Below are 72,089 nucleotides of genomic sequence, written 5' to 3' on the forward strand. Positions count from 1 at the left end.
ATGTGAGATGTTGGTACAGCCTCAATGATTCCATGTCACCTTCATTAGAGTCAGCATCATCATGCTATGTGTCTCATGGTGTTTGACCTGTAGCAAAACATATTACACACCCCTTACACAGTAGGTATTGCTTGGAAGGGTGTTTGATTGAGTGATATTGATGTGATATTGGAAGATTCATCTTCCAAGTTGTACTGCCAGTTAAGGCCATGTCATTGTCACTGTGTGGTTTTAAGTTGGTCCCGTGTAGCTCTAGAGTGCCATCTGTTGTTATTTGCATCTGTCATTTGTCCATAGGTGTGTATCCCATATCAGGATATCAAACATGACTACCGATGTCAGAACCTCAGTGTCTTCCTGACCACATGTCAATGTAGTGGGGTATGTGTTGTGTATCCTACAGGGTTGCAGTGGTGTGTGTATATAACTAGGTTTCTGTACTTACCAACAAGTAGGCCATTTCCATATCGTCCATCCTGGAAGTGTTGGTTGATGGTGCTGTGGCTGAAGATGAATGAATCATGTATACTCCCGAGATACTTAGCCACGATGTTGGTGATTAATCCGTGGTGATCCACAATGGCCTGCACATTAATGTAGTGTGTGTGCTTCCTGTTGCGTTATAGATGCTCGGTTACAGCAGGTGGCACAATCCGTACATGTGTGCAGTCAATGGCACCAAGCACGTGTGGGAAGTCATTGATTTGACAGAAGCCCTGTTTGGTCCCCTGCTGCTTCTGCTATGTGTTGGGTAAGCTGATGTGGCGGGTGTGAGGGAGATGATGGCATCCTGTACTTTGGGAAGGAAGGCAGAGAATGAGGGCTGTGAGATCCTGGCAACCGGGGCTCCAGTGGTTTGAAAAGAGCAATTTGCCAACATGTGCAGGACAGCTAGCAGCTTGGTCTCTGGTGGAATGATGTGGGGTGTCTGCAAGCTGGGTGCCAACTGTGGCTCAATGTGGCGCAGCAGCTGCTGTATGGCTTGCCAGTTTAGTCTGTGCCTCTGGATGATATCATGTTCCCTGAGGGTTTGGGGTCCCTGTTGGTGTGGTGGAAGCTGCTGCTGTTGCTCCTTTGCTCTGCGTCATCATGCATGCTGGATGAATAGTGCCTCTATGTCTTCCTTTTGGAGCTCTGATGTTGCTTCTGTGGGTTTTTCTTAAGTGCTGGTGTGTTTGCGCCATTTTAACGCCTGGCCTGACCCAGGTGTTAATTTTTGATGCAAATCAGGTTGTGCACCATTTTCCAACTCTGACTCCCAGCCATGCAGCATTTTTGCGCAGTTGGATAAATATGGCGCACGGGTGTTTAAGACATTTTTTGGACGGGAATGCCTAACTTGCATGTCATTAACGCAAGGTAGTTTCACACATCCCGAAAATGATGCACGCTGAGATATTTTGACATCAGCAGGGTCTAGTCTAAGTTTTGCGACAAATTTGCGTCAAAAAAATTACGCAAATCCGGCACAAGCAGAGTATAGATATGGGCCTTAGTTTGTGCTTTCGAGCTGCAGTTTTGCCCACTGGCATCACCTGAAGTAGTAGGCACAAGTATGAAGTCTTGCATGTGTTTGCTGGTGGCCCAGGAGTATTGTGGCACTCTCGAGAGAGTACCAAAACCCAAACTTGCGAGTGCGAACAAACTCCGCTCCACGCTGGAGTGTGGAATTGGGGAACTACGCACAACATCACATAGTGCAAAGTGCCCAAATTCTGCAAACTCTGCCAGCAGAGCAAAGTTCCTAACCCAGGCCTAACCCTGACCCCTTACATCTGGTGCTGGGCTCCCAAAAGGGGTCTAATTATTAATGAATGCAGTGGGGCTGTATGGCAACCCTATCGCACTGGGGTACCACTACATCCCCAGGATTGAGTTTAATCAATGAAGGGTATCCCTGGCCCAGGGACCCCCACCTCTGCAAGGCTACTTAAACATGTAGGGCTGCCGCACTGCCCCCCTTGAAGAGTCATATAGCTCCTGCAATATCCCAGGGTGCCCCCCCAGGACACAGCTGTTTGCTCTGATTGGCAGGAGCTGACAGTACACAGCTCTCACTTGATGCGAGTGGTGGTTTCCTCTGTTTCATTGCCGGCAGACATGCAATATCATACAAGAGCACTTTTTCGCACATGCACTTTCTCTCTTTTTTTGCATTGAAATAAGTCTATAAATGATAGAGGTGATTTTCCCTGATCATATCAGTTTTACTTGTTACCAACAAATTGTAATGTTATGTATAGGACGTACTGCTGTGACTTTGTGAGCTGGTTATATAATGGACTTATAGGATGCCCGTTTCTCACAAACTATGTTTTGAAATGTTGAAAATGCTAAATTAAGTAAAAAAACTTTTTGCATATGCAACTTAGAAAGTGAGTCAATTAATTGTTGAGACCCTGTGATCCCTTAATAGAAGGTATTTATTTATAGTTTACATACACATGCATTTTATGAACCCATGTAGTATAGCATTGGAGCGTCACACCTCATTTAATTTTGGGAGGAATTTATTATTACTGTTTTGGGGACATTAAGTACTGTATGCATATGCACTTTATCATAATGTGTGCAATAAGTGGAAGATGGAATGGTAGAAAATATAAAGCATTGTGAGATAAAGTTGCTTACATGAGTATTAATGGAATCTTTGACTTGTAGGATGATGATTTATGTGCCAGTATTGGTTCAGGGACTCCTTTGGGGAATCACATTTGCTGAATTGGAATGATTAGCTTTATCAGAAGTGGATGTTGCACTAGGTAATGCCAGAGAACACCACGAGAGTAGTGTACTTTAACAATGGTAGTTTCGAATTGTCTCGTTTCGTGATCGTAATAGAGATTAAGGGCCAGATGTAGGAAAATAGCAAATTGCGACTTGCAATTTGCGACTCCGTGCGACTCGCAAATTGCAAGTCGCAATTTGCTATGCAGAAAGGTGTCTCAGACACCTTCTGCAAGTCGCTATGGGGTCGCAAAGACCCACCTCATTAATACTAATGAGGTGGGTCGCAATTTGCGCCCCCATAGCGACTCTGGGCACTCACGGGGATGGAGGCCTGCTGGGAACAGCAGACCTCCATGTCCGTGACTGCTTTTAAATAAAGCAGTTTTTTTTCTCTAAGTGTAGCCCGTTTTCCTTAAAGGAAAACGAGCTGCACTTAGAAAAAAAAAAAAAAAAACTTTAGTTTCGGATTTTTTCAGGGCAGGTAGTGGTCCCTTGGACCACTGCCTGCCCTGAAAAAATAATTTTGGGTCCAGTCACAAAGGGGAAGGGGTCCCATGGGGACCCCTTCCCGTTTGCGAGTGGGTTACCATCCACTTCAAGTGGATGGTAACTGCGACTCCATTTGCGACCGCATATGCGGTCGCAAATGGAATTGCATACCACTGCGACTCGCAAATAGGAAGGGAACACCCCTTCCTATTTGCGACTCGGAAATGCATTTTGCGAGTCGGTTCCGACTCGCAAAATGCATTTCAGCATAGCAAACACGCATTTGCGAGTCGCAAACGGCGATTTTCGCCGTTTGCGAGTCGCAAATAGTTTGCTACATCTGGCCCTAAGTGAGATGGGGATACGTTACCAGATGAGAGGGTTCAAGAGTTTGTTGGGTGTTTGAATGATGTTAACTTGCAATATGCCACAGTGAGGAGGTCTTGATTCATCAGCACGTGGAGTGTTGTTGATTATAAATTAAAATGTTAATTGTAAACATAAGTAGGCTGTTGGAAATGAATGCATGATTGCATAACGCCCGGGTGACAAGAGTTGTTTAATTCGCACTGACGGTTGGTCTCTTTAAAAAGGGCTGGTCTGTGCACATAGTCTATGATCCCGAGGAAGGCTACGACCGAAATGCGTCGGTCAGCTGTAATGCTGCCTACACGTAAAATTGAGGAATAAATTAACTTCACTACCTGACTGGAGCTATGTAGACCCCCTGTCTGCGGGTTTGAGGAGAGGGCCTTTGGGGCCGTGAAGGATGAGACAAACTCTCACGGATGATGGCTAAACAGTCACAGTTTAACAGAAATTCAGTTAATAATTGTCTAAGTGCAGAATATTGTCATCCAAGGTAAATTCATCCCTTCAAAGGGAAACAATTCTGTTGATTCATAAGTGGCCTCATTTTATATTTTGATAACTAATTTGCATAAAATCAATTTAGCCTATTGCTATTTCTATGACACATTGTTAATAGTGCTAAAAATAGTGTATTGTAAATTCAGTGTTCCTATTGCATTTGCTTATTATTCCATACTGCGGTTTTAAAAAGCTCATCTAGCTTGAGTTGAATAGAAAGCTTCTTATTTTAACAGCAGATCATGGTATTATCTATTTCTGTGAATCCTAAATGCTATGGATCACTGTACACGAAATCCCGCGGCATGGTATGCTTATGTAGTACTCATTGATGTTGTGCTGGGGGATCTACCTTAATCGGGAAGGACAACAATATTCTTGTCTATCTTAAAGCAAACTCTTAAAATGTCAGAGCCCTTTTTAGTTCCAATAGCTCGAAGGGAGCTACTATAAAAATTCCTCTCAATCTACGTCACTTTGCTTGGTAGCCAGCCCTCCACTGAAGCCTCATGAGGTAGTAGGGCGAAAGGAAGGGTCATGGGTACTGAGACGATTGTGGAAGAATCGGAATAATGAAGATTGCCAGTGTGTAATCTGAGCATTGCCTTTTCTTCACCTTACCTGGCCCATTGCCTAATTATATCAGATGTTCCCAAGCAAAACAAACCCCTCACGGACCAACATAAAACCCACAGCAGATTTATAGTATAAAAAATGGAGCACATTTTAATCATTTCATACCCTTTTTTAGTAAAGCTGTGCACCTCTAGTTACTGAACACAGTTTTTTAAAATTAACAACTCACCCTTTAACTTCTCCCTTGTAGTGGTATGGAGCTCTTACGAATGGAAGATCCAAAAGTCAATTCAGATTCAAGAGCCACATTCACTCTATAACGAGTATTGAATGTGTAGGTGTAGCCTGTATTGCTGCCTTGCGCCCAGCTGCCAATGAGACTCCGGCCCTCTCATCTAAAGAGCTGGCCATCTGCTAGCCTTTGCATTAGGATCCTGATTGTCCAGAGAAATCACTGTCTTGACCCATTGTGCCTGGGTGGATGAAGACAGCTCCTCTCCCATTTTCACACAGTCAAAATTAACAGAAAAAAACATCTGAACATCTATAGCTTGAAGACCTTTTTCAATGGATTGTCACACCTCTTACTACATCTAAAGGGTGAGTGGACTTAACTAGACAGCATACTGTTCCCTTTGAAACCTAGAACTGATCTTGTTCCCTATGAAACCTAGAACTGAACTTCAGAAGGAATCTTGGCTCTAAGCAAAGGACTCTCCTAACATCAAAGTCTCCTGGAGAAGTGTAACAACATCCTAATGTGTCAATTTCCTTAATCCTCCTTGTGGTGATTGCCACCAAAAATAAGCACCTTCTAGGTAGGGTATGTATCAGATATTGCATTTCAAAATGCTTCATTTAAAAGCAGTTATAGACATAGTGGTCTACTAACCACAGTAGGCTACCATCCCTGTGATGGCTGCCATTCCTAATGGGTTGCAAATTGACACCAACCTCATTAATATTCATGATGTAGGTTGATTTGCAACACAATAGCAATCAGTAATTTAAAAATAAAATGATTATGAATGCTCTATTTAAAAGCACTATTCTGAACGTTTATACATCGGATACAAAAGCCAAGCTTTATTAAAAGTGTTGCTGCACCTAGTACAGCTCCACGTTTCTTGTGCCCCTTAGCAACCCCCTAACGCCACCATGTGTGCGCCGTATTTGAAATATGGCTCACCATGGTGGTAGTTATGAAACTAGTGTCATACTTTTTTCCGCTAGTCCGGCGCTTTGCAGGACTAGCATCAATAAATATTGTCGCTAATCCTGCAAAGCATCCACAGGCCCATTGAACACAATAAGAGCACTTAGCCAGCATTATAAAATGCCAGTAAAAATGGCGCAAAGTAATCTCATAGATTTCTTTGTGACATCTTTACAGCCTCCCTAGTGCCAGAACACCCCCTCTTGCATACAATATTCTTGGAGAAGGCATAATGTGGTGCAAGGGATTACAAAATGGCATAATGCAAGTATTGCAGCACTTTGTAAATATGGTGGAGTGTTTTTTCCCTTCCAATGCCACATTAGCGTAAAAACAAAAATGACGCTAATGTGGTGTTGGAATGGTGCTAGCCCACCATAAATCTGGGCCTAAGTCCTTTAAAAAGACTTTAAACAAAAGCCATCCTTCAAAACTGCAATATTTGAGCTGAGATCACTACTTGCAATATAGATCTAGAGAATTAAACAATATGTCCAATGCTGATTATGGGTCCAGTTTGTTGATTTCTTCCTAGAGGCCTGCAAAAGCTTAGAAACAGTGACTGACAGAAAACTCTCCCTCTCAATCTCCATAATGACAGTCTTATTCAAGAAAGGGTCTTTATGGAATAGGATGATGGATCAGAGGAGATGGAGACAGAGAAAAGATCCACCTCTGTGCTTCCTTTAGATTAGGTAAAGAGAATGTAAACCTTCTTGTCCAGTATGGTAGAATGATCAATTATCCACTTACTCTCTCTGTAATCTTGCCAGGAACACGATGATTAAAGGAATATGGGGAAATTCAATAAGAAAGGCATCTGGCCATGGGCCGGCCTATGAATCCACCCTGCTCCTCGAAGCTCCTGGACCCATGCAGAAAACTCTGGGAGTTGAGCATTGTGTTGACTTGCAAGGAGATCCACAAGGAGTACCATCCCTCGTGTGACATTTGTCCTGAAATATTATAGGTTTCAAGATGAACCTCTTGGATCGTGAAAATACTTTGCTCAATTAATCTGCTTGTAAAGTCTGAGTTCCTCTGATGAAAACTGTCCTTATGTATATTCAATTGCACATGTCCCAAAGACAGATCCGACAAGTCTACCGATTAAGAGAGGAAGAGCCTGTCCTAAACTGGTGAATTAGGTAGGACATGGTTACCCTGTTTTACCTTCTTATCATTAAGGCTTTCCCATGCAGAAGGTTGGAGAAGGCCTAAATTGCTCACCAAACTGTAATTAGCTCTTGCTAGTTCATTAACCTGCTGCTCTCCCACAGACTCCTTTGGCCATGTTGGCATGACTAGCCAGGACCTCCCATCAACCTATGCTGCTGGAATCAGTAGTAACAACCCCTTATCTGGGATAAGGAGACATAGGTGGTCATTATGACCCTGGCGGTATTATAACCGCAGGGCCAAAACGACGGGAGCACCGCCAACAGGCTGGCGGTGCCTCCCGGCGTATTTTGACCGCGGCGGTAGCGCCGCGGTCGCACCGCCGGGGCTGGCGGTTTACCGCCACAATGGTCCCGGCGGATGTAATCCGCCAGGGGATTACGAGTCCCCGACCGCCAGCCTTTTTCTGGCGGTCTGAACACCCAGGAAAAGGCTGGCTGTACAGGGAGTTGTGGTGCCCCTGGGGGCCCCATACGGCTTTTCACTGTCTGCTGTGCAGACAGTGAAAAGCGCGATGGGTGCAACTGCACCCGTCGCACGGCCGCAACACCGCCGGCTCTATTTGGAGCCGGCTCCTATGTTGCGGCCGTGATCCCCGCTGGACCAGCGGGCGGAAACCAGGTTTCCGCCCGCCGGCCCAGCGGGGATCTCCAAATGGCCTCGGCGGGGGTGCGGCCCCATTGGCGGCCGCATGGCGGTCAGATCTTGGCAGGCGGCTGATGCCGCCCGCCAATGTCGTAATGACCCCCATAGTTTGCTACGTTAGGGATGATGGTTCCATCCACCAAGCTATGTTCTCCTGAGTAGTATGTGTCATAGGAATCAGATTGTTACAACCCCCCAGCGACGGGCCCAGTGGTCAAGGGCATTATGAACAATGTCAGTCAGATGTATGGTGTGCCAAAGGGATCCTATTCAGAGTTGCTGCCAAAAGAAAAAAAGAAAGCAATCTGAACTCATTACACTACACAGAAAACTGATTTTTAGGATATTTTAGAGCTGGAAAAGGAAAGAAACCTTTACTATATATCCCTGGATTCATAATCACTCTTTTCCTGGAGCTTGTGACCTGGCCAACAACTCTGACATTTGTCACTGGTGCTTCTCCTTCCTGGCCTGTGGTATGTAGACCAAACAGAGGGTGGTGTTAAATACTCCCCCTAAATATTCTTGTCTCTGGCATGTGATCAAATGGGACTTTCCTCGGTTGATGAGTAACCCAGATCTCTGGAGCATTTGAATTGTAGCCTGTGTGTCCCACAGACCTTGTTTCTTGGGCAGAACCTATATCAAGAGATCATCATTGTAAGAGGGGCTCATAATACCTTGGAAATGTAGTATCCCCAGGACTGGAGGCAGGACGTTCGTCAGTTCCGTAGGAGAAGTTCTGAGGCCCAAAGTTAGAACTTTAAATTGACAGAGCTGGTTGCCTATGACAAACCTGAGATACCTCTGCTGAGAAAGAGAGACAGCGATGTGTTGGTACTTGCCCTGAAGATCCATCATGGTCATGAAGTCCCTTTTGGTAATAAGCGGAATCACCTGCTGAAGGGTGTTCATCTTGATTCGTACCTTGGGAATGAAGGTGTTGAAAAATATGAGTTTTGTTATCATACTGTAGTCACCAGATGCATTCCTTACCAGAAACACTATGGAATAGCACCCTTTCTCCATATCCTGTGTGGGGACTGGAATTATGGCTTTCTTCTTGAGACAGCACATAATCTGTCTTCACAAAATGGGGCCCCAGAAATTGAGAATGAAAAGAAACTTGTAGAGCACCAAAATGCCCAAGGGCATCACTGTACTAAGTGCTGTTCCTCAGATCACCTGCTCCATACCCCGGATCAATTACAGAAAAGAAGAGCCAGAGTTTATAGGCTTTCCAAAAACATGCAATTGAGTCCGAACAAAGAACATGCAATTGAGTCCAGACAAAGAACTCTGCCCAGAGCTGGGCCATTACAAAGAAAAGAGCCTGGTTTTTAAGGGTTTCCTAAAAGGCAAATGTAGTTTGATCCTGGCCCTTTCTCCCTATTTCTTCCTGCAAACTTTAGGATTGGCAACACAGTTCTGAGTTGCTGATATGATAAGTTTGTTTAGGGAGTACCATTGAAACATGGTTTTAATCCCTCCTGGACTGGCACCATTCAATGCATTATGGATAATACACATAGGCCCTCATTACAACCCTGGCGGTAAATGCCACCTACAGCAGTGCTGACGGCCACCAACATACAGTGATCGCGCCCGTATTCTGCTACGGGTATTATGACCCACATTGAGAAATCCGCCACAATACAGACACCCACACAAGTCCGCCAGACCAAAGGTCAGTGATAAATTGGTGGTACCAAAACCCACACCATTACGCCAACAGGAATTCGCCCACAGTAACGGGAGCCACGAATCACCGCTGCGGTCTTTCAACCGCGGTAAACCATTGGCAGTACACACCGCCACACTGAAAATACACACACACTTACAAAACTACATCACATTGGACAATTCAAACTACATATACCTGACACACATACACACACCACACCCACACACTCAGACCACTATAAAACAGACACCCACATTACCCACAACCCTTTCAACGAAAAAAAACATTGCCAACAGAGAGAGACACAAGCCAGGAGCACCCACTCAATCTGAGCCACAGAACACCATCACCCAAACACCATCCACGCACCTCACAGTACACACAACACCACATCACCCCACACATCCTCACACATATCACTCACACCACATCCATGGCACCCAGAAAACACCCCAGGTTTTCAGAGGAGGAGCTAAGGGTCAAGGTGGAGGAAATCATCCTGGTAGAGCCACAGCTATTCGGATCACAGGTGTAGCAGACGTCCATTACAAGGAAGTTGGAGCTATGGCGGAGGATTGTGGACAGGGTCAACGCCGTGGACAGCATCTAAGAACAAGGGATGACATCAGGAAGAGGTGGAATGACCTATGGAGGAAGGTGCATTACTTTGGTTGAAAGATACCAAGTAGCTATACAGAGGACTGAAGGTGGACCCCCACCTCCTCCCCCACAACTAACAACATGGGAGGAGCAAGTCTTGGCAATAATGCATCCTGAGGGCCTGGCAGGAGCAGCGGGAGGACTGGACTCTGGTAAGTCAAATCTTTACTACTATATCCCCCACCCTACCTGCATGCCATCACAAACTCCTACCCCTACCCTCACCCCATCACTCCACCACCTCACATATACCCCACTATCACAACCCACCCATCCCAAAACCAACCCCTGCATGTAACACCAATCCATGGACCCCCATCATAGACCTTCATGGACACCCATCACCACAGCATGCCCATTAGAAAGAATCACCTAGCCCACAAAATAACCACGCACACAAGCCTAAGCTGCCAGGGCTATCCCAACCATACAGGGAAACAAACCCATGCACAAGATGGCACACACAGATACAAAAACACTGCATTTTCATCCCCAGAGGACCCCTATTCAACATCACCGGAGAAAAGTTGCCACCAACATCCAGTCCCCCCCCCAGAGGAGGCCCACAGTGATGACAGCAGCTCTGCATGCCTAGATCACGATGACCAACCTGGCCCATCAGGGACCTCTGGACAGTCGGTTACCCTGCCACAGTCCCAACCCACCACAGAGCCTCCCCCCCCCCAGGAAACACCAGCATAGCATCCACCCAGCGGGCCCATGCCACTGTCCCCAGGACCCATCAATCAGCAGTGTGTCCACCACTTCAGGGACCCCAGGCAACCCCACAAACACAGGACGACAAGGACCTGGGGTCAGTGGCAGTGGGCACACAGTTCAGGGGACAGAGGCACAGGACAACAGGGAAACTGGGAGGAATGCTGTGCGACAGGGAGAGGACAGGCCCATGGAACCGACTCTCCACGAGGCACTCTCCAACATCCTGTGAGCATACCACCATTCCCAGGAGACCATGAGCCAGATACTGTACAAGTTGCAGGAGACCCAGTGGCTGCAGGAGGGACAGTACCTGGGGATCAGGGAGGACCTCAAAAACATCTACACCATTCTAGTCACCATTGCAGGGGTGCTGGCAGACATGGGCAAGACCATGAGGGAGGCAGTAGCACAACAACGGGCCCCTGACACTAGCCACACCGAAGAACAGCCCTCCAACTCCGCCGGTGCTAGTGGACAGGGGGACCTGCCACAGGACCAACAGGCCACCAGCACCCCACCTCCGGCAGAAGGAGAACCACCCCGCAAACAGTCCCTGTGATCCAGGCAGAAGCCAGAGAGCATTGCCAAGACCCCCACCAGGAAATAGGACTCTCCTGATTGTCACCCTTCTGTCGCACTCTGTCACCCTGTCCACCTTGAACTGTCATTACTCCCCTTCCTATAACCCATTGGCCAATGCACCTGTGATACCAAGAGACAGGACTCTAACTGGACATTCCTCCACCATCACCCCCAGCCCATTGCACATCCCCCTCTACGTATGAGAACTTAAATAAACACCCTTGGAACAAATACAAATCTTGAGTCTGTCAAATGATTGAATTATTTATTAGTACAACATTATGAAAACATTGCAAGTCATATGTACAGTCATTTATACATTGGTATGACCTTTAGTGGGCAGCAGTAAACATACCAGGAGCCACAGTGGGCCACAGAGATATGAAAATAGAGATTCCAAAGGGCACAGTAAGTGGCCATAGACATAGGGAAATCAGGCTGCCATGTACAATGTCCAACAGAAAACTGAAATGTAAAGTGAAGTTACAGTGTCTCACCTGTGTGTCACTAGAAGTACTGCTATATTATATTACTTCTTTTGTCCGCATCTTCTTCCTCTGCCTCCTCTTCCTCACTGTCCACAGGCTCCACCACTGCCAGACGACCATCTCCAGACTCATCCTTCTGCAGAAAAGGCACCTGGTGTCTCAAGGCCAGGGTGTGCAACATGCAACATGCAACAATGATCTGGCGCACCTTCTTGGGTGAGCAGTACAGGGATCCACCTGTCAGATGGAGGCACCGGAACCTGGCCTTCAGGAGGCCGAAGGTTCTTTCAATTATCCTCCTTGTTCGCCCATGTGCCTCATTGTAAAGTTCCTCTGCCTTTGTCCTGGGATTCCTAGCTCGGGTCAGAAGCCATGACAGGTTGGGGTAACCAAAGTCACCTGCAAATATCAAGGGATACCTTTTAGACACACACTAAACCTTAGGGACAACCCCATACCCAGACACCAACTTATACTGGGTTGGGACCTTTGGCTCACCTATTAGCCACACCTGGTGCCTCTGGAGTTGGCCCATCACATATGGGATGCTGCTATTCCTCAAGATAAAGGTGTCATGCACTGAGCCAGGAAACATGGCATTCACATGGGAGCTGTACTGGTCCGCCAAACACACCATCTGCACATTCATAGAGTGACAGCTTTTTCTATTCCTGAACACTTGTTCATTTCTCCGGGAGGGGACAAATGCTACATGTGTACCATCAATGGCACCAATGATGTTGGGGATATGTCCCAGGGCATAAAATTCAGATTTCACTGTGGCCAAATCCTCCACCTGGGGGAATACGATGTAGCTGCGCATGTTTTCAGCAGGGCTGACAACACTCTGGTCAACACTTTGGAGAACATTGGCTGAGACATCCCTGATGCCATGGCCACTGTTGTTTGGAAGGAACCACTTTCCAGGAAATGGAGCACTGACAGGACCTGCACTACAGGGGGATACCTGTGGGCTGGCGGATAGCTGACATCAGGTCTGACTCCAATTGGGTACACAGTCCTTGGATTGTGGCCGATCAAGTCTGTAGGTTAGGATAATGTGTCTGTCCTCCATAGTCGCAAGGTCCACCAGGGGTCTGTACACGGGAGGATGTCACCATCTCACACTCATCCTCAGCGGCTGAAGCCTATGGAGGAAAACGGTGAGCAGAGGGTCATATTCACAAATCAATTGAAATAATGATGCATCTTTTCCTTTACAGAACCTGTATGTGAATCTCAGAGTCAGTTGCTGTGTCAATGTCTGCTGTGACGCAGTTAGGTGCCATGGCCTGTGCCCCCCTGAATTGGCGGTTGCCTGACCTGTGAGGAGGGACAAGTGGAAATGAGGTAATTCCGCCTGCGTTGTGCGCCGTTGCGGTAGACTGTCGATGACCACCGCGCAACTTCACAATGGTTATCATCAGGCCCTATGGGTTCCAGGAGCCAATGGTGATGTACGCCAGCGGTGACGGTACGCACCGCCGCGGACGTGACCGCCATTTTCTATCTGTGCACTCACTTGCTACCTGACCTTCAACAGGAGAGGACCTACACTGCAAGTGCTGCGGTGACCTGTGTCTGGAAGCGACAATGGCTCATGTGTCTGGGGAAAGGGCCACTGCCTTCACTGCAGAGGATTTGGAGAAACTAGTGGATGGGGTCCTACCCCAGTACACGTCACTCTACGGTCCTTCCGACAAACAGGTGAGTACACTGTGAGCATGATGCATGGGCAGTGAATGTATTGATTGCTGTGTGTGTAAGCCACATGTAGGTAGAGCTGAGGCGTCCTGGCCAGGGTGCTACATGTATGGTGGTCAATGTATGTGCATCAAGGGATGGGAGGGATCTGGTGGGCCATGAGTATGACCGTCTGGACAGTTAACTAATTCCCTTTTCCGCTGTCTTTTCCATGCAGGTCAGTGCCCATCAGAAAAAGGGTACTTGGCGTGCCATCGCCAAGGAGGTGCGGACCCTGGAGGTCTTTGACAGGTGGAGCACCCACTGCCACAAATGGTGGGAGGACCTGCACCACTGGGCAAGGAACATGGCAGAGGTGTCCCTTCCTGCACAAAAACAATCTTCCCTGCAATGCAGTCATCCTTTCGCCATGGCACAAGGGTGGCTGCGTTAGTGATAGGAACCTATTTTAGTGCTGGCTCAGGGGAAACACAGGGATGCACTGTATTTTATTAAATACAGCGCATCACTACATGTCAGAGCTGACACAGTGCAGCGCTGTCAATTTTGGGGCAGTACCGCTCCATGCCAGTTCTTTGAAAATATGCCCCCAAGTCCGCAAATTCTGTGTTGTGCTTAGTCTAGTATGTTACATTTCATGGAAATCCTTTCAGCTTCTCTTTAAGTGAATTAGGCCCTCATTATGTCATTGGCGGTAAATGCCACCTACTGCCACGCTGAGGACCGCCAACATACCGCCACGGTACCGAATATCTGTTCACCATATTATGACACACACACACCAATCCGACAGAATACAGCCATATACACAAATCCGCCAGGCCAAAATACTGTGCAAAAGTGGCTAACCCAACACCCTTACCGTTACGCAAACAAAACAACACCCACCACATTATGACCCATGCTTCACAACGGCGGACATTCAATGGCGGTAAACCATGGGCGGTACATACCACTGCGCTCAGAATGGACACCCACATACAAAACAACACTACATTGGCCAATACCAAAAACACACAACTGACATTCATACACACACGACACCCAAACACCCACACTACTATAAAACACACACCCAGATGACCCACAACCCTTTATGAATACAAAGCTTTGCCACCAGACAGACATCAAGACCACTGAGCCAACTAGACACACACCCCACAAACACCCATACATCCCTCACGCACTCCACATCACACACCCCACCACATTACACAACACACTCTCACCAACACACACCACACAACACCTATGGCACCACAAAGGCACCCCCGTTTCACACATGAAGAGTTAAGGGTCATGGTGGGGGAACTTGTCAGGGTAGAGCCACAGCTCTTTGGAGCACAGGTACAGCAGATTTCCATTGCTTGGAAGATGGAGCTAATGCAGAGAATCGTGGACAGGGTGAACTCCGTGGGACAGCACCCAAGAACAAGGGACACAATCAGGAAGAAGTGGAATGACCTACGGGGGAGGGTACCTTCCATAGTAGCAAGGCACCTGCTCGCCATACAGGGGACTGGCGGTGGACTCCCCCACCTCCTCCCCCACAGCTCAGAGCATGAGAGGAGCAAGTCTTGGCATTTCTGCAGCCTGAGGACTCACTGGAGTAGTCGGAGGACTGGGCACTGGTAAGTCAACATTTAACACTTATCACCCCCCAGACCTGCATGCCATCTCCCCCCTCACCCTCACTCCCATCACTGCACCCGATCCCACACACTGCACCTACACATATGACTAACCCCAATGCCAAATCCTGCATGCCTTACCAATGCATGGACACCCCTCCCAGTCCTGCATGGACACCCATCACTAAAGCATGCACAGCATAGGGAAACTAACATTCCCTCAATACATCACCATACACAAGCAAAAGGTGGCAGGGCAACACCAACGATAGAGGGGAAGTTAGGGATGTACAATATGTCATACACATGAAGCATAATACATCACTTACAAGTTCCCCAGGCAATGTCAGTGGAGAGGAGGTGCCATGCCTATGCAGTCCCCCAACAGAAAATGCCCCCTGTGATGACAGTAACTCTGGACTTCAGGATCTGGATGACCTACCTGGCCCATCAGGGACCACTGGACAGCCGGTTACCCAAGCCCACTCACAGACTATTACAGAGCCTCCCCCATCAGGATTCAACACCACAGCACCCACCCAGCTACCCACACCTCTGTCCCCAGGACATGCCAATCAAGCAGTGTGCCCACCTGTACAGGGACCACAGGCCACACCTCATACCCAAGATAATCAGGGACCTGGGGTCAGTGGCAGTGGGCACACCATTCAGGGGACAGAGGCACAGGCCAACAGAGACACAGGGAGAACTGCTGTGCACCAGGTGGAGGAGGGGACCAGGGATCCTGGGAGCCTACCAACATTACCAGGACACGATGGGCCAGATCCTTGACAACGTGCGGGACAACTGGCGGCTGCAGGAGGAACAGTATCAGGGGATCAGGGAGGACTTGAAGGCCATCAACACCACCCTGACCTCCATAGCAGGGGTGCAGGCAGACATGGCCAACACCATGAGGGAGGCCACAGCACACCAGCGGGCCCCTACCACTAGCCAGTCAACTGAACAGCTCTCCACTTCCTCTGTGCTAGTGGCCAGGAAGCCCCACCACAGGACCCACAGGCCACCGGCACTCCTCCCCCCGCAAGAAGGTGAACCATCCCGCAAATGTTCCCTGCAAACCAGATCGATGCCAGAGACACATGCCAAGACCACCGCCAGGGAATGAGACTCTCCTGATTGTCCCCCTTGTGTCCCACCTTGTCACCTTGACCATCTTGAACTGCCTTTGCTCCTCTTCCTATGGTCACTTGGACACTGCACCTTTGCTACAACCAGACTGGAACAATACCCTGGACTTTCCTCCATCATCACCCCATTCCATTGCACTTTCCCCTCAATTTCTTAGCACTACAATAAACATCCTTTACCACAACTCAATTACTTGTATGGCATGTGTTGAAACAGTGTATTAATGGAAACAGTAACATCAGTAGCAAATGAACTGTACAGTGTGAGAGCATAGAAATGATGAGCTGTAGCTGGCTGTAGTCAGCACATCAGTACACAGTTGTTATTGTACCAACATCTGTAAAATGATAATCCATAGGTGACAGTAAGTAGAGGTAAAAAGTGGGTAATGCCATCATGCAACAGCAACACAGAATACAACAATAGTCATAGAAATGTGAAGTTGCACTGTCGCACCTGTGTGTCATTGGAAGTACTGATCGATAAATGTGGTTCTGTTGTCCCCATCCTCATCTTCAGCCTCTTTATCCTCACTGTCATCAGGGTCTACTGCAACCACAGGGGCATCTCCAGTCTCCTCGTCCTGCAGAAAAGGTACATGGAGTCTGAGGGCCAGATTGTGCAACATGCAGCATGCCACTACTATCTGGCAGACCTTCTCGGGTGAGTAGCACAGGGAACCACCTGTCAGATGGAGGCACCTGAACCTGGCCTTCAGGAAGCCAAAGGTTCTCTCGATGATCCGTCTGGTTCACCCATGTGCCTCAATATAATGTTCTTCAGCTCTTGTCCTGGCATTCCTCACAGGGGTCAGCAGCCACGATAGGTTTGGGTAGCTAGAGTTGCCTGCTGATATTGAGGGACAACATTTAGCCACACACTATCCTATGAGATTAACACCAGAGGCATACACTAACATACAGTGGGTGTGGACCAAGGCTCACCTATTAGCCACACCATGTGCCTCTGTAGTTGGGCCATCACAGTTTGGGATGCTGCTATTCCTCAGGACAAAGGCATCATGCTCCGACCCAGGATACTTAGCATTGATGTGGGGGATGTACTGGTCCGCCAGGCACACCATCTGCACATTCATGGAGTGGAAACTCTTACGATTCCTGTACACCTGTTCATTCTGGTGGGGGAGACAAACGCAATATATGTCCCGTAAATCGCCCCAATAGTAATGGGGATATGTCCCATTGCATAGAATCCGTTCTTTACAGTGGCCAAATCTTCCACCTGGGGTAAAGCTATGTACCTGCACATGTGTTTTACCAGAGCAGACAAAACTCTTGCCAGCACAATTGAGAACACTGGCTGTGACATTCCTGCTGCCAATCCCACTGTCACTTGGAAAAAACCTGTCACCGGGAAATGGAGCAATGATAGCACTTGCACAAGACAGGCGATCCCAGTCAGATGAGATCAGGTCAGGCTTCAACTGGGCACACAGCTCTGTGATTGTGGCCCTGTCCAGTCTATAGGTGAGTTTAATGTGCCTGTCCTCCAGTGTAGCTAAGTCCACCAGGGGACATCGACATCGGTAGGTATCTAAGGGACACAAAAGTAAGTAGGCTGTCACAATTTGAACAACTAAACCACAACATCAGTCCACACAGTGCACTTATGTATTGGGACAGTTTCAATGGTGAGGTATGTGCTAATCTAGGCTGAGACGCAGTTAGTGTTGATATGCCTATTCCCCCCCCTTAAATGGCGACCTCCTGTCCTGTTTGTAGGGACAGGTGGAAGTGAGGTAACTCCACCGACTTTGGGCGTTGTGGCGAAATGCGGTCTTGCAATGCCGTGCAATTCATCATTGGATAATATGGGGCTCTATGGAGTACAGTGGCCAAAGGGGATCTATGCTGGCGGTGACGGTGTACAACGCCGCTGACATGACCGCCATTTTCTAACTCAATCCTCACTTGTTTCGTGACCTTCAACAGGAGAAGACCTACACTGCCTGTGCTGCTGTGACCTGCGTCTAGAACCTACCATAGCCCATGTGACCAGGGAAAGGGCCCCTGCCTTCACTTTGGAGAAGTTGGAGCGACTGGTGGATGGGGTCCTACCCCAATGCAGACAGCTGTATGGGCCTCCAGACCAACAGGTGAGTACACTTTGGCCACGATGCATGTGGCAAGCATGCATGGAGATGTGTGTGCAAGCATTGTGTAAGGTTGGGTGGGGATGGGGGATTGTCTGTTGGCGGTGTACATGTTGTGCGATGGGCTATGTGTGTGCCAATGGTGATGGAAACGGGTATGGTGGGTATAGGAAAGTACCATCTTCCCAGGCATGTTACCCCCAATTTTACTTGTGTGTCAGTTTGTTTTTGCCTGTCTCACTGGGGTCCTGCTAGCCAGGACCCCAGTGCTCATAGTTTGTGGCCTGAATATGTTCCCTGTGTGGTGCCTAAGTGTGTCACTGAGGCTCTGCTAACCAGAACCTCAGTGCTCATGCTCTCTCTGCTTTTAAAATTGTCACTGCAGGCTAGTGTTGAAACAGTGTATTAACGGAAACAGTAACATCAGTAGCAAATGAACTGTACAGTGTGAGAGCATAGAAATGATGAGCTGTAGCTGGCTGTAGTCAGCACATCAGTACACAGTTGTTATTGTACCAACATCTGTAAAATGATAATCCATAGGTGACAGTAAGTAGAGGTAAAAAGTGGTTAATGCCATCATGCAACAGCAACACAGAATACAACAATAGTCATAGAAATGTGAAGTTGCACTGTCGCACCTGTGTGTCATTGGAAGTACTGATGGATAAATGTGGTTCTGTTGTCCCCATCCTCATCTTCAGCCTCTTCATCCTCACTGTCATCAGGGTCTAATGCAACCACAGGGGCATCTCCAGTCTCCTCGTCCTGCAGAAAAGGTACATGGAGTCTGAGGGCCAGATTGTGCAACATGCAGCATGCCACTACTATCTGGCAGACCTTCTCGGGTGAGTAGCACAGGGAACCACCTGTCAGATGGAGGCACCTGAACCTGGCCTTCAGGAAGCCAAAGGTTCTCTCGATGATCCGTCTGGTTCACCCATGTGCCTCAATATAATGTTCTTCAGCTCTTGTCCTGGCATTCCTCACAGGGGTCAGCAGCCACGATAGGTTTGGGTAGCTAGAGTCGCCTGCTGATATTGAGGGACAACATTTAGCCACACGCTATCCTATGAGATTAACACCAGAGGCATACACTAACATACAGTGGGTGTGGACCAAGGCTCACCTATTAGCCACACCATGTGCCTCTGTAGTTGGGCCATCACAGTTTGGGATGCTGCTATTCCTCAGGACAAAGGCATCATGCTCCGACCCAGGATACTTAGCATTGATGTGGGGGATGTACTGGTCCGCCAGGCACACCATCTGCACATTCATGGAGTGGAAACTCTTACGATTCCTGTATACCTGTTCATTCTGGTGGGGGAGACAAACGCAATATATGTCCCGTAAATCGCCCCAATAGTAATGGGGATATGTCCCATTGCATAGAATCCGTTCTTCACAGTGACCAAATCTTCCACCTGGGGTAAAGCTATGTACCTGCACATGTGTTTTACCAGAGCAGAAAAAACTCTTGCCAGCACAATTGAGAACACTGGCTGTGACATTCCTGCTGCCAATCCCACTGTCACTTGGAAAAAACCTGTCACCGGGAAATGGAGCAATGATAGCACTTGCACAAGACAGGCGATCCCAGTCAGATGAGATCAGGTCAGGCTTCAACTGGGCACACAGCTCTGTGATTGTGGCCCTGTCCAGTCTATAGGTGAGTTTAATGTGCCTGTCCTCCAGTGTAGCTAAGTCCACCAGGGGACATCGACATCGGTAGGTATCTAAGGGACACAAAAGTAAGTAGGCTGTCACAATTTGAACAACTAAACCACAGCATCAGTCCACACAGTGCACTTATGTATTGGGACAGTTTCAATGGTGAGGTATGTGCTAATCTAGGCTGAGACGCAGTTAGTGTTGATATGCCTATTCCCCCCCCCCTTAAATGGCGACCTCCTGTCCTGTTTGTAGGGACAGGTGGAAGTGAGGTAACTCCACCGACTTTGGGCGTTGTGGAGAAATGCGGTCTTGCAATGCCATGCAATTCATCATTGGATAATATGGGGCTCTATGGAGTACAGTGGCCAAAGGGGATCTATGCTGGCGGTGACGGTGTACCACGCCGCTGACATGACCGCCATTTTCTAACTCAATCCTCACTTGTTTCGTGACCTTCAACAGGAGAAGACCTACACTGCCTGTGCTGCTGTGACCTGCGTCTAGAACCTACCATAGCCCATGTGACCAGGGAAAGGGCCCCTGCCTTCACTTTGGAGAAGTTGGAGCGACTGGTGGATGGGGTCCTACCCCAATGCAGACAGCTGTATGGGCCTCCAGACCAACAGGTGAGTACACTTTGGCCACGATGCATGTGGCAAGCATGCATGGAGATGTGTGTGCAAGCATTGTGTAAGGTTGGGTGGGGATGGGGGATTGTCTGTTGGCGGTGTACATGTTGTGCGATGGGCTATGTGTGTGCCAATGGTGATGGAAACGGGTATGGTGGGTATAGGAAAGTACCATCTTCCCAGGCATGTTACCCCCAATTTTACTTGTGTGTCAGTTTGTTTTTGCCTGTCTCACTGGGGTCCTGCTAGCCAGGACCCCAGTGCTCATAGTTTGTGGCCTGAATATGTTCCCTGTGTGGTGCCTAAGTGTGTCACTGAGGCTCTGCTAACCAGAACCTCAGTGCTCATGCTCTCTCTGCTTTTAAAATTGTCACTGCAGGCTATTGACCATTTTTACCAATTATGATTGGCACACTGGAACACCCTTATAATTCCCTAGTATATGGTACCTAGGTACCCAGGGTATTGGGGTTCCAGGAGATGCTATGGGCTGCAGCATTTCTTTTGCCACCCATAGGGAGCTGCACGTCCACGTTATTTCACAGCCATTTTACACTGCCCCTAAGTAACTTACAAGTCACCTATATGTCTAACCCTCACCTACTGAAGGTTAGGTGCAAAGTTACTAAGTGTGAAGGCACCCTGGCACTTGCCAAGGTGCCCCCACATAGTTCAGGGCAATATCCCCGGACTTTGTAAGTCAGGGACACCATTACACGTGTGCACTACATATAGGTGAATACCTATATGTAGCTTCACTATTGTAACTCTGAATATGGCCATGTAACATGTCTAAAATCATGGAATTGTCCCCCCATGCCAAATCTGGTATTGGTGTGCCAATCCCATGCATCCCAGGGGCTCCAGCATGGACCCTCTGTACTGCCAAGCTAGCTCTCTGGGGTTTTCACTGCAGCTACCGCTGCTGCCAACCCACAGACAGGCTTCTTCCCTCCTGGGGTCTAGGCAGCCCAGTCCCAGGAAGGCAGAGCAGAGGATTTCCTCTGAGAGAGGGTGTTAAACCCTCTCCCTTTGGAAATAGGTGTTAAGGGCCTGAGAGGAGTAGCCTCTCCTGGCCTCTGGGAATGCTTTGAAGGGCACAGATGGTGGCCTCCTTGCATAAACCAGTCTACACCGGTTCAGGGATCCCCCAGCCCCTGCTCTGGCGCAAAACTGGACAAAGGAAAGGGGAGTGACCACTCCCCTGTCCATCACCACCCCAGGGGTGGTGCCCAGAGCTCCTCCAGTGTGTGGTAGACCTCTGCCATCTTGAATCCAGAGGTGTGAGGGCACAATGGAGGCCTCTGAGTGGCCAGTGCCAGCAGGTGACGTCAAAGACCCCTCCTGATAGGTGCTTACCTGGTTAAGTGGCCAATCCTCCTCTGAGGGCTATTTAGGGTCTCTCCTGTGGGTTTCTCGTCAGATATCGAATGCAAGAGCTCACCAGAGTTCCTCTGCATCTCCCTCTTCGACTTCTGCCAAGGATCGACCGCTGACTGCTCCAGGACGCCTGCAAAACCACAACAAAGTAGCAAGAAGACTACCAGCAACATTGTAGCGCCTAATCCTGCCTGCTTTCTCGACTGTTTCCTGGTGGTGCATGCTCTGAGGGCTGCCTGCTTTCACCCTTCATTGGAAGCCAAGAAGAAGTCTCCCGTGGGTCGACAGAATCATCCCACTGCTAACGCAGGCACCAAACTTCTGCATCACCGGTTCTCTGGGTCCCCTCTCATTTTGACAAGCATTGTCCCTGGAACACAGGAGCTGGATCCAAGTGTTCCCGACAGTCCAGTAGTCCATCTGTCCAAATTTGACTGAGGTAAGTCCCATTTTCTTCAACAGTGACCTTTGCAGCTAGCAAGGCTTGTTAGCAGTCTTTCTGTGTGTAAATAACTCTTCATCCTCCAGCACACCGTGGTACATCTTCTGTACAAAGGAGAAGTTCCTGGCATCTTCCGTTGTTGCACAATCTTCAGCTTCTTCCACCCAGAGGCAGCCATTTTGCACCTTCATCCGGGGTTTAGTGGGCTGCTGCCCTCCTGGACACTTTTGTGACTCTTTGACTTGGTCTACTTCCTATACAGGTCCTCAGGTCCTGGAATTTGTTTTAGTGCTTTTCAGTCTGTTGTGGTTTTTGCAGAATCTTCTATCACAATGCTAGTGTGTTTCTGGGGAAGTAGGGTAAATTTACTCCTACTTTTCAGGGTCTTGGGGTGGAGTATCTTTGACACCCTTAGTGTTTTCTTACTATCCCAGCGACCCTCTACACACTACACTAGGCCTGGGGTCCCTAAGTGGTTTGCATTCAACTTTCTTAGTATATGGTTTGTGTTGCCCCTAGGCCTATTGCATCCCATTGTATTCTACAGTGTTTACACTACTAATCTGCTAATAAGGGATAACTGGGCCTGGCACAAGATGTAAGTACCATCAGGTACCTACTATAAGCCAGGCCAGCCTCCTACAGTGGGCCATTTGTGTGACAGCCTGGATAATTTGTCTAATGGAGAGTCTGTATTGCCACTGCTGGTCAGCGCCCATCAAAAGAAGGGAATATAGCATACCATCTCCAAGGACGTGCGGAACCTGGGGGTCTACGGCAGGTGAAGCACCCACTGTCGGAAACGTTGGGAGGACCTGAGATGCTGGGCACGGAAGACCACGGAGGCCTAGCTGGGGATGGCCTCCCAACAAGGAAGGGGTGCCCATCGGACCCTCACCCCCCTGATTGCCTGCATACTGGCAGTGGCCTACCCTGAGCTGGATGGGCGCTTGAGGGCATCACAGCAGCCACAAGGGGGTGAGTACAGTGGTTATCAATACATATTTTGGCTGGTGGAATGGTACTCTGGTTGTGGATGTGTGTCAGTGGATGCCCCGAAGGCCAAGCCTGACATTGCAGCATGGGTCATCTGAAGGGTAATGGGTGTATGGCAGAAACAGGTAACCTAGCTTGTTAGCAGTCAGGGCATTGTGGGTCCCAGGAGTGCTGCAGTTGGCATTTGGCAGTGTGTGGCCCTCTTCTTGCCTTAGTGACTAGCCATATCCCTGGTAGTGCAATGCATAGTGCTTAAGCTTGTTCTCTGTGTGTGATGGTGATGCGCATGCCAACTGTGTTGTTGGTGCAGTCATTGACACAGTGTATCCTTTGTCTCTCTTCCCCCTTTTCTTGTTTTGTCATCCTGTCCTTGTGTGAATTAGCATCATCTGGCAGAGGAGTTGGGGCACCGGCAACAGAGGGAGCTGCATCCCACATGACTCAGCAGGCAGAATCCACGGATGCTGAGGGAACCAGAGCACCACGGCGGAGACTGGAGGAGACAACAGAGACTCAGATACCTCATCCGGCGGAAGCTCTCTGATGGTTGCGGATACGTCTGTGACCACCCCAGCTGCAGGTACATCCACCAACCCGTACCAGCACTGCCCTCCCAGCTGCCCCTCAGCGAGTTTCCTGTGCCCGCTCACCCAGGAGGGTGGCATCTCCTTCGCTCCGGGCACCTTCAGCTATTGACCTCCTGAGATCCATCTCTGTAGGGCAATCAACCATTGTGAATGCCATCCGGGGCTGGCATCCTAGATGCAGCAATGCAGTGCATTCCTGGAGGGCATCCGCAGTGGATTGGCAGCCCAACAGATATTGATTCAGGCTCTGGCCTCCTCCATGATGGCAGCCATTGTTCCTGTTTCTACCATCCCCCTCCAACTCCCACTTCCCAGTCCCATTCTCTTCAACCCCAGCCCATCCCAAACACACATATAGACGAGCATGCACACAATACAACACCCAAAGAGTGTCACAGGCAAACACAAGCACCACACTTCATCCCACAAGCACTCATGCAAACACCACACAGTTACAGACACAACAACATTCACTGCCTCTGCTGCCTCTCCCTCATCCTCCTCCTCCACCTCCCTCCCAGACACATCCACACTCACACCTGCATGCACTACATCAACATCCACTACCAGCATCACCACACCAAGCAGGGTACACATCTCACTGGCGGACACCTCCACAACAGCCATGCAAGTGTCCCCTCTGTCCTCTCCCACCATGTCTGTCCCCCTTCCTAAAGGACACAAACGCAAGCACTCACAAACCTAACAACCATCCACCTCAAATCAGCATACTGCCCATGCACCTTCACCCAAGTCCATCAGACATACACCTCCAACAACCACATGCTGAACCTCCACTCCCATTACTCGTCCCCCTCCAATGTCCCTATAAAGCTTTTCCTTTCCCAAATTGACCTCTTCCCTACCCCTCCCCCTGTCCTGCCTGTATGAGCAGGGTACCACGGACATAGCCCAGCACCTCAGCCATATAGTCCACGGGGACAGTGGTAGCAACACCTACTCATACCATACCACTCCTCCATCGAAGAAAGGGAAGGAGCCAGCACCACCGGACTAGAGGGGGAAAGAGCATGCACTTCCAGGAAAGAAGGGGAAGAAGCCTGCACCACCAGGAAAGAAGGGGAAGTAGCCTGCACCACCAGGAAAGAAGGGGAAGAGCCCATCCACCCCTGCCAGGAAGGGTAAGGGATCCACACCCTATGTACTGGAGGAGTCAAAGCCCTCTACTCCAGCGGAGGCTGTCAGTGAACACCTCCACCACCACCAGCTGTCACAGGGCCCCCACCACAAGCTGATGAATTGCAGCCATCAGACAGTGCTGAGGCTGTCCGGGAGGCTCCTCCAACCACCACCCCACTGCAGCCGACACCACCAGCGGACGCAAAGTAGGCCACCGTCCAGGTGCTGCTGTGCGAGTTGCCCCCTCCAGAACCAGTGGGCAAGTCACCCACCTGAGAGACTGTGCCCTTGCACTCCCCTAGACAGAGCAATGGGCACGTTGCCCCTCCAGAACCAGTGGGCTTGTTCCAGTATCCGGCTGAGCTGCCCCCTCCCCCCTGAGGTGCTTGTCTATTTGCAAACTGATGCCCCTGCAGCATACTATTTGGATGAGGTCAGGGTTCGAGTTGGGCCCTAGACCGTGCCCTGTGGCCATGTGGACCCTTTGAACATTGGACTGGGCACTATCTTCCATTTTTCGGGGACAAATTGTTTTTTGTGTGCAGCTGGTTGTGTGTGTGGTGTGTGTGTTGGGTGTGTGTTGTGCATGTGTGTGTCACTCTCCTTTTCCACCCGCCTTTCCTTGTGTGCTAGGCGGCTGTACTCACTGTCATCGTCTTCGTAGGCGTTGGTGCTCCAGGTGAAGCATAACGCAGAAGATAATCGGGAAAACTTGCAATTCGGGGTCCATGGCGTCGTTGTTCTTCCCTGTGTCTCCGAAGGTGAGTCCTTTTTCTTCTCTGATGTGTTTCCGCCAGGCTTTTGATGCCGTTGGTACCGCCCCAGAAAAGGTGGCAGATTGCAGTGTTTTAATATGGTTTTAATTTGTGGTACTTTGTCTTCCGCCTGGCTGTTGGCATCTACCGCCGTGGTGAGGGTTGTTTCCGCCCTGGCAGTTGGTGTGGTACATTCGCTGTCTATGAGAGTTATCACTGCCATGGTCATAATTTGGGGGTACTTACAGCCAACTTTATCACTTACTGCCAGGTTCGTAATGAGGGCCTTAGTCCTCTGACTGTCTACTTTTTCAACTGAATCCTTATACTCATTAGTAGGTACTCCATTCCCTTCAAACAAATTGTATCCTGAAACCACAACCAGGGCATATGTCATTGTTATGGTCATAAAGTTCATTCAAATCTATCTATGAGCAAGAAGGAAACTTACCCCTGTGGCTCAGAAGAATGTCTAAGGGGTAGCTCAAGGAGGAGGCTTTCCTGAGACCAACTACCAGATGTTCTGGTACATGGCGCAGTCTTGGCAGGTGACTGATACATGCTTCTGGTGCATGTCTGCGCACACATGCACAATATATAGGGTTCCCAATTAGAGCCCAACAAATAGCCCGCTCACCTCCCTGGAACCAGGATGTGGGTAGTTCATGTGACACGCTATCCCTCCGCAACAAGCGACTGCTAGTCAGTCGCAGCACACTGAGGAGGCAAAATGAAAATGCATAGCAAGTAAGTGTTGTTCTATAAAAATAAAAAGCCCAATGTCAAAGAAAACTACAAAAGAAGACAACTCAATAGAGTAACCTCCTGAAATTGTTTGCATAACCTGTTGTCTGAGTTCAATTCCTTACATTTCTGGTGAAAATAAAGAAGCTGAATTCGAATGGTGGTTTGGAGGATCATGGCATTGGCAGGAACTCTGTTTATGTCCACCCCATCTCCTAGCTGTTGAGATGGAGATACTTGCCTGTGCACCCTTGAGTTGGAACTTTGACTTATTGTGGTAAAAGTCAGACTTCTTTCTGTAATTGTCATATCTCCTACCACCACTCTCAGCATACGTCTGTTTGTAAGAAAAAGGCTGAGTGTGCTCCTGTGACTGAATTGACTTTTGCAGCACCTCCTCTATACCCTCACCAAAGAGTCTTGCCAGAATAAGGCATCCCCAAAAGACAGTTTTTCTGGGTGGCACCTTCTTCTTGCTTCTGAGATACCTGGTTGCTCCTGATAATGCCATAGCTGAAGCTCTCAAGTTATCAAACATAAGATCTGAAAATGATCCTCATCCTTCTGGATACAGGAGGACAGAGCCTGGAAACATTAACAAGGGCCTGTGAGGTATAGACTGCATAAATCTCAGACGTCATTGCAAGGCTGGGACCTGTTTGTCTCTTTTTAAGGTCATTCGTCCCCTTCTTGTCTACCAGGCCTGAAAACATCACATCCTGTAAAAGCATGTATGATTTCACAGTGAGACTTGCCAAGAGTGGGTTCAATATCAAATTTGATGGGAGTTCTGTTTTTCCCTTGTCAACAGGCTTTAAACTTCTTATAAACCTCGGCACAGAAATCATGTCAGAATTTATCTTTCTATTCTTGCTTTAGAGGGTTCATTACTGCTGGAGTGATTGGAAGCTTAGTAAGAAGAGGCTCGTAAAACTGACAGAACCAATCAGTACAAGTTCCAAGTTTGTTTACTCCACAGGTTTGAATATATTTCCCTTTAAAAGTGGGAGAATCTGTTGAAAATGAGCCTCTTCCTCATCACAATTAGGAGATGCCCAAGAAGAGATAAAGGACACTGAAAAACACAATCTCTCTGAAAAACGGGGAGATACAAGAGGGGAGGATTTGTTCCGCTGTTGATTATAAGCCTCAGATAGAGATCTGAACATATTCTGCAGATCCTTTCCAGAAACTGAACAGGGCCTAGACATCCTTCCCCTTGACTCAACTCCATGAAGATATTACAGCCAGATGAGAAAGGCTAATTATAGGATTGTATTTGAGAATTCTTTCACATGGTGAGGAAAGTTTATTCTCCAGCTCCTTTCTTTTTCTTTTTTCTTTTCTGATCTTAAAGAGGAGGCTAAGGCCCTCATTATAACAATGGTGGTAAAAACCGCCTACAGCCGAAGTGACAGCCGCCAAAATACCATCACTGCGGCTACCATCCGTCTGCCATATTATGATAACTGCCGGACTTCCGCCACAATAAAGGCAGAAATCCGGCATGATCATACTTGCGGACGGTGGTATGCTATTGCTGCTACCACCAGCCATTGTCACAACAGTTGAACACTGCCAGCTGTATCTTGACCTGTGATACGGCCTGGCGGTGTTCTGCTTGCGGGGCACTGCTGGCAGCAGCAGTGCCCTATCCCATTCACTGACAGAAGACCTCCTCGACAAAGGTAAGTTGGGCTTCTGACAGGGGAGGGGGTTGTCTGAGTGTGTGCATGAATGTGTGAGTGTGTGTGTGAATGCGTCTGTGTGTGTTGTGTTGTTTGTGTGGTGGTATGCGTGTAAGAATGGTGAAGTGAGTGCATGTCTGCATGTCAGTGTGATTGTGTATAAGAATGTGTGCGAGCATGTCTGGAAGTATTCGTGCATGAATGCGTATTTGCCAGTGTGAGTGATTGGGTGTATGTGTGGAGGGTGTCTGCGGGTGCGTGTGTGGGGGGGATGAGTGTGAGGATCGGAGGGGGTGAGGGGTGAGGATCAAAGGGGTGGGGGGAATTTGGATGGAGGGGGAGGGGGATGTCTGGTGTACGTTGGGGGGTGGGAAAGCCACCTGTCGTTGACAGGGAGGGAATTCCTTGTCACTAGTAACGCCACGAGAACCATGGTGGTAGGCAGGCTCATAATGCCACCGGCGGTAATATGCCGGCCACCGGGCTGGAGATTGATATCTCCGGGCCGGCGGCAGTATGAGTGGAGAAGTGGCAGGTTGGCTGCTGCCAACCCGCCATTCTCATAATGTGGCGGTATGTACCGCCAGCCTGTTGGCGGTACTACCACCACATTTCCACTCACGGCCGGGGTCATAATGACACCCTAAGTAAGACAACATAAATATAATAAACCTAGGCAGAATACCATGAAGTAATGATTGCCAAGACAGTTTCAACAGTATATTTGCCAACTATATGTTTCAAGCTACTCCCAGCCTCAGTAACTTGAGATTGACAAGGGAAGCAGGTAAGACATGCTGAGTAACGTAGGAACCTCTAACAGACAGGTTTAAATAGGAAGCAGGCCTACCCACTGCAAGTCATACCTGTTGTGGCCCAGTGCACTGCCCCATGTTCTAGAAAATTAAGTGGACATGTCCTCCGCATGCAAACTTACACACTACAAAAGGGGGCCGTGCACCAGTTGCTGTGGCTGACAAAAATGGGCCTAAACTCCACTTTCTCCAAAGACAGAAAGATGGGACGGTTCAGTATTCGAATGTCACATGCTGCAAAAGTAAAGAGCTGCACCATTTGTGGAATAAACAAGCCACGGTGCTACATTTAAGAAGTCCAATGTGACGTAGCATCCTTGAAAATTGAATACATGCAGCCCTACCTTCTGAATGCTAGTCTCCCTCACCCTACCAGAAGGAAAGGGGCCCAACAGTCACTAAGGACATAGTAAAGTACCTCTCATACTTCCTGAAAAGCACTAGAATGAAAGAGAACAAAAGCAGGAAGTGATGTGGAATGAGAGATGTGTTATGGGAGGGACTCACTTAGAGCTACAGAAAGTGAAAAAGGATTTAAAAGGATGACAAAAGGCAGCAATGCTGGCACATTAATCATTTATTTAAATGTAGAGACAAGTAAGGTAAAGTGGAGGAAAATAAATGTCCCACAATATGTGCCTTTTTCCAATTAAATGTATGTTCGCCTTAGAATGAGGTCATTTTCAAAACAAAGCAAGACATGGCTTCATGTTGGCAAATAAGATCATTTCAAAATGGCTCTGAGATGGGGCCGTGGTCATGCCAATGATAGTAATGGCCATGCAGTGCTGAAGCTCTTCTAGCAGACCTCTGATAATCTGCTGAACTGGTGCCCAGCACACAAAACTGGAATGAGGCATGAGGCAGAGAAGCATTTGACGGTGGAGTGAGGAGTGTGGGTCACAAGCGATCGGTCAGGCAGTGTGTGTGCCGCAGTTGCTGAGTGGCCAGCCCACACCCAGCCAGGATGTCTTTGAGTCTCCACGGCAATAGGGGCCGCGGGTGAGCCTGAGGTGCGTGGCTGCTAGGGCAGCACAGTGCTGCTTGTAAAAATCTTCGGCAGGCCCCTCACATGGTTTTGGGTGCTGAGGGGACCAGCAGAGGTGAATTGGCTTATCATCTGCGATCCTACTGGGCCTACATTACCGCATTTGGGTCCAGAGGGCCAGTGAGCAACCTGGTTGTGCTCGACTGTGGCTGCCACCCACTCTGAGATGGGGGACGGCCCCCTAGGTGCTTTGACGGTAGGGGGAGCTTGTTTTTTTGCCATGATTTTACCCACCCTCTGAGGCACCTATCTGCAGCGCCCTAGTCTTCACTGAGCCTTGCGGTGCCACAATTGACATATACGGACCTGTGCTTCCTCTACCCCCAATATTGTCTCAGATCCAGTTGAATTGTGACATCGCCATGATACACGTGGCCCCTCCGCTGACCAGATCTGTTGGGTAGAGCGGCGCAATCCACCAGCAGTGTGACCCAGCGAGGGGGAACAACTTTGCACTATCAGCCTCACATTTGCCTCTTCCCTGGGACCCCCCCCCCCCCCGGGATAATCAAGGCCTGATCCATTCCATTTCAGTGTCACAGTGTCCTTTCCTCTGGATCTGCATGCTGCTGAACTAAAGGCCCACCTCCTGGCGTCACCAACTCCGAAAGCTATCAGAGCACAGACTTATGATAAAGCCAGGCGGGGAAGGGAATTAGGGTAAGGAACTGCAGGGAGAGAGATCTGAAAATAAACGGTTAGAACAAATATGCATATACTCATTCATAACAGTATAAACTCACCAATAGACTCTTGAATAAAGGCATCTCTGTGGTATCAGATTGAGACCTTTTGTGAATTGGGCATAGCCCCTTCTTTGAATCATGGAACAAGAACAAACTGCAACCTCTGAACCAAGAGATGGCAAGAGCTTTGGACTATGGTCATACTCTGAATATCAATCATGTAACAATTATGCATTCATAACATAAACATTTGAGCTCAGCCTAGAAATTCTCAAAGACTTAAATATGTATCTTACGTATTATGCTTCCCAAAAAACAATGAAATTCTAATTTGCTTATCTCCAAACATTTTCACATTTACTACTAAGGCCTGAAAGTTTTACTCATTGAACTTGAAGCGCTTTGTTCGTTGGGCAGAAGCGCCTTGTTTGTTGTTCATGAAGCGCTTTGATCATCATACATGAAGCGCTTTGTTCATTATGCCAGAGAGCGCTTTTACTTGCTTTGTCTGAAGCGCTACGCTCATTGTGCTAAGGGGCGCTTTACTCATGTGGCCTGAAACGCTTTGATCCTCGTGCTGAGGGTGCTTTACTCTTGTGGCATGAAGCGATTTGACCGTCGTGCCAAGGTCGTTTTACTCGTGAGGCCTGAAACGCTTTTGATTGTCGTGCCAAGGGCACTTTACTCGTCTGGCCTAAAGCGCCTTTGATTGTCTTGCAAAGGGCGCTTTACTCGTGTGGACTGAAGCGCTTTGATTATCGTGCCAAGGGTGCTTTACCCGTGTGACCTGAAGCGCATTGCTCGTTGTGCTAAGGGGCGCTTTCCTCATGTGGTCTGAAGCGCTTTGATCATCACGACAAGGCCGCTTTACTCGTTTGGCCTGAAGCAATTTTATTGTCGTGCCAGGAGCGCTTTACTCTTTGGCCTGAAAGTGCTTTGTTCATTGTGCTAAGGGGTGCTTTACTTTTGAAAGTAACAACTCCCTTCAAGATTGAGCTCATCAAGACCTTACCACTACGAGTGCGACCTACTCATATCTGAATTCACCATGGAAACCAGGATACTCAGATTTGCTGTCAATATGCCATGCAGGAAATCTGCTCTTCTTCAGAGGAACCCCCATGAGGTCTCACTGCATCGAAGTCTTCAAAATAGTGAACAATGTGCTTGGGTGTGGCTGGGCTTTATAGGCCTGCCACACCCCAAGATGGCCGCTTCCTCTAGAAACCTGGGAATTGTAGTCCATTCATAGAATAGCACTGAGAAGTGCATCTTGTACACCAATGTCCTGACCCTGCAGCTACATGAGCTTTACCACAGGGCAGGCGACGCTGATAACCACTTCTAGAACAAGAGGGGATGACAAGTGGTGCGCATGAAGTGCCACAAATACCCACAGCGAAGTTTCAGGTGGGACCTGGACTGCACACAGCCTTATTCCTGACATCCAGACACAATATCCTCACCTGTGGTTGCACCTGCTGAGGAACATAGCTACTTCCCACCACCCCTCGATTGACAGTACTGGACCGCTTGCCAGATACTTGCGGCCTAGGAGAGTACACCTAACATGTGGCCCTAGAGCCCGGACAAAATATAACACCTTACTGTGGTCATGGGGCATGGTTAACCAAAGCAGCGCAAGTTACCCTTCAAGAAAAATGGAGCAGTGGACATGAGAGTCTCTTTGATGCCCATGAAGTGGGGAGCAGCTGGTGGCACTGCATCTGGACAATTATTTGGCTCAGAGGCCATAATGTCAGAGCTGCAGAACGGCTTCCATGCCGTAGATGCACAGTTTGACTCCCTCACTACTAGACTTTACAAAATGGTGGAGCACTATGACCAGCAACAGACCCAACTGGAGGGTGCCGAGATGCACTTTTCAGGGATTGAGGATGGAGCCACGAGAGAGGAGAAAAGGTTGGAGCAGCCGGAGTCCAGGCTCAAAACAGTTGCAGTAAAGAATGAAGACCTGGAGGCCAGGATCTGCCGTAATAATCTGTACATTTCTGGAATCGCAGAGACCATGAACACCATCTGCATAGACCTGTTTATGGAGGCACTCCTTGCGGAACTGCTGGGTCGGCAGAACTTTACATTTACTTTGGTGGTGGAAAGGGCACACAGCACGTTGGGACCGTGGCCTGTGTAAGGGGATTTGGCCCGTCCCATCATTACAAGATTACTCAAGTACAGGGACTGTGACACCGCGTTTCACCTTGCCAGAGAACAGGGACCACTCCATCACCAGGGCACTGTTGTTTTGCTATTTCCAGACTTCCCACCAGCTGTCTAGGAAGCCTGGATGCCAAAAACACCCTTTGTAAATTAGACCTCTGCTATGGCATGTTGTACCTGGCCAGAATGCGTGTTGATGTTAATGGCAGACCCCACTACTTTGGCACCCCTGCGGATTCCCTGATATTTTGTAAACAATATGCCCAGAGTAGCATGCCACATAGATCATTAACAATGCCACGAAAACCATGGCGGTAGGCCCTTCTGGTGACAGGGAATTACTTCCCTGTCACCGGTAGCCTACTCCCCCACCCCACCAACACACATCTGACATCCCCCACCCCCCTTCCATCTAAAACCCCCATACCCCCTCTGATCCTTATTCACCCCATCCCCATACATGCACACATCCGCAGACATGCACCACGCATACACCCAATCACTCACACTGGCATACATGCATTTATACACACATACTTTCAGACATGCCCGCCCACATTCTTACACACAATCACACTGACATGCAGACAGGCATTCACTTCACCATTCTTACACGCATTCACTCACTCGCATACAGCCACGCAAACAACATAGCACACATGGACACATTCACACAAACACTCACACACTCATACACACACTCTGACATCCCCCTCACAACACCCCCACAAACCTCCCCTGTCGGAAGCCCGACTTACCTTTGACAAGGAGGTCTTTTATCAGGGAAGGGGAAGAGGCTCTGCTGCCCGCAGCAGCGTCTGCCAGCAGAACGCTGCCAGGCTGTATCATGTGTCATGATTCGGTCTACGATGGTCTACTGGCGTGGTGCTGCTGCTGTCAGCAGCTCCATCCTACTGCCGTCTGCCACCATGACCGTAGCCAGAATTCCACCAGTGTTCTGGTGGAATTCTGGCTACGGTCATAATATGGAGGACGGTAGGTAGCCACGGCAAGGGTGTTTTGGCATCCATCACCGCGGAGCCATATATTTAAGCATTAGGATTTTGAAACCTATTATCACATTATTAAAGTGGCACTAGATAAAGAAAATTATTTAAAGTTTTCTATTTATTTTGAAAAAAAAAAACATATTGAGTATCATGGTGTCTCCAAGGAGGTACTGCAGTACCTACCAAAAAACTTGAAAAAAAAATATATATACTGTAGTGCACTATATTTCACACTATTTCACATATGTACTTACAAAAAAATAGTGCAATGTCATGGTACTCCCAAGAATGAACTGTACTACTTGCAAACATTAAAAAAGTCACATAAAAGATTATACTGAAATACAGTATATTTCAAATATGTAGTGTACTTACAGTGTATTTTTTTTATTTTTAACATATTTATTGTTTTACTTTTCCTGTAATAGTAACTATTTTACCTAGCTATTACCAATTAATAATTTGGAAATAGGTAGGGAACAACAATAAAACCTCGTATTTACCTGTGTCTTACCTAAACTACATGACTGTGTTTTACTTTTATAAATGCAGGCATTAGCCAATCATATACAGACTTGTAATTGGCATGTACCATCGTGTTCTGCAAAGTCACAGCAGTATACCGCAGCACATTATGTGACTAAGGCACTCATTATGACATTGGAAGTCAGCTGACCACCACACCGACGACGGCGGTAGTTCCGCTGCCAGACCGGCGGTAATGACCGCCATATAATGACCATGTCAGTGATCCCTCCCATAGACAGCCAATGTACCACCCCAACCGTCAGTGCGGTACAACCACTGAGCATGGCAGTAGCCACCTACAGGCAGGTGGAAGACAAGGACACCAGGGAACCAGAATGGCAAGTCTTCCCGATGCTGTACCGTACCATGGCTGTCATGGAGCACCAATGCCAAAGAAGACGAAGACAGTGAATACAGCTGCCTAACACACAAGGGAGGGAGGGAGGGAGGGGAGAGTGACACACACACACTTACAACACATACCATACACACACACCACACACCCAGAACCAGCTGCAGAGTAAATCAACAGTAACAGGACCCAGGAGGAAAGAAAGCTAGGACACATACCTCTGTTCCAACCACTGTAATCCAGTTGGATGGAGAGCCCAAATCCAAAAAATACCTCACAGGGCAAAGTCCAAGCCCCAACTTGACTCCTGACAACATCAGAACTCCACTGTGCAGGGGTATCATGTTGGAAATAGGCAGGCACCTCAGAGCGCAGGTGAGGGGATTGAGGCGGTTTCTTATTGGGAGTGGGGTCCTTGGGTTTGGGTTTGGAAGGGGGCAGTTCTCTACCCTGCTGTTTTAGGGGCGAAGGAGTGGTCTTGGGGTGGGGGGCCAGAATTCCACTCTTGTGTCCCTTAGTGGAAACTGAAATCGTAGGGGGTGGAACAGGCCTAGATATGGTGCTGGAGGTACTGGGGTGGACCTTTCTCTTATGGGCAAGACGGTGGAGGGGGAGGGAAGAGATCAAGGTAGGAAAGTAAAAGCTTCTTAGACCCAGCGGGTTGGGCTGTGGGAGGAGGATTGGGAGTGGAGTATGCCAGTATGCAGGCCATCAAGGGGGTCAGGTTCCGAGGGGCACCCCTCCCTCGTTGGGAGGCCATCCCCAACTGGGCCTCTGCGGTCTTCCGGGGCCAGCATCTCAGGTCCTCCCATCGTTTTCTGCAGTGGGTGCTCCTCTGGCTATGGACCCCCTGGGTCCACACATCCTTGGCAATTGCACACCATGATGGGCGCTGACCTGCAGAGAAAACACAAACAGAGGGACACCATGAACCACACAGTTCAGTCTGTCACACAAGTGGCCTATATAATGCATTTGCCCCTCATCAGGCACACACATGACCTGTACCTCTACATGAACATTGCCACTTGCCATACCGCCCCCAAATGACACACTGCCAACACACACACACATCTACAAGCAGCCAAGTTGCATGCAACGTACCCATCATGTACTCACCTGTTGGTCTGGAGACCCATACAACTGCTCATACAGGGGTAGGACCTCATCCATGAGCCTCTCTAACTCCTCTGATGTGAAGGCTGGGGCCCTTTTCCCTGTAGCACGGGCCATGGCAGGTTCCAGACACAGGTCACAGCAGCACATGCAGTGGACATTTAGGGCCTGATTACAACTTTGGAGGAGGTGTTAATCCGTCCCAAAAGTGACGGTAAAGTGACGGATATACCACCAGCCGTATTACTAGTCCATTATATCCTATGGAACTCGTAATACGGCTGGTGGTATATCCGTCACTTTACCGTCACTTTTGGGACGGATTAACACCTCCTCCAAAGTTGTAATCAGGCCCTTAGTCCTGTGGAAAGTCAAGAATCAAGTAAAGTGATAGATAGAAAATGGTGGTTACGTCCACGGCGGTGAACACCATCACCGCCGGCATTGATCCTCATTGGTTTCTGTACTCCATAGAGCCCCATGTTAGCCATTGAGGAATTGCACGGTGGTGCAGACTGCCTCCCACCATGATTCCTAACGCTGGCGAAGTGACGTCACTTCCACCTGTTCCTACATACAGGAAAGGCAGTTGGCATTTTCCACTGCTAGTACACATGTACAGATTTGATAGTGTGTCATTAGTGTTGAATGTAAACACCTAGACAATTCCAGTGTCCAACATGCAAACATGCTCTGTGTACACTGATGTTGTGTGTCCTTAGTTCCTGTTATCACTCCCTTCTTAGTTTTTTTCACATAGTTACCAAGCACTGCGGTTGAATAGGAGGAGGAAGCATGCACCCGTGTACAGACCCTTTGTTGACTTGGCTACACTGGAGGACAGGCACATCATACTCACCTATTGTCTGGACAGGGCCACAACCACAGATCTGTGTGCACAATTGGAGCCTGATCTGCTACCTGCTATCTGTTGCACCACAGTAATACCCCCTCTTGTGCAGGTACTATCAGTGGTCTGTTTCCTGGTAACAGGCTCTTTCCAGGTGACAGTGGGCTCGGCTGCAGGAGTGTCACAACCTATGTTCTCTATTGTACTTGCAAGGGTTTTGGCAGCCTTGCTCAAACACAATTGCAACTACATCGCATGCCCCCAGGTTGCTGAATTGCCCACTGTGAAGGCTGGATTCTAAGCAATGGGGCACATACCACATGCAATTGGGGCCCATATTGCCTTAGCCCCCCTGGCTAATGAACAGGTGTACAGGAACAGGAAGAGTTTCCACTCACTCAATGTCCATATGGTGTGCCTTGCTGACCAGTACATCTCCCATGTCACTGCCAAGTATCCTGGGTCGGTGCATGATGCCTTTGTCCTGAGGAATAGCAGACTCCCACAGCTGATGGCACAACTACAGAGGCACAGAGTGTGGCTAATAGGTGAGCCTGAGTCCCCACTCATTGTATGTGAGTGCATGCCTTCAGCAGTTATACCCCATGCCATTGTGCAAGGCTAATGTGTGTCCCTCACTTCTTGCAGGTGACTCTGCCTACCCAATCCTGTCCTGGCTCATAACCCCTGAGAACAGGGGTTAGGAATAGGTACAGTGATGCTAATGGGTGTAGCAGGAGGATTGTTGAAAGGACCTTCGGTCTCCTGAGGGCCAGGTTCAGGTGCCTCCATCTGACAGATGGATCCTTATGCTACTCCCCTAAGAAGGTCTTCAAGATTGTTGTTGTGTGCTGCATGTTGCACAATTTTGCCCTCAGATGCCATGTGCCCTCTCTGCAGGAGGAGGGGGGTGACAATGCACCTCTAGCAGAAGTGGACAGTGATGACAGTGAGGAGGAAAAAAGAGGAGGAGGATGTGGACAACAGGACACATATGATACTGTAGTACTTCCAATGACACTCAGCTAAGACTGATGAACTATATATTTCTCCATTTAAATGTTGTGCTGTGTGGCTGTAGCAAAATGAAGGTCATTATTTTTGCATCCCACCAGACTGTCACCTATGCCTTCCCTTTTTGTTTGGATTCAACAGTATAATGCTCTGATGTGTTCAGACTGCTGAGACACATATGCAGTATGGATCAACATAATACTGGACATTTGCTCGGGATTATGCAGTTCAACACAGTACAATACATTGTACATTTCCTACAGATAAAGAACTATTACTCAAGTTGTGTCTAAGGGTGTTTATTTTACATTTTGGTGTGCAATACAAAGTGCAATAGAGTGGGGTGATGGTTGGGAATAGTCCAGTGTAGTGGGCCAGACTGTTGGTAGCACAGATCCAGTGTCCAAGGGGCCATAGGAAGGGGAGCAATGGCAGTTCAAAGTGGACAAGGTGACACAGTGGAACTCAAGGGGGACATTTTGGAGGGTCTCATTTCCTAGTGGTGATCTTGGTAACTGTCTCTGGTGTTAGATTCAGGGGGGAGGATCTGTGGTGGACTGGCTGTGGGATTGGGTAGCCAACTGACCAGTGGTCCCAGATGGGCCACGGAGGACATCCAGATGCAGAGCTCCTGTGTTGCTGTCATCACTGGGGGCATATTCTGGTGGGGACTGGGTAGCCGGGGCACCTCCTCGTCTTTGACACTGGCTGGGGCACCTGTGGGGATGTAAGTGATGGATTATGCTTCATGTCAGTGAAGTTTTTTGCTTTACTAGCTTTCCCTATGTTATTGCTGTTGTCCTCCCAACTTTGGTTGTGTATGGTGATGAATTGTGGGATTATTAGTTCTCCAATGTGTGCATGTCTTGGTGGTGGGTGTGCATGCAGAGCTGGAAGGGATGTGCATGCAGTGGGTATGGCATGCAAGGCTTGACATTTGGGTTTTGTAATTGTGGTGGTTCACTGTGTGGGATGGACTGGGATGATGGGAGTTAGGGTGAGGGGTCATGGTGGCATGCAGGTATGGGGATGATAGGTAGTAAATGTTGACTCACCAGTGTCCAGTACTCCAGCTACTCCATTGAGTCCCTCAGGATGCAGTAATGCCAAGAATTGCTTCTCCCATGCTGTCAGCTGTGGGGGAGGAGGTGGGGCTCCACCGCCAGACCTTCTGATGGCAAGCTGGTGCCTTGCTGCTATAGAATGCACCTTCCCCCGTAGTTCATTCCACCTCATCCTTATGTCGTCCCTTGTGGGTGGATGTTGTCCCACAGCATTCACCCTGTCCACAATTCTCCACCATAGCTCCATCTCCATTTCCTCCACCATGACCCTCAACTCCTCATCAGTGAACCGGGGGTGCCTTTGTGGGGACATGAGTGCTGTGTGGTGTGTGTTGTGCAGAGGCTGATGTGTGAAGTGGTGGGGTGTGTGATGTGTGGTGCGTGACGGATGAATTAGTATTTGTGATATGTTTGTGCAGTTCTCTGTGGGTTTGGCATGGCAAAGTGTAGTGGTCTTGTCATGTTTGCAAAGGATTGTGGGTGATGTGGGGGGGTGTTTTTTAGTGAAGTTGGTGGGTGTGTGGGGTGTGTGTATTTGTGTCAGGTGTGGGTGTATGGTTCTGACCACTGTTGTCTTGTTTTGTTTTTGAGTGGCCATATCCGCTGCGGCAGTATGCACTGCCAAACATTTACCGCTGCTGAATGTTCGTTGTGATAATTCTAATTATTTAACTTGATGTCCCTGTACTCCTCTCTACTGTACTCTAATCCACTCTGCGCCATTCCACTGTACACCACTCCACTCTGCGCTTTTCCACTCTAAGCCATTCCATTGTACATCACAATACTACATGTTATTTCAGTTTAGGCCACTCGACTTCATGCTGTCCCACTCCACTCCACTCCATTCTATTACATTCTATGCCCCTCCACTCTATGTGCTCATCTCAAAGCTATTCCACTGTATACCACTCCACTCGACATCATTCTCCTGTATGCCACTAATCTGTATGATAATGCAGTCTATACCACTCCTCTGTACACTATTGCACTTGGCTTTGTAGCACTATACACTACTCCAATCTATGCCATTATAGTCTATGTCACTCCACTCAATGCCACTTCACTCTATGCCACTCCACTGTATACCAATCCACTATACAACACTCCAATGTACACCACTTCAATTTATGCCACTTCAAGTACACCACTCCACTCTAGTTCACTCCATACTATGCCTTTTCACTGTTTGCTACCCCACTCTATGCCATTGGCACTATACCGCTCCATGCCACTCCACTCTATGCTAGTCCACTCTACCCCACTGTACTCTACAACACTCTACTCTATGCCACTCCACTCTATGCCACTCCACTATACGCCACTTCATTGTGCACCACTCCACGCTATTGCATTCTACACCACTGTACCCTACTCCACTCCATTGTATTCCACTCCCTGCTGCAGTATTCCACTTTATGCCACTCCAATCTACGCCATTACCTCTATGCTACAAGACTGTATGCTATTCTGCTCTACACTTCCTCACCTACGCCACTCAACTCTACTCAATTCCACTCTTCCTCACTCCATATGCCACCCTACTCTATGCCAAAGCAGTCAGTGAATGCCACTTCTAGTCTATGCCACTCTATTATACACCACTCAGCTGTGCACCATTGAACTCTATGCCAATCCACTTTACACTATTCTACTGCACCAAACTTGATTGATGCCACTATACATCACTCCAATTTATGATCTATGCCATTGCTCTCCATCCCACTTTGTTCTATGCCATTCCGCTCTATGACAGTCTACTCTACACTATTCCTGTATCAGCTACTCCACTCTGAAACACTCTACTCTATTCCACTCCAATGAATGCCATCTACAATATGCACTCCACTGTATGGCATTCCACTGTATGCCACTCCAATGTACGCCACTTCACAGTATGGCAATTTCATGAGCACATTTCCACTCTGTGCCACTCTACTGTATGCCACTCCACTGTAAAGAACTCCACTACATGAAAATCTAAGCTATCCTTTTCCACTCTACAATATTTCTCTCTATGACACTCCACTGTACTCCCCAACACTATGGAGGTCATTCAGACCTTGGCGGACGGCGGAGGCCGTCCGCCAAGGTACCGCCGACAAATGACCGCACCGCGGTTAAAAGACCGCGGCGGCCATTCAAACATTTCCGCTGGGCCGGCGGGCGCTCTCCAAAAGAGCGCCCGCCGGCCCAGCGGAAATGCCCCTGCAACGAGGACGCCGGCTCAGAATTGAGCCGGCGTAGTTGCAGGGGTGCGACGGGTGCAGTTGCACCCGTCGCGTATTTCAGTGTCTGCAAAGCAGACACTGAAATACTTTGTGGGGCCCTCTTACGGGGGCCCCTGCAGTGCCAATGCCATTGGCATGGGCACCGCAGGGGCCCCCAGGTGCCCCGCGGCACCCCCTACTGCCATCCTGTTCATGGCGGGTTCCCCGCCATGAACAGGATGGCGGTAGGGGGTGTCTGAATCCCCATGGCGGCGGTTTACCCTTTCTGACCGCGGCTGAACCGCCGCGGTCAGAATGCCCTTGGGAGCACCGCCAGCCTGTTGGCGGTGCTCCCGTGGTCGGTGACCCTGGCGGTCACCGGCCGCCAGGGTCAGAATGACCCCCTATATGCTATTCCACTCTAGAACACTGTACTCTACCCCACTCCACTCCACTATATTCCACTCTACATCACTCGATTCTATGCCACTCCACTCTACACTATTCTGCTGTACACCACTCCACTCTAAACCACACTGTCATAAGCGACTCCACTGTATGACACTGCAATCTACACACTCCACACTATTCTATTCCACTTTATGACACTCAGCTTTACTCCACTCTATGCTATTAAGTTCTACTCCACTTCACTGTATGCCACTCTGATCTATGTCACTCCAATCTATTCCACTCCACTATAAGCAATTACACTCTAGACCACTACACTCTATTGCAACTCATCTCCATGCCACTCTACTGTACACCCCTGTTCTGCTTGCAACTCCACTGTATGTCATTCCACTCTATGTTATTCCACAGTACACCATTCAATTCAACGCTACTCTACACCTCTCCACTCTACAGCACTCAACTCTATGCCACAGCACTGTATGCCACTCCTTTGTACGCTATTTCACTCTATGCCACGCCACTCTATACCACTGTACTCCATGTCACTCCACTTGTGCCCCTCCACTCTATGCTCTTCCATTCTACGCCACTTGACTCTACGCCACTCTGTCACTCCACTCTGTTATTCCACTCTGCACACCTCCACTGTACCCCACACCAGGCTATGCTATTCCACTCCATGCCACTCAACTGTATTCAACTCTATACCACATCACTCCATGCTGTTTGACAGCATGCCACTCCACTCTATCACACTCCACTGTATGCTATTTTACTCGACACCACTCCACTGTACGGTTTTCCACTTTGTGCAACTCACTGTATGTCACTCCACTCTATACCATTTCATTCTCTCGCACTCCACTCTACGCCACTCCACTGTACATCACTCCACTCCACAGCACTCAACTCTAACCACTTTACTCTACGCAACCCCAATGTATGCTATTCCGATCTATGCTACCCCACTCTGTGCTATTCCACTGTATGCCATTCCACTCTATCCACTCCATGATGCGCTACTCTACTGTGTGCCAGTCCACTCTACATCACTCAATTCCACACAATTTTACTGTATGGCACTTGACTTGTGGCAGTGTATGCCTCTCAACTATGTTATTCTACTGCACATCTCTCTATTCCATTTTACACTACTCAAATGTATGCCACTCTATGCCACTCCATTGCATGCTATTCCACTCTACATCACTTGACTCAAACTCACTGTCTGCCCCTCCAGTGTATACTATTCCACTGCACACCACTCCACACTATGCTGTTCCACTCTATTCCACTCCTCTGTACGCCTCAACAATACATGCTATTCCATGTCAAGGTCACTCCACTCTACTCCACTCTCCCCCACTGTACTCCACTCTACAACACTACTCAGTTATAATCTAGTCCACTGTATGCTACTGACTTCATACCACTTTACTGTATGTCACTACACTGTATGACACTGTAATCTATTTCACTCCACTGTATGCTATTGCACTGAATGACACTCAAATTTACGCCACTCCACTTTATGCCATTACAGTCTATGCCACCCCAATCCACATCACCACACTCTATACCACCTGACTCTATGCCACTTCAGTGTATGTGAATCCACTGTACACTACTCAAGTCTACGTAACTCCAGGCTATGCTTTTTCCACTGTAATCTAGTCCATGCTACACTATTGAACTCTACCACACTCTACTCATTGCTAATACACTCTATGCCACTGCACTCTATGGCACTCTGCTCTATGGCACTCCACTCTACACCACTACACTCTATGCAATTGCAATCTATAACTCTACTCCACTTCATACCACTCTATTTTCTGCCATTCTCTGCTACACTATTCTACTCTGTGCCACTCTACTCTACACCACTCAATTGAATGCCACAGCACGGTATGCTATTCCATACTTCTGATCTCAACACTCTGTCATTCCACTCTACTCTATTTCACTCTATGTCACTCCACTCTATGCCAAACCAAATGAGGCTATTCTACTGGACGCCACTCTAGTCTACAACACTCTACTGTATGACACTTCACTGTACGCCACTCCACTGTATGCCATTGCACTCTTTGCCACTCTATGCAACTTCACTTTATGCCACTCACCTCTATACCACTCTAGTCTATGCTATTTCATTGTACTCTACTTCACTCTAAAGCACTCTACTCTACACCACTACCATGAATGCCACTCCACCGTACATCACTCAACTCTATGGCATTCCACTGTTTGCTACTCCTCTGTTCTCCACTCTAAGCCAGTTAACTCTATGCCACTCCTCTCTCACCACTCCACGGTGCCCCAGTTTATTGTACACAATTTCACTCAGAACAACTTCACTCAGTCCTTTCCACTGTACACAACTCTACTCTATGCAACCCCAAGTTATGCTATTCCACTCTACACTCTTCCACTCTAAAACACCCCACTGTACACCCCTCTGCTGTATGTCCCAACACTTTACGTTGTTCTATTCTACCCCAATCCACTTTAATCTGTCCAATCTTAATCACTCTACCCTAAGCCACTATACTCTACAGCATGCCACTCCATTGAATTATACTACAGTCTACATTATTTCACTCTATGCTATTCCACTGTACAACACTCAACCTTACTCCACTCTACGCCATGACAGATTATGCCACTCTGCTATAAACCTATCCACTCTATGCCACTCTAGTATATGCCATTCTACTGTAGACCACTACTCTCTGTCACTTAGCCCTATGACACACTACTGTACACCACTGTACTATATACAACTCCACTATTTGCCATTCCACTATTCCACTGTACTCCACTCTATTCTATGTCAGTGTACACAACTACACTTGACACCACTCAACTGTATGCAGTTTTCTATACAACACTACTCTCTATGCCATTCCAGTCTACATTATACCACTCTACCCCACTCCATTCCACTCCACTGTATTTCACTCCATACCAGTCCACTCTATAGCACTAATATATATGCCACTCCTCTTCACACTATTCCATTTTATGTTTTTCCACTTTCTGCCATTCCACTCTATACCACTGTGCTGTACACCACTCCACTCTATGTCACTCCACCTCACACTATTCCACTCTATATCACTTGACTCTATGTTACTCTATTCCCCACTACTCTATGCTATACCACTCTACACCACTCCACTTTATGCCACTCCACTTCATGTCAATCCATTCCATGCCACTCGACTGGACACCACTCAATACTATGCCACTATATGCTATTTAACTTTAGGCCTCTCCACTACATGCTACTTCCCTGTAGAATATTCTAATGTATGTCACTTCTCTGTTTGGTATTCCACTCTAAGTCACTTCAGTGTAAATCACTCCATTGTACACCATTCCACTCTATGCCACTCCACTCTATGCCACTCCACTCCATGCTACTTAACTATATGCCACTCTGCTCTACATTATTCCACTGTACACCAGTCCGCTCTGCTCCATTCTGTTCCATGCTATTTCACTGAATGCCACTTGACTCTGTAGTGAATCCTAGCTCATTTTAATGGGAAAACAGGAGTTAGCTTAGCCTCTGGCTTGCAGACTCGTTCACCTGTCACCTAGTGACTTTTAACATACTTAGCTTGCTCTGTCTTATCCCATTTAATTATTTAATTCTTCTAAGATGGCTGCCATGTTTATAGTTAAGCCACTTGTTATGAGTTACATTATCAGTGTCACCATGCAAAGGCGTCAAGGTCAAGCACCAAAGACAAACAAACAGTAGGTACTTTTGAGGGATTGTTTATATTAATTGCCATCCCAAGCATGTCTCTTATCTATTGTTTGGGAACACACCTACGTCAGGAGTCCTTTTAGATCTGTATAAATACATCGCACTTTAGACAGATAATCAGAGGGATTTCGACCAGAGGGCATCACCACCATCGCTGATATTGATGCTGCAGTCGTCTTGACGCTGACCCAGTCTTCGTGTCCCTACTGAATCTGAGATAGAGACCTCATTCCAAGGTAACAAGGGTTAGGGGATCCTCCCATGGACATGGCATTGGCAGATTAGGTTTAACAAACCCAGCTCTCCTTTAGGAAGGAGGTTAGGCCTCTCACATTGGGTATTTGGGCATATTACATCTCGTATGTCTTTTCTATGCATTGCAAGATGGTGGGGGTCTTTGTAGTAATGACTCTCGTCTTCACAATTCTGTTCCTTGCATTATTCATTATCCTAATCATTGCAGCCCATGCAACTTATCGCAAATTGCAGTTATGTTAAATAAAAACTATTGAAACTTAACTGCATCTTTGTCATTACCTGTGTTTGTATGAGATATAATATATCCATGAGAAAGGGTAATCTCCGTTTAACCACGACACTCCCTGAGATGTCTTATTCTCGAGTCCATGCGTAAAGGCTGCCACAAATCACTTTTTACTGTTGTGTTTCTGATGAGATGCTGCTAGTGAGCCGGTAAGGTTGGGACAACAGTTGCGATTTGTTGTTGAAAAGACGGAGTCGCTTACAAACAAAAGTACTGTCATCCTTTAACCAGCAGTCTTGCCCAGAGCAAGAGTCCAAACTACGACAACTCTATGACACTTTGGGGGTCATTCTGACCTCCGCGGGCGGCGGAAGCCGCCCGCCTGGCGGGAACCGCCAGAAGACCGTACCGAGGTCGAAAGACCGCGGCGGTCATTCTGAGTTTCCCGCTGGGCTGGCGGGCGACCGCCAGAAGGCCGCCCGCCAGCCCAGTGGGAAACCCCCTTCCATGAGGATGCCGGCTCCGAATGGAGCCGGCGGAGTGGAAGAGGTGCGACGGGTGCAGTTGCACCCGTCACGATTTTCAGTGTCTGCTTGGCAGACACTTAAAATCTTGGTGGGGCCCTGTTGGGTACTGCAGGGGCCCCCAAGGGCCCCACGACACCCGTTACCGCCAGCCAGGTTCTGGCGGTTAAAAACAGCCAGAAACAGGCTGGCGGTAAGGGGGTCGGAATCCCGAGGATTCCCTTGGGCAGCGGGAAACCGGCGGGACACCGCCGGTTTCCCGTTTCTGACCGCAGCTGTACCGCCGCGGTCAGAATGCCCATGGAAGCACCGCCAGCCTGTTGGCGGTGCTCCCGCGGTCGTTGACCCTGGCGGTCCATGAACGCCAGGGTCAGAATGACCCCCTTTATGTCATTGAACTCTACGTTGTTCTACTTTATGTCTCTAAGATGTGTGCCACCACTCCACTCTACTATGTTTCATTTTATGCTACTCAAACGTATGCCACTCTATGCTACTCCACATGCTATTCCACTCTACTTTGCTTAGCTCTATCCTACTTTACACCCCTCCACTGTACTCTATTCCACTCTAAGCCATTACACTTTTCACCTCTCCGCTCTAGGGTATTCTACTCTATGCTACTCCACTGTATGCCACAACACTACATGGTATTCCACTCTACACCACTCCACTCTACTCCACTGATTTCCACTCTATGTCACTATACTGTATAGCACTCTACTCTACGCCAGTCTACTGTATGCCACTCTACTCTACTATACGTCACACTCTGTAAAACACTGCAGTCTGCACCACTTCACTCCACACAAATCCACTGTATGATACTCAAATGTACACCACTATATGCCACTCATTCTATACCATAACAATCTACTCCTCTCTGCTCTATGCCACTTCACTCTTTGCCATTCCACTATAAGCTATTCCACTCAACGCAACTCAACTCTACTTTGCTTCACGCTATGCCACTCTACTGTACACCGCTGCACAATACGCAAATCCACTGTGTGCCATTTCATTCTACGCTGTTTCACTGTACAACACTGAACTCTATGCCTGTGTACACCACTACACTTTTTGCACTCAATTGTATGCCTGTGTAAACCACTCTAATGTATGTTATTCCACTCTATGCCACTACACTCTACACCATTGTACTCTATAGCACTTAACTCTACACCACTGTACCATGTGACACTCTATTCTATGCTAGCACTATCACAACATGAAAGGTGACTACCACCAGTATCTTGCAGAATTTGCATAATTGAATGATAGGAATCAATCAATCAATCAATCAATCAAAAAAATTGTAGAGCGCGCTACTCACCCTTGAGGGTCTCAAGGCGCTGGCAAGGAAGGAGGCTGCAGACAATAGCCTGGTGGCTTAGAGAGGATATTGCAATGATGAACCTTCACCAAAGCACCACATTCATCTTGGCCTGGCATTCAACTTCTCTGTGTTCTATTACAAAATTCTCAACTTCCCTGACTGCACCTGCAGGTATCTAGCAAACATGTGCTTCAAATTACAGGATTGTGAAATTTACAACAGCTAGTTTTGCTATTCTATACAGTTCTGTGTCACTTGTGCTTAACTATTGGAAGCAAAAGGATGGTGATACACATCCAGAGTACAGATCAAAATGTTTTAGCGGTTTTCATTCAATCTCAAGGAAAAGTTTTCATTATCTTTACACTGCTCAGAGTCTCAGTAGAAATATCTTGTCATTTTATATGCTAAACATGATGAGATATTCAAAAATAGTCAATTACTGAATAGTCCTAGGACCCCGCACATTGGTGGGACTGGTTACTGTTTGACTTTACTTAAGATCACAGTGCTAGAATGGAAGCTGCCCAAACAGGTTGGCACTAATAGGCAGAGCAGAGCAGATTCTTTTTCAGAATTGCATTGATACCTGCTATTACTACAACTTCATTCTGATAATCTTTTAGGGCAGCACATTTTGAATGTAAGGGGGAAATGTTTGATTCAGTCTAGGGTTGTTGTGAATTCTCTAAGCTCCTCTAGTCTTTCTCAAACCTTCCCATTGCAGATATTGAAGGTATCAAATGTGCAGGCTCAATCTGCAGTCTTAGCCTGGAACATACCAGTTATTTCAGAAAATGAAGACTGTTGTGTTGATAACATAACTGGAATATTTACATGTGAATTGGCATTGTTAAATAACAGCAAAAAAATGAAAGTTCAAGTCAGTGTACCGGTAGGTACATTTGGCAGGATTTGCTATTAATTACAGCAGTACTATAGATGTTTTTTCTCTTTCCAATTCAAATTTCCATGCATTTTGGATGTCAATGTAATGCCAGGTTCATACATAAAAACAGAATGGCTATTTTCATACAAAACAGATCAAACCTCAGGCCATGTGGTGATTTCATGTCTTTGCTGGCTCTGAAATGTTTGATTTACTCCAAAATCTGCAATGGATACCTTTGGCCAACAAATCATTAATAAAAATTAGAGGTGACAAAGATATATTTGAACCTTAGGGTCCTTGGAGGACACTTAGGACCTGATTGAGATCTTGGCGGAATCCATCCAAAGTCGATTTTCTGTCAGATTTCCCACCTGCCGCCTTGGCAGTCTGCCCCCTCTATTTAGATGTTGGTGGTCCCACTGACGCAAGTCAATCACAACCAGGATGGTACACCTGTGTCGACGGTTCCATAGGTGAAAGCGGTTGGTGGCAGGACTCCAGCCAGTTTACGGCCAGGCCAATCACAATGTGCCTTCCCGCCAATGTAACTGTGGTGGCTAAACCCCACACCTGAGTTGTTGGATTGGGAGGTATATAAGCACAAAACATATCTTTTTTTTTTACTTTCCTCATTTCCTCTCACCATGAAGCTTTGCTGCAACTACTGGACCACAACAAATATTAACCCTGTTGTTGCCAGAACCAAAGGTAAGTCACTGTTTTACCTGTCATCATTGTAAATGTCTGTGTACATTAGCTCTGGACTTGTGCATTTTTTTTTTGAAGTGCAACCAATAGTACAATAATGTGCGATGCATATGTGTGTAATGTTGTAGCTATTGAAACTTGAAGAAACACACCTCAATATCATTAACACGCAGCAATCTGGGGCTAACTGCCTTCATGCCAATGGATACATACATCAATCCCTAAACCAAAATGTGTCCATATAGGTGGGTGTAATAATTTTTCATAAACTACCATATCATATACATAAACAGTACACATCTTTGTAACCAATCTTTGAAATCCAATATAATGTAGCAATTGCACTACACAATGCAACAAATGGGGTTACCTCTAAACTTCAAACATGTCAGAGATGTAGTAAAGTCACACGTCCCCCTGTCTTGTGCAATTTCTGTTAAACTTTAGGGGCCTGATTTAGCTCTTGGTGGTAATTGTCCCAATGTTGATTTTACATTGGATTTCCCATCCAGCACCTTGGTGGGCTGTCCACTTTATTTAGATGCTGGTGAGTCCATAGACAAAAGACTGCTGCTAAACTGTTGTCACTGCCATGAATCTACATCTGCATCAATAGTGCCATAGGCAAATGCGGCAGGTGATGGGAGTCCAGGCAGTTTTACCGCAGAGCCACATCACAATGTGCCTTCCTGCTGATGCAACTGTGGGGGCTAAGCCTCCTCACCTGAGTTGGTAGGCTAGAGGGATAAAAGGATGAAACTAATCTTTTTTTGAGTTTTCTAACTTCCTGCCACCATAAACCCAGTCATACAAGTCCTCCCGTTGTTTTTGCTCCTGGACCGAGATGAAAATCAGCACCATCATCACTGAACAGAAGGTAAGTCATTGTATTACCTGTCATCCTCAGAATTGTAGATGTACATTAGCACAAGACGCGTGCATATGTAACAAATACTTGCAAGCAAGATTACAATGATGTGCATTGCATATGTCTGTGATATTGCAGTTAGAAAACTGTTTAAAAACACACCTCGATATATCAGAAACACTCACCAATTTGTTACTTATTACTTTCATGGCAATGGATATCTCCACACAAAGTCATATCAAATCCAACTTGGAGTGAGTCCATACAGGTGTGTGTAATAATTTTCCCTAATCATATCATTTCCATAAACAGTATACCAAATAAGAACTACATAAATCCATGATAATGTAGCAATTGCACTACAAAATGTTATAAGAGGGTGTACACAGAATGTGCACTCAATGTTAACTCTAAACCGCAAACATGTCAGAGATACTTGAAGGTCACATATTGCTTCACTTTGTGCAATTTATGACAAACATGAGATGTCATTTAACTTCAAAGTGTCAGGACAAGACATATCATGTAAAAATAAACACACATGCATTCTCCAGTCAGAAAAAGAGTAACATATAATTTTGGTGTAAGTGTCCAGTAACATGATGAATGCTGGCACCAAAATTAACATATCCATCACAAAGATGCATACAAAAAAGAGGAGACTAGGAGGTTAACTGGTCCAGTGTACATCCTCCCTTATCATACTGTATCTCTCAAAAAGGTACACTGTTCCAAAATATGAAAACCACTGAAAATCTCCAGGCTGTCTTTAAGTATGGCTACTTCAGAAGCAAGGACCCTCAAGTGTCATCATTGGGCTTGCTCCATGTCAGACTGGCACTGGAATGTCTGACGGGACCCTAATAGGGGCCACTTAGCCAAGTTTCTGTGCAAACAAATAGAATGAAAACGAAGATGAAGAGAAGAAAAAAATGTTAAAAATGACTCAACTCCCCCTAATGAACTCCTTTAATTAGTATCAGAGAGCGTTGGTCAAGGTTAAAAAAAAAAAGGGGTGGTTTAAAATAATATTTCATATACCACTCTGAAAGTCAACATGTTTCGCTCCTTACCATGTCATCACGGATCTAATGGCGCTTCTTCAGGACTGAATTTTTTGTGTGATCCATAATAGTGCGATAATCAATTTCCCACCTTATTCCAGGAAAGTAATACAATAAGTGCAATTTCATTATTAAAAATAAAACAACACGGCCATCATGGCAGACTGAAAGGAAGAAAGCGTATGAAAATATGCTTACCATCCAGTTATGGGCACAGTTTTTTGTGGGGATAGGCAAACCGACAATCTGTGGTTGTTTCTAAGAAAATGTGTAAAAGGGAAAAAATATGTGTACACGTAATACAAAAATCCAGTTCACTCATGATTCTCAGGACATCTACACACTTAGAATGGGAAAATATGTCACATTCCAACAATATCCTTTGTTATGTTAGCTTGAAGCGTAAAATATGGATAAAATCGTATGAGTTTGGAAATACGGGAGAAAATGCAAAAAGTTAGAGCGAAGATCCCTGGGAATTGACAACGTTACTGTATCACCCATGCATATATGGAGTAAAATGGAGAACAAATGTTGTAGGTCACATGGAGGACTGCAATTAAGGAATGTCGAACTCTTAACTCATGTTACGTAGGGCAAAACAACCTCAGGAAGACACTATCTTATTAATAAACTGAGGGAAAAGCCTCTGCCTGCCTGCAAAAAAGTCTCTATGACTAGAAGTCAAAAGACACCCTTCCTGAACAAAAATAATAATAAAGGAGGGTGCCGTCCTCAGCGGACGTCTCTTGAGAGGGTTAACCCATATAACCGTGTACCTGACGGGTCGCGCTTATGAAACTCACACAAAGGTGGGAAGGAATGCATTACTTACAGTGGAGGATCCTGATTCTGGTCTCTCCAAGTGCTGCTGAACCTGTACGTAGAGAGGGACACGGTAAATAAGGTAGATAAAGGATGCGTAAAAACTCGGCGTCCAATCAGAAAAAAAGGGGAGGGGCTTAGTGATGCATACGGACATCGAAAAACAAAGGAAGGACAAATTAGTCACTTCCACGTATTCCACGTATTCCTGTTCTGATTAGAAAAGGGGCACAATGCACAAATTACTGTACCAATTAGGGAAGGGGCGCTACCCGCGAAAAGGAATGACAGGATAGTGAAAAGTAATTACCATCAAGAGACTACAGAAAATAGTAAGAAATTAATACACGGTCCCATCGGTGAGTACATTCGAGACAAGATTGCAAATAAGCAAGTGAAGTGGTATCCACACAAGGATACTTTGGCAGTCATTCCAACCGCGGCGGGCGGCGGTAGCCGCCCGCCATGCGGTTACCGCCAAATGACCGCACCGCAGTCAAAAGACCGCGGCGGCCATTCTGCCTTTCCCGCTGGGCCGGCGGGCAACCGCCAAAAGGCCGCCCGCCGGCCCAGCGGGAAAGGCCCAGCAACGATGAACCCGGCTCCGAATGGAGCCGGCAGAGTTGCTGGTGTGCGACGAGTGCAGTGGCACCCGTCGCGATTTTCAGTGTCTGCTTTGCAGACACTGAAAATCATTATGGGGCCCTGTGAGGGGGCCCCTGCACTGCCCATGCCAGTGGCATGGGCAGTGCAGGGGCCCCCAGGGGCCCCACGACACCCGTTCCCGCCATCCTGTTCCTGGCGGTATTTACCGCCAGGACCAGGATGGCGGGAAGGGGGTCGGAATCCCCATGGCGGTGCTGCAAGCAGCGCCGCCATGGCGGATTCCTTGGGCCAGTGGTAAACCGGCGGAAAACCGCCGGTTGCCCTTTTCTGACCGCGGCTTTACCGCCGCGGTCAGAATGGCCCAGGAAGCACCGCCAGCCTGTTGGCGGTGCTTCCGCGGTCCCCGGCCCTGGCGGTCCATGACCGCCAGGGTCGGAATGACCCCCTTTGTGTGTATTCCTCAGGGACAAAACAATTCATAGTGAAAAGGACCAAGTAGTGTCCTTTATCAAAATGAAAAATTATTTGAGAAGGTTATTTCTGCTGAAAGATTGTTGTAAAAAAACGGAGGTTATCTCCTACCCCCTGCAATGCCCAGCCAAGGTATTTCGTCATCTAATCCCTGGATGTGGGTCCCTAACTTGAACACCCAGCATTGTTCAATTTCTAAAAGCACTCTTGTGGGTGATTGAACAACTTCTAGGATGATCCACCAAAGGTCATCAGGAGTATGTTTAACATTGCAATAGTGGATGCTCAATTTTGTTGTGAGACGACCACATCTGATGTTGCTGCGATTTCTTGTCGTCATGCCTATATAACGTAAGCCACATGGACAACGGATCATATAGATACAATTGGAGATGTTGCAGTTAGTATGCTTGTTAAAGTACCAAGGGCCAATGGGTTCCAACGTGACTACTTTAGTGCGTTCGGTAAAAGGGCAAACATGACAACTACCGCACGGGAAATGACCTTTAACAGGTCGTGAAGCCCATAACCTTTTCTGGTCACAAACCTTGTTGAATGGTAATGGTCTAGTATGTATAACTGAGTCTTTTATGTGAGGTGCTCTTTTAAAGGCAAATTAAGGTTTTGGTACGTTGGATCCCCTGCTGGTGAGAATCGTCCAGTGTTTGTTAATCAGTTTTTTAAGAGCGTTCGAATCTGGAGGAAAAGTAGACACACAGGTTAGGCGCGATCCAGTGCTTTTCAGTGTAGATGTAGATAGTAAAGCCTCTCTGTTGTTATTAAAAGCTTGTTTATGTGCTGAGTTGATAGTACTAGTCAGATAATGTCTCTTAAGTAGTTTTTGAGTCAGGTCGTCTGCTTGTTGTTCAAAGGTAGATAAGTTGCTACATTTCCAACGTAGTCTTAGAAATGGACCGTAAGGTAAGTTATCTCATAACGCTTTTGGATGCTAGCTTTCCTATAGTAGCAAGCTATTATGGTCAGTCTTCTTGTGGTGAGTACAGGATTGTAACTTACTGTAGGAGGCTGGACTGGCTTGTAGTGAGTACCAAGGGGTACTTGCACCTTGCACCAGGCCCAGTTATCCCTTATTAGTGTATAGGGTGTCTAGCAGCTTAGGCTGATAGATAATGGTAGCTTAGCAGAGCAGCTTAGGCTGAACTAGGAGACGTGTGAAGCTACTACAGTACCACTTAGTGTCATATGCACAATATCATAAGAAAACACAATACACAGTTATACTAAAAATAAAGGTACTTTATTTTTATGACAATATGCCAAAGTATCTCAGAGTGTACCCTCAGTGAGAGGATAGGAAATATACACAAGATATATATACACAATAGCAAAAATATGCAGTATAGTCTTAGAAAACAGTGCAAACAATGTATAGTTACAATAGGATGCAATGGGGAAACATAGGGATAGGGGCAACGCAAACCATATACTCCAAAAGTGGAATGCGAACCACAAATGGACCCCAAACCTATGTGACCTTGTAGAGGGTCGCTGGGACTATTAGAAAATAGTGAGAGTTAGAAAAATAACCCTCCCCAAGACCCTGAAAAGTGAGTGCAAAGTGCACTAAAGTTCCCCTAAGGACAAAGAAGTCGTGTTAGAGGAATAATGCAGGAAAGACACAAACCAACAATGCAACAACTGTGGATTTCCAATCTAGGGTACCTGTGGAACAAGAGGACCAAGTCCAAAAGTCACAAGCAAGTCGGAGATGGGCAGATGCCCAGGAAATGCCAGCTGCGGGTGCAAAGAAGCTTCTACTGGACAGAAGAAGCTGAGGTTTCTGCAGGAACAAAAAGGGCTAGAGACTTCCCCTTTGGTGGACGGATCCCTCTTGCAGTGGAGAGTTGTACAGAAGTGTTTTCCCACCGAAAAAACGCCAACAAGCCTTGCTAGCTGCAAATCATGCGGTTAGCATTTTTGGATGCTGCTGAGGCCCAGGAGGGACCAGGAGGTCGCAAATTGGACCAGCCGAGAGAGGGGACGTCGAGCAAGACAAGGAGCCCTCTCTGAAGCAGGTTGCACCCGGAGAAGTGCCAGAAACAGGCACTACGATGATGCATGAAACAGTGCTCACCAAAGTTGCACAAAGGAGTCCCACGTCGCCGGAGACCAACTTAGAAAGTCGTGCAATGCAGGTTAGAGTGCCGTGGACGCAGGCTTGGCTGTGCACAAAGGATTTCCACTGGAAATGCACAGGGGCCGGAGTAGCTGCAAAAGTTGCGGTTCCCAGCAATGCAGCCCAGCGAGGTGAGGCAAGGACTTACCTCCACCAAACTTGGACTGAAGAGTCACTGGACTGTGGGGGTCACTTGGACAGAGTCGCTGGATTCGAGGGACCTCACTCGTCATGCTGAGAGGAGACCCAAGGGACCAGTAATGCAGCTTTTTGGTGCCTGCGGTTGCAGGGGGAAGATTCCGTCGACCCACGGGAGATTTCTTCGTAGCTTCTGGTGCAGAGAGGAGGCAGACTACCCCCACAGCATGCACAAGCAGGAAAACTGTCGAGAAGGCGGCAGGATCAGCGTTACAGAGTTGCAGTAGTCGTCTTTGCTACTATGTTGCAGTTTTGCAGGCTTCCAGCGCGGTCAGCAGTCGATTCCTTGTCAGAAGGTGAAGAGAGAGATGCAGAGGAACTCGGCTGAGCTCTTGCATTCGTTATCTAAAGTTTCCCCAGAGACAGAGACCCTAAATAGCCAGAAAAGAGGGTTTGGCTACCTAGGAGAGAGGATAGGCTACTAACACCTGAAGGAGCCTATCAGAAGGAGTCTCTGACGTCACCTGGTGGCACTGGCCACTCATAGCAGTCCAGTGTGCCAGCAGCACCTCTGTTTCCAAGATGGCAGAGGTCTGGAGCACACTGGAGGAGCTCTGGACACCTCCCAGGGGAGGTGCAGGTCAGGGGAGTGGTCACTCCCCTTTCCTTTGTCCAGTTTCGCGCCAGAGCAGGGCTAAGGGATCCCCTGAACCGGTGTAGACTGGCTTATGCAGAATTGGGCACATCTGTGCCCAACAAAGCATTTCCAGAGGCTGGGGGAGGCTACTCCTCCCCTGCCTTCACACCATTTTCCAAAGGGAGAGGGTGTCACACCCTCTCTCAGAGGAAGTTCTTTGTTCTGCCATCCTGGGCCAGGCCTGGCTGGACCCCAGGAGGGCAGATGCTTGTCTGAGGGGTTGGCAGCAGCAGCAGCTGCAGTGAAACCCCAGGAAGGGCAGTTTGGCAGTACCAGGGTCTGTGCTACAGACCACTGGGATCATGGGATTGTGCCAACTATGCCAGGATGGCACAGAGGGGGCAATTCCATGTTCATAGACATGTTACATGGCCATATTCGGAGTTACCATTGTGAAGCTACATATAGGTAGTGACCTATATGTAGTGCACGCGTGTAATGGTGTCCCCGCACTCACAAAGTTCAGGGGATTGGCTCTGAACAATGTGGGGGCACCTTGGCTAGTGCCAGGGTGCCCTCACACTAAGTAACTTTGCACCTAACCTTTACCAGGTAAAGGTTAGACATATAGGTGACTTATAAGTTACTTAAGTGCAGTGTCAAATGGCTGTGAAATAACGTGGACGTTATTTCACTTAGGCTGCAGTGGCAGGCCTGTGTAAGAATTGTCAGAGCTCCCTATGGGTGGCAAAAGAAATGCTGCAGCCCATAGGGATCTCCTGGAACCCCAATACCCTAGGTACCTCAGTACCATATACTAGGGAATTATAAGGGTGTTCCAGTAAGCCAATGTAAATTGGTAAAAATGGTCACTAGCCTGTTAGTGACAATTTGGAAAGAAATGAGAGAGCATAACCACTGAGGTTCTGATTAGCAGAGCCTCAGTGAGACAGTTAGTCACTACACAGGTAACACATTCAGGCACACTTATGAGCACTGGGGCCCTGGGTTACCAGGGTCCCAGTGACACATACAACTAAAACAACATATATACAGTGAAAAATGGGGGTAACATGCCAGGCAAGATGGTACTTTCCTACACTTACCACAGCTGGTGATAATAGTAAGAACAAGAAAGGAAATGCTCTCTGTGGATACTGTGGTAAACTTCAGAAAGGGATCGAGACTATTGATCAAGTCAGTTAAGGAAGGGACCAATTGGGTGTCACCCTGCCATATGATTAGAATATCGTTGAATGATCTTCGCCATAATCTAATGTTGTCAGAGAAGGGATTTGTGGTGTTAAGAATATGTAACGTTGTTCAAAATCATACACATACAGACAAGCTAGACTGGGGGCAAAGGTGCTCCCCATAGATGTTCCGCGAGTCTGGTGATGCAATTGCTCTTCAAATTGAAAAAACAATTCTGTGAGTGCTAGCGTGGCACATTGCATAATAAACTGTACCGGTGTGGTGGTATACAGTGACCTACTTAGGAGAGCTGTGTCCACAACCTGTAATGCCTCTTTTTGTGGGATGTTAGTGTACAGTGACTCGATATCTAGAGTGATTAAAGCCTGCACTGTTTCTGTCGTGTTGATTGATTCGATCAAATTGAGAACCTCCTTAGTGTCCTTCAAAAAAGTAGATGATTCTCTTACAATGGGTTGTAAGAAAACATCGCAGAAGGTGGAAAGAGGTTCTAGTATTGACCCAAGCCTGAAACAATTAGACGACCAGGAAGGGGAAAATTGTGAATTTTGGGGAGACAGTAAAAATAAGGGATCCGTGGATTCTTCGGGTCCAAACATTCAACCTTCCTCTGTGTTGTCCACGAATTGGATACAGCTTCATGACTGTGAGCCCGAATCTGAAGTCGAAGTCTTTCGGTAGGATCGCGTGAAATTGGAGTGTAGTAGGTCGAATCGCTCAATAATCAGAGACATTCTGCTCTGTAAGTGGATGAATCTTGGATCACAATGGCTCCACCCTTGTCTGCCGGTTTAATAACAATAGTATGATCCTGTCGGAGGGTTTTCAAAGCTGCTCTCTCTTTAGTGGTGATGTTTCAAAAAGCACGTTTGTGTTGTAATTGTTGTACATCCAACATAACTGCTTTTTCAAAGGCCAGTACTTCACAAGGGACAGATGCTATAGGTGGAACAAAAGTAGAAGGAGTCCTCAAGCCTGTGTCTTCCGGTTGGGACTCCATTGGTTTGTCTTTAAAGAAAAAATGCAATCTGATTTTCCTTAAGAGATTGGCCAATTCGCAGTTGATTCTGAAATAATCATCTGCAGGGGTAGGAACAAAGCCTAAACCTTTATTGAGGACTGTGTTCTCCTCTGTCATGAGTGGTCTCATCGACAGGTTGACAACTAAGTTCTCGCTGGAGGAATCTTCCCTTGCCTCTGTGTTATCATCTGTGGTTCTTGCTGTGACCAGTGGACATGTCTTCTTCTTCGCCTGCCTCTTCCTCTGCCCCGGCCTCGGCCTAAAAAAGGGGGGTTGGGTGGCATGGGACATGGTTTGTAAAAAGGATAAGGGGATTTCCAGATAGGATCTTGCTGCATGGGAAAGTATGGAAAATTGTAGTATGGTTGTGGTATCCCTTCATCAGTGGTCCAGCCATCACAAGAGGAGCTTTTACTAAACCTCTGGTTGTTTTTCTTAGAGGAAGTTGACCCTTCTGAGGACTGTGATGCATTGTCAGCTTCAAAGTCTTCTCTTCTGTATGGATAGACTTTCTCCTTCCTAAATCTAGAAATGTCTTTCTGTAATTTTGTAATCTTTTGCTGTGTTAAGTATTCTTTATTTTCATTGAGTTCGGTACTAATCCCTGCTAACCGGCTCTTAAAGGAAGCTAGAGACAAGGTAGTTTTCAAAGTAGATTCTGCTAAATTAATCTTGACTGTGATCGACTCTGCCAGACTCTTAGATGTATTGATAATAAGTATCAACCAATCTCTAGTACACCTTCCAGGCTATTTGTGCCCAGTCAGTTCTAAAAAGAAAATCTTGCAGAAAACTCCTGGGCACATTAGTAACAATTAATCCATTTGGGGAAATATTTGCCCATAGGTATTCACTCATTATTGTGCCATGTAAAATGGTTTTAAATAAATCTCTTTTTAGTGATGTCAGTTTATCACAATCTTCCTTTAAGGTGCCAGAAGGGCCTGCACTGTCCATTTCCAGAATGGAGGGCATCTTGAGTATGGCTGTGACCATATTGTCATCGTAGCCTAAACCTTGGATATTATCCATGATGTCGTCTAAGACACAAATTCATTAAAAAGTCCCACAGCTGACCCACTGTGCAAATCAACTTACAAAATATAGGGGACTAGGAGGTTAACGGGTCAAGTGTACATCCTTCCTTATCATACTGTATCTCTCAAAAAGGTACACTGTTCCAATGTATGACAACCACTGAAAATCTCCAGGCTGTCTTCAAGTAGGGCTACTTCAGAAGCAAGAGCCCTCAAGTATCATCATTGGGCTTGCTCCACGTAAGACTGGCACTGCAATGTTTAATGGGACCCTAATTGGGGCCACTTAGCCAAGTTTCTGTGCCAAAAAATAGAATAAAAAAGAAGATGGAGAGAAGAAAAAAGTGTTACAATTGACTCAACTCTCCCTAAAGAACTCCTTTAATCAGTATCAGAGAGTGTTGGTCAAGGTTAAAAACAAAAAGCAAATTAAGGTACAACACTAATGTGTGCATTTCAAAGATATCTAAAATTAAAACCTATGCTTGTCAATGTTACAAATGAGAGTAAGTGCATGACATATACATTAACAAGTAACATCATCAGCAAACAAGTAGTAACAATACAGAAATAAGGCAAGTACAACCATATTCAAAATTAAATGAATTGTAATATTACCACAAGATACTTCTCTCCTTGTGTCATATTTTTATTAGCAAAAACCAATGTCCACATTGTCCACAATTGGCCACATGGACTTTAGGCCCTGAACGTTCCTCCTAATTTCACTGCCATGTATAACTTCCTCAGGAAGGGGCATCTCTTGGGCAAAGAAAATGCACCTCATTGATCTTATGGGGTGGGGGTGAACATTCTTGGGTTTTAGAAGGGTGGATTTGGGTTTTGAATTGGTGGGTTGAGATGGGAGGGGTGGGTTTGTATTTGGGAAAGGTGGGTTTGGGTTTGGAAGAGGTGGGTTGGTGTGTGGAAACGGGAAAATATGTTTGGGAGGGATGCATTTATGTTTGCGAGTGATGGTTTGGAATGTGGAAGGGGTGGGTTGGGGTGTGGAAGGGGTAGAAAGACATTTGGGAGGGGTAGTTTGCAAAGTGGAAAGAGTCATGGCCAGGGCAAAAAGAAGGTCTTCCTTAGGAAAATGAGCAGGGTGGTTGGCAGGAAGTTTGGGTATGGAGGTAGAGGGAGAGGGAGTGTCTGATTGGCATATGTATGTTGATGGTTCCGGTGCCTGTGGGTCTGGTGTGTGTGGTGTATGTGCTGGTGTGTGTCTCTTACTCGCTTTCTGTTGCATGGGTGAGTGTGGGTGTTTGTGTACAGTGTATGTAACATGAAATGTATCTGTTTGTGTGGATAGGTGTGCTATGGAGGTGCTGAGTGTGATTGTGGCACCTGTGAATGTGATGGTGCATGTGTGAGTGTGTGGTGGGGATGGATGTTTGTGTCATGGTAGGTGTTGTGTCTGCATGCATGGTTGTATTGGGTATGGATGTTTGTATTGTGGTGGATGTTGTGTCTGCATGTGTGGTGGGTGTGGATGTTTGTGTCATGGTGGGTGTTGTGTCTGTAGGTGTGGTGGTGGTGGGTGTAGATGTCTATGTTTCTGTGTGTCAGTGTCTATTGTTGTGTTTGTTTGTGGATTGGCTGCTTTTGTGTGTTTGAGTGGGTGAGTGCAAATGTATGAGTGTACAATAGATAAGGTTGGGAAGAGAGATTTAGGAAGGGGAAGGGGTGGAAGTTGGGGCATGAGTTTGGGATCAATGAGGAGTCCAGACCCTGGATTGACCTCTGTAGGCTAGACATGGCGCTGTAAATGCCATCTAGGTATGCTAGCATCTGTGTCATCTGCCCACTAAGCCCCCAGATGGCATTCAGTAGTGCAGTCTGGCCTTCAGAGATAGTCTGCAATAGGTCAATGGCCTCCTCACTGAGAGGAGACTGAGAGACAGGGTTAAGGGGGGTGCCTGCAGTAAAGGTGATGCCATCCTTTTTAGGGGGTGGCTACGGTTAACTGGGGGAGCAAGAGGGAAGGTGGAGATGGAAACATAGGTAGTGGACAACAATGTATGTGCTCTGGGGGTCTCAACTCCACTCCTTGCTGACATCACAGCCAGGTCCTTCCCCCAACAAATCTTCAAAGGACCCTCCCCTCCTCTGGCTTTGTTTCAGTGGTCTGGGATCCCTCTTTTGTGGAGTGGCCTGGGGCAGGCCCTTTACTGGCACAGAATGACAGTTGGTTGATTGATAAAGAGCCGCTCCACCAAGCGCTTCCTCCTTCAGAGCTGACTTTAGCACTGTGAATTGCTTCTATTGAAGGGCAAGGCTTTTGTTCCTGCCACTGGTGAGAAAAATAATTAACCCAGCCCAGCAGGGTCACAAAACACCTTGGCTCGGTCCAGGACTGAGTCAGAGAAATGTGCCATTTCTGAATGTACAGGTAGTTTTTTGTACTCCACAATAGTGTTCTTTTCATACAGGTTACAGGGTACTTTGGTGCGACTCTGTAGCCCATAGGGAACTGGAGTTGTGCCCTAGGTAGCCCTTCCTATAGAAATAGTAGGGAGTGCTATTCCAGTCAAGATAGTAAAGCACACTGTTTCTGCCTTTCCTATGTACACCCACATTGTAAGGCCTGTTCCTGGTCACTACCCACTCCGCATAATCCCTTCTGCACTGGGCAACCTATGCATAGTCCTGGGGCTCTGTGTGACCGGAGTCTCCCACGTGCAGCCCTCACATAGGTGCACACTTGTATACATGTCCATGTGTAAATAGCCAGGTATCTCTTATCCTTGCTGCACCACAGCATCCTTGTCTAAAAAGGCAGGCCCTGGCAGTCACCACGCATCCATTTGACCTTACGTTTACTATGGGTGAGGCCTAGGTTATGACACTCCCCCACCATAAAAGGTCAAAACCCAGGTGATCAAAAAGCAAGAGATCCAGGCAGATTAGATGGTCAGAACCACCTTCTCACACTTCAGTACTAGTGGTATCTGCAACAGTGCTTCTTCCCTACCAATGGGGCCATTGTCACCTTTGCCTTGTTCAGATGATGCTGAAAACATAGATGCAACAGTTTGAGTGTATCCATGTAAATAGAATGGACCATGAACTTTGCTCACAAAACAGTTGCCCAGTCTACATGTTAAACCAGCTACAAAGCTCTCAAACCTGCCTTCTTAATCATTGGTATCTCATACAAGTAAGAAAGAATTCCACAAACCATTGTATCACAGTCTAGAAATTCCCCATGCTAGTTCCCATATCATATATGCCTTTGTTTCTCATCCACAGTATGAGTAAATACGTAGGCCTTGATACAGTTCTACCCCACTTCAGTACAGAGCAAAAATATATCCAAATATCCAAAATAGTCATGTTTTGGGCCTGATGTTGACTTATCCAGATGGGATACTCCATTATCTATGTGATGTAACCTTCTATGTGCAAATGTCCTTTTAATTATCACTTTTCTCATTATCATTGGTTTCTCATCTTTATATAACTAAGGTTACTTTAATGTAATTTGAGGTATGTGTAACTCTGTCACCAATGTGGGCACATTCCTGTCTGTTTCAATCAATACGGTTTGACATAAGAAGTCATGTTGGGTGACACAGACAGGCCAACATGCACATTTGTGAAGGACTAAGGTTTCATAACAACCTGCAACTGACTACATGAACTTGAATCTTGCTGTTGAAAAATATTTCTAACATGTTTAGGATAAGGAATGATGCCATAGTACACATTTCTGATAATTTTGGAGCAGATGCACATGAACATTGATATTGTACCAACCTACTAATCGAAAGTATGAAATATTGACTATATCATATGTGCATACTATGTCATGACAGCAGTAATAAGGCCTACATTACCTACCTACATTTGTGATGGAGCATCACACCTGACCCAATCCTCAAATAGGGCATGTTAGGTACAATGTAGGTGCTCCTTTTTACATGCAGACATGTGTCTGCTTCTTATAGTATTTGGCTTATGATGAGTAAGCTAGTGAAAACCTTTAGCACAATACAACAATTCAAACACAGCATCAGACATTTTGAAAAACTTACATCTCCAGAAATCTTCATCTGTGTTGCATGTGTGTCAACCCTCATGTTGATGCCAAAAAACATTGCTGTAAATTAAAAAGGTTAAACAACTTATAATAACTTGCCCTCTGATTCTGCTGTTAGGCCCTCAGCTACCCATCAAACTCCAAGTAGGCCACCGCAAGTATGCAGGACATTAGGGGGGTCAAGGTATGGATGGATGGAAGTATAGTAGTGGATGCCAAATTGTTTGAAGTCCAAGGTACAAAATACAACTGTCTTCAAAAATTGTATATGTGTCCCTGAGTGAATGTACGACATACACTAGAGAAAATAGGATCTGCTTCTCTTGGAGGTGTTGGTGAAGGTCTTCCCCAGGTCTACTTCTGGTGGTCCCAATGACCATCCCCTCTGGAGGGAGAGGGGGGCACAGGTGCAGGGACTTGGGTGGGTGGAGCAGTCTTCTGTTTTGGCAGGGCCTCCCTGTCTGTGACTGATGTAGGTGTATTTGATCCAAATGTAGAAGGACCACAGACAGGGTTTGATGGTACTGGAAAAGCCCTGCATATAAGATGGTAGAAAAGCACCCCAGTCAGGGATCTCATTTTGTTGTGATTACATATTTATATTATTAGCTCCACCTGCACCTGCATAATGTCCTGGAGCTCTGTTGCGGCCTGGCTCATCATGTCTTTGCAGTGTTCCCTCGTCTCGGTCAATGGTGGTCTGGGTGACAATGATGCCAGTGGCCTCACTTTGCTGGCCGCAGATTCCCTGCTATAACCCCTTCAACAACTACCCTGCACCCTGGGGGCAGTGTGCCCCATCCCTTTGGGTCCTGGCACAACTGAAGGTGGTGTTGGTGTTGCCTCAACAGCAGCCAGGACTGGGGACACAATAATGGTGTAAGGGTCCTCTGTACACAGGATGTGGAGGTGTCCAGAGGCAGGTGTGTGGTTGCAACTGGGGTGAGAGGTGTAGGTGTGGGCCGAGTGTGACTTACTTGAGCTGTCTGCCCAGACAGACCATATTGACCAGGCATTTCCCTATCATCCAGACTTGCAAGGAGTGGAGTCTTCATGAAGGCTTGATCCTGGTATGGAGTAAAGGTGTCTTCCATAGCAGATGGTGGTCCACTGGCCTTGTGTGTTAGATCTGAAAAGAATACAGAAAACATTAAAAATATTGTCTGGATTGCATCTCAAATATGTGGCAGCTATAAATGAGGCAATCTAAAAATTTAAATTTTGATAAATAAAATAATTAGGTCTTTGTGTGATTTTCATTATTTTGTACGTTTGCTGTTTTACACAGATGCAAACTGGAATAATGATGTTGTCATGCCAAATGCCATTATGTGAAGTGTACATCACATGTACCAAACATTCAACACACATCAGTAGTGAGGAGATTTGAGTACTGAAACTTTCCAAGGCTTAGCAGGCCTTAAAAGATGAGACAAACCGTAGTATAACTTAATGGCAATAATGACAATGGTCATCATATAAACACTGCAAAGTCAATCGTGTGTCAATATTACTTCGATTCAGTATGCCACATAACATGGCAGCAAATCTTGGATTATAGAGACTATTAATCAATTAATCAGGTATCATAAAGGTGCTGTGGGGAACAATGCGGCTCAGACGAAGAGCCAGGTCTTGAGGTCCTTCCTGAACTGGAGCAGCGAGCGTGATTGCCTGAGGTGTTCCAGGTCTGCGCTGTGAGGTAGGAGAAGGATCTTCCTCCAGCTGAGTTCTCACGGATCCTTCAGGTGGAGACAAGGCCCAGCTGGGCAGAGCAGAGCTGTATGGTGGGAGTGTAGAAAGAGAGGCGGTGGTTGATGCAGGCAGGTCCAATGTTGTGTAGGGCCTTGTATGCTTGTGTGAGGAGCTTGAAGGTGATTCTTTTGTTGACCAGTAGCCAGTGGAGGTCTCTCAGGTGAGCAGTGATATGGTCTTGGCAGGGGATGTCCAGGATGAGTCTAGTTGCGGCGTTCTGAATTCTCTGGAGTCTTATTTGGAGTTTCTTGGTGATCCCGGCATAGAGTATGTTGCCGTATGCCTGGATGGGGATCCATTTGAAAATCTTTTGAAGCAAGCAAAGTGTGTGAAAGCACGATGATGAGATGGCATTAACTTGGCGGGCCATTGAGAGTGAGGAGTCGAAGCTGATGCTGAGTTTGTGTGATTTGTCAGTGGGTGGGGGGCCAGAGCTGTGGGCCGCAAGGAGTCATCCCGGGCAGAGGGGGTGGATCCCAGGATGAGGACCTAAGTATTGTCAGAGTTGAGCGTGAGGCAGTTGTCTTTCCCTAAGTGGCAACTGTCTTCATTACATTGTGGAAGTTGTTTTTGGCTACCGATGGTTCGTAGGTAAGGGAGAGACTCAGCTGGGAGCCTTCAGCATAGAAGACAATGTTGAGACCATGGTGTCTGGCACAGTTAGCAAGCGGGGTCATGCAGATATTGAAGGGGTGGGGCTCACAGAGGAGCCTTGGGGGATACTACATCTGGTCTCCATTGGTTTTGAGGTAAATGGTGAGAGCCTGACTCTGGGTCTGGCAGGTGAGGAAGGAGCAGATCCACACAAGGGCTTTGCCGCGGATGCCGCCATCATGTAGTCTGGTGCAGTGGGTGGTGTGGGACACAGTGTTGAAGGAGACGAAGAGGCCCAGGAGGATGGGGTTCGCTGTTTCGGTGCAGTTGTGGAAGGTGAGAATGTCATCCATGGCTACAAAGAGTGCAGTCTAGGTAGTGTGGTTGCTGCTGAATCCTGATTGAGAGGGTTCCAGGATGTGGTTGGTCTTGATGAATTTGGTGAGATGGGCATTGATGGCCTTCTCGATAACTTTGGCTGGGTAGGGGAGTAGTGAGATGGGTCTGCAGTTTTTCGAGTCCGTCGGGTCGGTGGGGGGCTTCTTCAATACAAGGTTGATCTCAACGTGTTTCTGGGAAGGTGGCAGCCTTGATGGAGCAGTTGATGGTACAGCACAGTTTGGGATGATGGTGGTGCCGGCTTGGTTGAAAATATGGTGATGGTGCCCTGGAGTGGACTGATTTCATAATCTTGAGGGTGTCTTCTGAGGTGAGGTGGGTCCAGTGGTAGAGGCTTTGCAGGGGGTTGGAGTCTTTAGATGCGGTAGTAGTCGGTGGGGTGGGTGGGTCCATGGTGGAGAATTCATCATAGATGTCTTGGATCTTGGGGTGAAAGAAAGTGGCAAGGTGGTTGCAGAGGTCTTGTGAGGGTGGGATGTCTGTGGTGTCCGTGCTGGGTTTGGTGAATTCTTTGAGCGCAGTGATGATCTCCTTGCTGTTGTGAGCATTGGCATTGATGCATTCCTGAATGGCCGATTTTCTTGTTGTTCTGATGAGGATGTGGTGCATGATGACAGCAGATTTGAAGGCTTTATGGCATGCCATTTTCTTGCTGCTTCTCCACTTTCTCTTGAGTCATCTGCAGATGTCCAAAAAGAAAAAGGGAGCACACTGCCTTGCATTCAAGCGGAAAATAGCCCCAAGGCATCATGGTAAATGCAGTCATTTAAATATAAATAGCAAGAATTTTTCAAAAAATTATTCACCCTTAGTAGGTGCAGCAAGTGCCGTATCGCTGTAGAAAGTCTTTCACCTAAGGTAGGTGCAGCGAGTGCCGTATCTCTGGACACGTGTTTCTGGCTTTCGGCCGTCATCAGCAGAGAGCGTATGTAACTGAAGGGGTCGCTTGAAATGCCGCCAAACGTCTTTACAGGTTTTTGTACCACTCAGTAGGCACACAGGTGCATCGCCAGTGCTCGTCAGCAAGAGGCTCACGGGAGCCGTCATTTAGACATCCAAAAAGAAAAAGGGAGCACACTGCCTTGCATTCAAGCGGAAAATAGCCCCAAGGCATCATGGTAAATGCAGTCATTTAAATATAAATAGCAAGAATTTTTCAAAAAATTATTCACCCTTAGTAGGTGCAGCAAGTGCCGTATAGCTGTAGAAAGTCTTTCACCTAAGGTAGGTGCAGCGAGTGCCGTATCTCTGGACACGTGTTTCTGGCTTTCGGCCGTCATCAGCAGAGAGCGTATGTAACTGAAGGGGTCGCTTGAAATGCCGCCAAACGTCTTTACAGGTTTTTGTACCACTCAGTAGGCACACAGGTGCATCGCCAGTGCTCGTCAGCAAGAGGCTCACGGGAGCCGTCATTTAGACATCCAAAAAGAAAAAGGGAAAGACTTTCTACAGCGATACGGCACTTGCTGCACCTACTAAGGGTGAATAATTTTTTGAAAAATTCTTGCTATTTATATTTAAATGACTGCATTTACCATGATGCCTTGGGGCTATTTTCCGCTTGAATGCAAGGCAGTGTGCTCCCTTTTTCTTTTTGGATGTCTAAACGACGGCTCCCGTGAGCCTCTTGCTGACGAGCACTGGCGATGCACCTGTGTGCCTACTGAGTGGTACAAAAACCTGTAAAGACGTTTGGCGGCATTTCAAGCGACCCCTTCAGTTACATACGCTCTCTGCTGATGACGGCCGAAAGCCAGAAACACGTGTCCAGAGATACGGCACTCGCTGCACCTACCTTAGGTGAAAGACTTTCTACAGCGATACGGCACTTGCTGCACCTACTAAGGGTGAATAATTTTTTGAAAAATTCTTGCTATTTATATTTAAATGACTGCATTTACCATGATGCCTTGGGGCTATTTTCCGCTTGAATGCAAGGCAGTGTGCTCCCTTTTTCTTTTTGGATGTCTAAATGACGGCTCCCGTGAGCCTCTTGCTGACGAGCACTGGCGATGCACCTGTGTGCCTACTGAGTGGTACAAAAACCTGTAAAGACGTTTGGCGGCATTTCAAGCGACCCCTTCAGTTACATACGCTCTCTGCTGATGACGGCCGAAAGCCAGAAACACGTGTCCAGAGATACGGCACTCGCTGCACCTACCTTAGGTGAAAGACTTTCTACAGCGATACGGCACTTGCTGCACCTACTAAGGGTGAATAATTTTTTGAAAAATTCTTGCTATTTATATTTAAATGACTGCATTTACCATGATGCCTTGGGGCTATTTTCCGCTTGAGTGCAAGGCAGTGTGCTCCCTTTTTCTTTTTGGATGTCTAAATGACGGCTCCCGTGAGCCTCTTGCTGACGAGCACTGGCGATGCACCTGTGTGCCTACTGAGTGGTACAAAAACCTGTAAAGACGTTTGGCGGCATTTCAAGCGACCCCTTCAGTTACATACGCTCTCTGCTGATGACGGCCGAAAGCCAGAAACACGTGTCCAGAGATACGGCACTCGCTGCACCTACCTTAGGTGAAAGACTTTCTACAGCGATACGGCACTTGCTGCACCTACTAAGGGTGAATAATTTTTTGAAAAATTCTTGCTATTTATATTTAAATGACTGCATTTACCATGATGCCTTGGGGCTATTTTCCGCTTGAATGCAAGGCAGTGTGCTCCCTTTTTCTTTTTGGATGTCTAAATGACGGCTCCCGTGAGCCTCTTGCTGACGAGCACTGGCGATGCACCTGTGTGCCTACTGAGTGGTACAAAAACCTGTAAAGACGTTTGGCGGCATTTCAAGCGACCCCTTCAGTTACATACGCTCTCTGCTGATGACGGCCGAAAGCCAGAAACACGTGTCCAGAGATACGGCACTCGCTGCACCTACCTTAGGTGAAAGACTTTCTACAGCGATACGGCACTTGCTGCACCTACTAAGGGTGAATAATTTTTTGAAAAATTCTTGCTATTTATATTTAAATGACTGCATTTACCATGATGCCTTGGGGCTATTTTCCGCTTGAATGCAAGGCAGTGTGCTCCCTTTTTCTTTTTGGATGTCTAAATGACGGCTCCCGTGAGCCTCTTGCTGACGAGCACTGGCGATGCACCTGTGTGCCTACTGAGTGGTACAAAAACCTGTAAAGACGTTTGGCGGCATTTCAAGCGACCCCTTCAGTTACATACGCTCTCTGCTGATGACGGCCGAAAGCCAGAAACACGTGTCCAGAGATACGGCACTCGCTGCACCTACCTTAGGTGAAAGACTTTCTACAGCGATACGGCACTTGCTGCACCTACTAAGGGTGAATAATTTTTTGAAAAATTCTTGCTATTTATATTTAAATGACTGCATTTACCTTGATGCCTTGGGGCTATTTTCCGCTTGAATGCAAGGCAGTGTGCTCCCTTTTTCTTTTTGGATGTCTAAATGACGGCTCCCGTGAGCCTCTTGCTGACGAGCACTGGCGATGCACCTGTGTGCCTACTGAGTGGTACAAAAACCTGTAAAGACGTTTGGCGGCATTTCAAGCGACCCCTTCAGTTACATACGCTCTCAGCTGATGACGGCCGAAAGCCAGAAACACGTGTCCAGAGATACGGCACTCGCTGCACCTACCTTAGGTGAAAGACTTTCTACAGCGATACGGCACTTGCTGCACCTACTAAGGGTGAATAATTTTTTGAAAAATTCTTGCTATTTATATTTAAATGACTGCATTTACCATGATGCCTTGGGGCTATTTTCCGCTTGAATGCAAGGCAGTGTGCTCCCTTTTTCTTTTTGGATGTCTAAATGACGGCTCCCGTGAGCCTCTTGCTGACGAGCACTGGCGATGCACCTGTGTGCCTACTGAGTGGTACAAAAACCTGTAAAGACGTTTGGCGGCATTTCAAGCGACCCCTTCAGTTACATACGCTCTCTGCTGATGACGGCCGAAAGCCAGAAACACGTGTCCAGAGATACGGCACTCGCTGCACCTACCTTAGGTGAAAGACTTTCTACAGCGATACGGCACTTGCTGCACCTACTAAGGGTTAATAATTTTTTGAAAAATTCTTGCTATTTATATTTAAATGACTGCATTTACCATGATGCCTTGGGGCTATTTTCCGCTTGAATGCAAGGCAGTGTGCTCCCTTTTTCTTTTTGGATGTCTAAATGACGGCTCCCGTGAGCCTCTTGCTGACGAGCACTGGCGATGCACCTGTGTGCCTACTGAGTGGTACAAAAACCTGTAAAGACGTTTGGCGGCATTTCAAGCGACCCCTTCAGTTACATACGCTCTCTGCTGATGACGGCCGAAAGCCAGAAACACGTGTCCAGAGATACGGCACTCGCTGCACCTACCTTAGGTGAAAGACTTTCTACAGCGATACGGCACTTGCTGCACCTACTAAGGGTGAATAATTTTTTGAAAAATTCTTGCTATTTATATTTAAATGACTGCATTTACCATGATGCCTTGGGGCTATTTTCCGCTTGAATGCAAGGCAGTGTGCTCCCTTTTTCTTTTTGGATGTCTAAATGACGGCTCCCGTGAGCCTCTTGCTGACGAGCACTGGCGATGCACCTGTGTGCCTACTGAGTGGTACAAAAACCTGTAAAGACGTTTGGCGGCATTTCAAGCGACCCCTTCAGTTACATACGCTCTCTGCTGATGACGGCCGAAAGCCAGAAACACGTGTCCAGAGATACGGCACTCGCTGCACCTACCTTAGGTGAAAGACTTTCTACAGCGATACGGCACTTGCTGCACCTACTAAGGGTGAATAATTTTTTGAAAAATTCTTGCTATTTATATTTAAATGACTGCATTTACCATGATGCCTTGGGGCTATTTTCCGCTTGAATGCAAGGCAGTGTGCTCCCTTTTTCTTTTTGGATGTCTAAATGACGGCTCCCGTGAGCCTCTTGCTGACGAGCACTGGCGATGCACCTGTGTGCCTACTGAGTGGTACAAAAACCTGTAAAGACGTTTGGCGGCATTTCAAGCGACCCCTTCAGTTACATACGCTCTCTGCTGATGACGGCCGAAAGCCAGAAACACGTGTCCAGAGATACGGCACTCGCTGCACCTACCTTAGGTGAAAGACTTTCTACAGCGATACGGCACTTGCTGCACCTACTAAGGGTGAATAATTTTTTGAAAAATTCTTGCTATTTATATTTAAATGACTGCATTTACCATGATGCCTTGGGGCTATTTTCCGCTTGAATGCAAGGCAGTGTGCTCCCTTTTTCTTTTTGATCATCTGCAGATGTGCTTGGATTCTTGGAGGTCAGGGGAGAACCAGCAGATTTTCTTGTGGTGTTGATTGTTGGAGGGTTTCCTGAGGGGGGCCAGAGTGTTGGTGCAGTCGGAGATCCATTAGAGGAGGTTATGGGCTTAGGTGTTGGTGTTCGTGGTGTCTGGTGGTGGGTTGTGTCAGAGGGCATTGGTGAGTTGGACTTCGGAGACCTTGCTCGGGTTTCTGTGGGGGTCCTGGTGGGCATGGTAGTATTTGATGTTTTTGGTAATGGAGAAGTGGACGCATTGGTGGCAGGTCCAGTGTAATTCAGAGGTGTGTGAGAAGGTGATGTTGTTGCCAGTGGAGAAAATTAAGTCAAAGGTATGTCCTGCTGAGTGGGCTGAGGAGTTGACCAGTTGTTTGAGTCTGAGGGTGGTGAGGTTCTCTGATAGGGATGAGGTGGTCGCTGAGGTTGTCTATTTGGAAATTGAGGTCTCAGAGGAGGATGTAGGCCGTTGAGGTGAGGGCATGGGTGCAATGAATTTGCTATGG

The sequence above is a fragment of the Pleurodeles waltl genome, chromosome 1_1 (genome assembly GCF_031143425.1).
Source record: "Pleurodeles waltl isolate 20211129_DDA chromosome 1_1, aPleWal1.hap1.20221129, whole genome shotgun sequence".
NCBI lineage: Eukaryota > Metazoa > Chordata > Amphibia > Caudata > Salamandridae > Pleurodeles > Pleurodeles waltl.